Source organism: Miscanthus floridulus, chromosome 12, assembly GCF_019320115.1.
Source record: "Miscanthus floridulus cultivar M001 chromosome 12, ASM1932011v1, whole genome shotgun sequence".
NCBI lineage: Eukaryota > Viridiplantae > Streptophyta > Magnoliopsida > Poales > Poaceae > Miscanthus > Miscanthus floridulus.
Genome location: NC_089591.1, coordinates 31,982,673 through 32,053,797, shown reverse-complemented (window position 1 = coordinate 32,053,797; position 71,125 = coordinate 31,982,673). Strand labels below are relative to the sequence as shown.

At 44.9% G+C, this 71,125-nt stretch overlaps 3 protein-coding genes and 2 pseudogenes across 6 annotated transcripts; 3 read left to right on the top strand and 2 right to left on the bottom strand.

Moving 5' to 3' along the window:
* The first annotated feature begins 23,364 nt into the window (after positions 1-23,364).
* On the top strand, positions 23,365-26,731 carry LOC136497343 (deoxyhypusine synthase-like). The gene is made up of 7 exons (XM_066493142.1): positions 23,365-23,686; positions 24,505-24,672; positions 24,859-25,077; positions 25,200-25,283; positions 25,407-25,512; positions 25,600-25,835; positions 26,421-26,731. The coding sequence occupies exons 1-7, from the start codon at positions 23,447-23,449 to the stop codon at positions 26,505-26,507; spliced, it is 1,140 nt and encodes a 379-aa protein (XP_066349239.1). The 5' UTR covers positions 23,365-23,446; the 3' UTR covers positions 26,508-26,731.
* Positions 26,732-30,984: 4,253 nt separating this feature from the next.
* LOC136497461 (uncharacterized protein At5g41620-like) lies at positions 30,985-36,368 on the bottom strand. Of its 4 annotated transcripts, XM_066493266.1 has the most exons (5): positions 35,964-36,368; positions 35,400-35,459; positions 34,673-35,114; positions 34,478-34,597; positions 30,985-32,291 (listed from the first exon to the last, which is right to left on the bottom strand). In XM_066493266.1, exons 3-5 carry the CDS (start codon positions 35,063-35,065, stop codon positions 31,092-31,094), a joined length of 1,713 nt encoding a protein of 570 aa, XP_066349363.1. In that variant the 5' UTR covers positions 35,066-35,114; positions 35,400-35,459; positions 35,964-36,368; the 3' UTR covers positions 30,985-31,091. The 4 variants fall into 4 exon arrangements, with proteins under 4 accessions (XP_066349363.1, XP_066349361.1, XP_066349362.1 ...); XM_066493264.1 differs by lacking the exon at positions 35,400-35,459 and having other exon boundaries at positions 35,964-36,367; XM_066493265.1 differs by lacking the exon at positions 35,400-35,459 and having other exon boundaries at positions 34,673-35,105; positions 35,964-36,367.
* Positions 36,369-49,720: 13,352 nt separating this feature from the next.
* Positions 49,721-52,209, top strand: LOC136495670 (uncharacterized). Its single transcript, XM_066491541.1, has 3 exons — positions 49,721-50,262; positions 50,343-51,910; positions 51,984-52,209. Exons 1-3 carry the CDS (start codon positions 49,795-49,797, stop codon positions 52,207-52,209), a joined length of 2,262 nt encoding a protein of 753 aa, XP_066347638.1. The 5' UTR covers positions 49,721-49,794.
* A 1,344-nt stretch (positions 52,210-53,553) lies between these two features.
* On the bottom strand, positions 53,554-59,701 carry LOC136497003 (vacuolar protein-sorting-associated protein 11 homolog; annotated as a pseudogene).
* A 2,760-nt stretch (positions 59,702-62,461) lies between these two features.
* On the top strand, positions 62,462-63,489 carry LOC136498463 (uncharacterized; annotated as a pseudogene).
* The last annotated feature ends 7,636 nt before the right edge of the window (positions 63,490-71,125 follow it).

Genomic DNA, 71,125 nt, shown 5'->3' with positions numbered 1-71,125 from the left:
GATTTTCAAGTTTTCGCACAAATTCAAGTTTCTCAAGCAAGTGTGTAACTCAAGGTATGAGCCGTAGCAACTAAGCATATATATGAAGCAAGAAAAAGATCTCGACACATTCTACACATGCTAGTGCCACAAGTAGTGGTGAACACATTTCATGTTTTTATAAGTTTTAATCAAGTTCACAGTTTGGAAAACAAGCTTAGCTCATAACATGCATCAATTGATCAAGAGGAGCCTAAGCCAAAAGCACATCATGTATATCCATAACATCCCCAACAAGAGCATAGTGTCAATCTAGCTACTATAAGGATGAAGCTCAGGATGCAATATGATACATGATGATATGATATGTAAGTATGATATAAAAACAAAAACAAAGGCTAAACTACAAAGAAAAGCGAAACTAGAATACAACAACCAAAATTCCCCTCCTCTAAAAAGGGAAACAAACTCCAAGCTTCCCTCGCAAGCGAGCAAACTGGGCTTGGTCAAGTGGTTTGGTGAAGATATTTGCGAGCTAGTTTTGGGTATCAATGTGGTGCAGATCGATATCACCTTTCTCATAGTGGTCACGCAAGAAGTGAAAGCGAACTTCTATGTGCTTTGTCTTTGAGTGAAGGATTGGGTTTTTGGCTACACTTATGGCACTGGTGCTGTCACAAAACAAAAGCACTCGCCTAAACTCTAACCCAAAGTCTCTCAGAGTAGCTATCATCCAAAGCAACTGGGAACAACAAGCAGCAGCAGCAACATACTCAGCTTCTGTGGTGGATTGGGCGACGCTAGACTGCTTGCGAGAAGACCAAGACACAAGAGAAGATCCAAGAAACTGACAAGTCCCCGAAGTGGACTTCCTCTCAACACGATAACTAGCATAATCCGCATCAGAATACCCACAAAGAGAAAGAGAGGAGGAGGCTGAAAACCAAAGACCAAACTCGGGTGTGAAACGAAGGTACCTGAGGATCCGCTTGATGGCTTGACGATGAGACGTGCGTGGAGAAGACTGAAAGCGCGCGCACAAGCAGACTGCGAACTGGATGTCCGGTCTCGTCGCCGTTAAGTATAGCAGGGACCCGATCATGCTTCGGTATTCCTTCTGGTCCACGGCTTCTCCCTCCTTGTCCTCATCTAGGGCCATCATGGTTGACATGGGCGTCGAAAGAGGCTTGGCCTCACCCATATCAAATTTCTTGAGCACGTCCTTGGTGTACTTGCCTTGGTGCACGAACGTCCCCTCATGAGTTTGCTTGATTTGTAGCCCAAGGAAGAAAGTCAATTTGCCCATCATGCTCATCTCAAATTCCCTGCTCATAGTATCTGAAAACTTGGCAACAAGAGCATGAGAAGAGCCACCAAAGATTATATCATCCACGTATATCTGAACCAAAAGGATGTCTGTGCCTTGCTTGAGGAGGAACAAAGTCTTATCTACGGAACCCATCCTAAAACCCTTATCAAGCAAGAAAGCTTTTAAACGCTCATACCAGGCTCTCGGGGCTTGTTTCAAACCATACAAGGCTTTGTGGAGTTTAAAAACATGGTTGGGGTACTTTGGATTTTCAAAGCCAGGGGGTTGCCTCACATAAACCTCTTCCTCTATGTACCCATTCAAGAAGGCACTCTTTACATCCATCTGATACAGCTTGAACCCTTTTGAAGCTGGAAATGCTAAAAGAATCCTAATGGCTTCTAGACGGGCAACAGGAGCAAAGGTTTCTTCATAGTCTATTCCCTCTTTTTGGCAAAAACCCTGAGCCACTAATCTCGCCTTGTTTCTCACCACCACCCCATCCTCACTCTGCTTGTTCTTGTAAACCCACTTTGTACTTATGGGGTGGCACTCTGGTGGAGGTGGAACTAAAACCCACACTTGGTTCTGCTCAAAGTTCTCTAACTCCTCGTGCATAGCATTAACCCAATCGGCATTAGATAGTGCGTGTCCAATATCTCGAGGCTCAAAAGAAGCTACGAAAGAAGAATAAGCGAAATGGGAAATATGATAAGACTTGGAACGCGTTACCCTTTCATCGATGTCGCCGATCATGGTCTGAGGAGGATGGCGTCGCTAGATATGTCGAGGTGCACCCAAAGACGAAGTCGCCTCCCCCTCATCCACAGCTGGGGACTCCTCAGTCGATTGAGGAAGCGGCTCGCACAGACCCCATGAAGTAGAGGTGGAGGGCTCGGGGCCGTGAGCCGAAGTGGTCAAAGCTGGCTCGATCGGGGCAGCCGATTGAGATGGCTTGGGATCATCCCAATCGACGTCATCGTCATCCTCAATGAAAATGTTGTCACCCATCTCTTCATCACCTGCACGTTCAAAGACAAAAATAGAAGAGGGCATGGTTTCGTCGAAGGTGACTTCACAAGTCTCCATGACACGGTTAGTCTCAAGATTAAGCACACGGTACGCATGTGAATGAGAAGCGTAATCGAGAAATATACCATCCGAAGATCTAGATTCAAACTTGTCAAGATTACCTTGCTTAAGAATGAAGCACCTGCAACCGAAGACTCGAAAATGACTCACCTTGGGTGGACGCCCAAACCGCAACTCGTAGGATGTCTTCTTTAAGAAAGCATGAAGAAAAATGCGGTTTGAAACATGGCAGGCGGTGTTGATGGCTTCGGCCCAGTAACGCCTAGGAGTCCTATGCTCATCGAGCATCGTCCTGGCCATTTCAACAAAAGTCCAATTTTTGCGCTCAACAACACCATTCTGCTGAGGGACATAGGGCAAAGAAAACTGTTGTTCAAGACCCAACGAAGCACAGAAGGTGTCAAACTGTGAGTTTTTGAACTCAGTGCCATTGTCACTACGGAGAGCTCGTATGGCATTCTTTGGTAACTCAGTTTGCAACCTCAAGATCAAGTCACGAGCATGAGAAAATGCTTCGTCCTTGCCCTCCATGAAAAACACCCAAGAATAGCAAGAAAAATCATCCACGATCACAAGAACATACCACTTCCCTCCCTCTGACCGAACCCGAGCCGGACCAACAGTGTCCATATGGAGTAGCTCACCGGGTCTCGTGGTCATGACCTGAGTCACTGGAGGATGGGAAGCAGCCACCATCTTTCCGTGGCGATAGGGATGGCATACCAGATCCTTCTCAAACTTAAGTTTGGGCAATCCTCAGATCATGTCAAGAGAACTCAACCTCACTAGGAGATCGAAGCTCAAGTGACCAAGTCTCCTATGCCACTTTCACAAATCAGAAGAAGATCCGGCAACCAAACAGTGAGAAGAACCGAAAGACTGAGAGAAATCAGCTCTGAAAACTCGACCGAAAGGAACGATCTGACAAACTAGATGTCCCTGAGAATCGAGCACACAAGAAAGTCCAGTCTTAAAGCGCACCTCAAACCCATCTTGAAGGAGTTGTGAAACAGAGAGCAAATTGAAATGCAGGCTTGAAACCAAAGCAACGTCCTTCAAGATAAAAGACTCATTGACCCGAATGGTCCCATGAGACAACACCTTACCTTTGCTATTGTCCCCAAATGTGATGTACTCCTTGTATTGCATGGGGTTGAGGCTAGGAGAACCATTTGGAACTTCTGGTCATGTGGCAGCGAACAGCCGGAATCAACAAGCCACAGTGTTCTCCAGGCCTTCCGCTCTGCATCAATAGAAATACAGGGGGTGAGCAAATGGCACAACACTAGGGTTAGTGAAATGAGGAGAATACCAGTGTTGAGTCATTTGCCCTAGAAAAGTGTTAGGAAAAACACCATACATGCCATGTCCCATTGGAGAGAAGCGATCACCACGTGGGGGAAAATGTGGTCCGCTAGGAGTGTGGGACTGAAAGCCACCGTCGCGAGGTCCAGAGTCATATAGATCATGACTTGGGCCACGCCGGGCACGACCACCACAGTGGTCTCGCCACCTGAGGCCTAGCACCTTGAGTCATTGCACCTCTAGGCCTAACACTGTGCCTCTGAACAGGCGGTACATGTATGCCATGGGGAGGACGGTACATGTTCCGGTTGTTCAACTCGTACTCGCGCCGCTCATCTCTCTTCCTCCTAAAGCAAAACTCAGCCAAATGACCATCTCTATGGCAATAGTCACAGTGGTACCTCACCTCTCTCTTGGATGGTGGTTGACTCACTCTCTTGTGGATGTGGTTCACTCTTTGAGGCTTTTTGGCTTTAGGAAGGGGTGCACTAGAGATGTTGGGTAGAGTATCGAGTGAGTTCCGAAAGTGGTTCGGTTTGGGAACCCAAACTTGCTTGGATGGTGGAGCTTTTGGTGGTTCTTCAAACACACCATCTTTGATCATAGGCTTGGTAGACTCTGGTGGAGGGATCTTGATCAATTTGGGAGCGTTGGTGGGTTTCTCACTTGGGTTCAAACCACTATGTTCACCAACCTTGCCATAGACATGCTCACCCTTCCCACCTATAGCAAAGCCTACTCCCGATGAGTCAGTTCCTCCACCTGAACTAGCTCACCATCATGCCCAACTGAGGCTCACTGCACGACACCCAGCTCAAGATGGACCGAAGTTGTGTATTTTCTTCCTCGGTTCCCATCTTGTCGTGCCTGCAGGACTCAAGCTCCAACACCAAAGCTTCACATCGAACACATGTAGTGGTGGTGCTATCTGAGTTGGCCTTCTCAAACTCAGCAAGTTTGGCAACCTTCTCTACCAACTCAGATTGCAAGCCTGAGCAGGACTTGCATGCACCGAGCAACCCAGAACGAGACTTCAGCTCATCACATTCATCAAGCAAAACAGCATACTTGGATTGCAAGTCAGAGAGGTTAGACATGTGTATAGCGCACTCATCGCACTCCTCCTCCTCTGACACCACTACACCACTCTTGGCAAGCTCCAACTCCTTCAAAGCAACCTCTAGCTGGTCCTTAAACTCTTTTCTCTCGCGGGCAGCACGCTTAAGCAACTTATCTTGACTCATCAATGTATCATTCATAGTATCAAGCTCAAGCATAAGTGAGTCAAGTGTGGGCGGTATCTCATTTTCGTCGTCGTCGATGTCGACGTCCTTTTTGAGCTTTGCTCCACCGTCAACCGCCATAGTGCAAAACCCACCACGGTTTGCACCGGCAACAAAGTAGAGACCATTGAGCTTGTCCTCGCGCTTCTTCTCGGACTCATCGTCGGTCAAGGGAGAAGAAGAGTGATCATCGTCGGAGTCGTCGTCGAGGTCGCTGAGGGAGGCGAGGAAGGCACGTTCTTGAGCTTTAGCCTTCCTGTGGTATGCCTTCTTGATCGCCTCCTTGTCGAAGCCACCCTTGGCCTTGTGCTTGCCAGGAGGTGTAGTCGCGCTTATCCTTGCGCTTGCCTAGAGTCGTACTTGTTGGTGAAGGGCTTCTTCTTGGGGCAGTGCGTGACAAAGTGGTCCGGATCTCCACATCCATAGCATCCCTCCTTCGGGCCACCACTGCGTCGGTGGTTCAAACGGTTGTTGTGAAACCGAGAGAACCGACTGATGACGAGTGCCAACTCATCATCCCCAAGAGACTCCAGCTGCTCCTCTGTGACTAACATCAAGCACGACAAAGAGAAAGAAGCTTGTGAAGGGTTAGTCAATGAACTTGAACCACTACCTGAGACCAAAGCCATGGTTGGTGCAGAAGGATTCTTGAGCTTGGCTTAGGATTTGGTAGTCGATCTCTGTGGACTTGAGCTTGCTGAAAAGCTCGTCGACGGTGAGGGTGTCGTAGTTGGCCGACTCGATGATCGCTGACACCTTCACATCCCATACCTTTCGATCAAGGGCATAGAGAAGCTTGAGCGCCCTCTCATGATCACTATAAGGTAGGTTGGCCTTGTTCGCTTTCATTTTGTTGACGATAGTCTGAAAGCGGGAAAACATGGCATCGATGGACTCGCCATCAAACTAAGAGAAGTTCTCGTACTTGCGCTTGTACGTCTCATAGAGTCTGGTCTTGACCTGTGCGGTCCCCTCATGATAGCTCTGAAGCCTCACCCAGATCTCTCGAGCTGTAGTACAATCGGAGACACGCTCGAACTCAGAAAGCGAAAGACTCGAGAAAAGCACACTACGAGCTTTGCTATTTGCATTGTGCGATCCTTGTGATCCTGGGTGGTACTGGGCCACAACAGGGAGCACAACGTAAGTAGCAACCTCGCAAATTTCCCAGACAAGCCAATCAATCCCCTAGAGATGCGCTAGACATGCGGATCTTCCAATAAGGATAGTTGGACCCATCAAAGTGCGGTGGTTTGCCGGAACCACGCTCCATTTCGCCTTCGTGGATCACGGACCAATTAAGGTGGAATGATCCTTAACCGGCTCTGATACCAATTGAAGGACCGGAAACGGCGACCAGAGGGGGGGTGAATGGGAGCCTTAAATTTCTTTCGAAATCTTCGACCACTGTCCCAACATCAATCCTCAAATAGCATACACGAAAGACTTGATGACCACGATCCCTAGAGAAGGGTGGATGCTCTCTCAGAACATAGCGGGTCACCACAGAGCAAACGAAACACAGATCGAAGCCTAAACGAGCAAACTCCCAAAAGAAAACAGCACTGCTCCTGCAAATATCGGACACTGTCCGGTATTATATCGGACACGTCCGGTATTTTCGGACACGTCTGGTATGATCTCGGACACGTCCGGTATTTTTAGCAGCAAGCTGACCAAAAGAGAAAAATCCAAAACCCCGTCAAATGGTGGCCAAAAATCATGAAATTTTAACCATAGCTCTTTAGACACCAAGGGGAGGTCTCCACCAAATTTCAGCTCAAAACTCCAAAGTGAGAAATATCGGACATGTCCTAGATCATATCGGACGCGTCCGGTATGAACGAGCAGTTTCTCGGGAAAAATCAAATCAAGCCATAACTTGATCAAATCAACTCCAAATGACTTGAAATTTTGCACAAGGGTTCACAAGCGAGTAGAAAGGCAACCTCTAAAGTATCATGGCCCGAAACAAACTCTAACTCCGTGAATCGAAGGAATTGAAGAATCCCCAAAAAATAGGTCAAGAACTTAAATTGCTCGGATCTGCGATCTCGTGAGGAATTAGTGGATTTCCTTCGGTGAAAAGCTTCTACTCATGTCATTGATCGATCCAAGGCAACAAGAACGAACCAAAACCATCCCAAAACGAAGAAACGATAGGGGAAACAAGAAGGGACAAAAGGAGCTCGTGAAGAACACCAAAATCACATCAAGAACACAACTAAATCATGAATCCCAGGAGGGCATACGGTGGTTACGGCCACCGATTCCTTCAAAACCAAGTCACAATTTGAGTTGTGGACCTCTCTCATACATGGAAGCAAACTAGAAGGAAGAAACCCTAAAGGAGAAAAAGAAAACTGGAGGAGGTGAGGGAGATGGGAAGCTCCCTCATCCTATTTAAGAGGGCTATTACACATTCCCAGTTTTGCCCCTGGATACAAATGAGTTGAACCGCTAAGCCCAAGGGCGTTGTTGTCCAACCCAGTGTAATCTTGATCCAACGGCCACCGCGCCTTCTCACCGGTAGCTTCGCCTCGACGCGAACTCTCCTGATGCCGCCACGTGCCATCCGTCCCTCCTCGGATCCTCCGCCCGGGTTTTGAGGCCCAAACCCGTAAACCGTCCACGGGTAGCGTACTCTATACGCGTTCCCCGCCATCCGACGCGTGTCACCGCCGTCCTCGACCGGCCGGCCCGCCAAGTCCTCCTGAGCCTCGCTCGACTCACGCGTCCGCCGTCTTGACCCGGTCAACACCGTCACTCCATGTCTTCTTGCACTTGTAGATGTCCCAAGTGTCAGCCACCGCGGCTAGTCACCCGGCCTCTGGGTCCCTCGGTCCAAGCCTCACGTCTGTCCTTCACCGCTCCCGGTCTGTCGGCACGGCACGTCCTCCTTGACCTTCACCTCGCCGTCGACCACCGCATCCGAGCTCCACACCTGCACAACACAAGCTAAAAGACATGTCGCACACTATAGCTTTCGTCCATGGTAGGGTTAGTCACCACTCAACCTACTTCGTGGATCACATTGACAATCACTCATCACAAAACGAACACACAAGGGTACTTGTCAACCTTGTGTTCGCACGAAGTTTACGCCCCGGTGATTGGTCTTCATCATCAAGGCCGCCCCAATTCTACGAACAGCATTACCATTGCCGCCGACACCTGTTGCTCGGCCTGTAAAGACCAACCCGCCAGTTCAGTCATCTTCATCTGATTCTAAATTGGCTGCAATCAAGTCTTACCGGCGAGCTCTGGGGCTGTGTTTCAAGTGTGGCATGAAATGGTCTAAGGACCACACCTGCTCCCAAGAGGTGTTGAATGCCGTGGAGATTCTGTGGGATTCCCTTCCTGACGAAGACTGTGCTTCCCCTTCTGAACCGGCGTCAGGCCCCGATGAGCAACTCTGTCTGGCCTTGTCCAAAGCAGCATCTGGTGGGTGTCATACGTCTCGCACCATTCGTCTACAGGGTTCCATTGCAGGGTTGCCAGCTATCATGTTGATTGATTCAGGCAATTCCTCTTCTTTCATTAGCTCCAAGTTGGCTGCACAATTACCTCAGGTTCAGCATGTGTTCCAGTCAGCCCAGGTTCAGATAGCCGGTGGTGGATTTCTGCACAGTCCTGGTTCTCTGCAGTCTGTCCCTTGGTCAGTGGAGCACTGTAACTTCTGTTCTAATTTCAGAGTTCTTGATCTGTCGGCTTTTGATGCAATTGTTGGTATGGATTGGCTTCAAGCTTTCAGCCCCATGCAAATCCATTGGGAGCACAAATGGTTGGCTATACCCTACAATGGTTCCTGGACAGTATTGCAGGGTCATGATGCAGTCAGTCCTGATTCAGTTTACCTTCAGTTATTTTCAGCCGAAGAATTAGAGTTAGCCAGTGTTTCTCATGAGCCACTGCCCCCGCAAATTCAACACTTGGTGGATTCGTTTGCAACACTCTTTGAGCCGCCCACTACTTTGCCACCATCTCGGAGCTGCAACCACTCAATTCCTTTAGTGCCTAGGGCTCAACCAGTATTTGTGCGACCATACCGTTACCCCCCAAATCTGAAAGATGAGATTGAGCGACAAGTCAAGGAGATGCTTGATCAAGGGATCATTCAGCCCAGCTCGAGTGCATTCGCCTCCCCAGTGGTGTTGTTAGTCAAGAAGAAAGATGGATCCTTCCGCTTTTCTGTGGATTTCAGGCAACTCAACGCTTTGACAGCCAAATCCAAGTTTCCTATAGCGGTTTTTTATCAGCTTATGGATGAATTGGCTCGCTCTAGTTGGTTCTTCAAGCTTGACCTTTGCGCCGGTTTTCACCAAATCTTAATGCAGCCTGGTGAATCCTTTAAGACAGCCTTTCAGACACATTTGGAGCAATATGAGTTCAATGTCATGGCGTTTGGATTGACTGGCGCTCCCGGTACATTCTAGGGTGCCATGAACACCACCTTGGCCCGCGGTCTTCATCGTTTCGTCATAGTGTTCTTTAACGATATCTTGGTTTACAGTCGTACTTTTGAGGACCATCTGGAATACTTGGCTCTGGTGTTTTCCTGGTTAGCGGCCGACCAATGGAAGATCAAGTTGTCAAAATGCACATTTGCTCAGCGAACAATCTCTTACTTGGGCCACATAATCAGTGAGGCTGGTGTTGCTACAGATCCGGCCAAGGTAAGAGCTATCACAGAGTGGCCGGTGCCTGCTAATGCCTGAGCTCTTCGTGGATTTTTTGGTCTCGCGGGATATTACCTCAAATTTGTCCGTCACTTTGGAATCATAGCACGGCCTTTGACAGATCTTCTCAAGAATGATTCCTTGTTTATATGGACTTCAATTCACAACTCGGCTTTTCAGACCTCGAAGGCAGCCCTGTCCTACGCGCCGGTGTTGGCTCTCCCGGACATTTTTGTACTGTTCCACGTAGAAACTGACACTTCTGGAACGGGAGTTGGTGCCGTCCTTCAGCAAAACGGCTACCCTCTCGCCTTCATCAATAAGTCACTCAGTCCCCGGAATCAGTCCTTGTCGACGTATGAGAAAAAATACTTTGCCATTTTGCTGGCTGTGGACTCTTGGCGTCGTTATCTCATGCAAAGTGAATTTGTCATCCACACTGATCAAAAGAGCTTGGTTCATCTCAATGAACAACATCTTCATACGCCGTGGCAGCAGAAAGTCTTCTACAAGCTGCTGGGCCTGCGCTATAAGGTTGTGTATCGTCGCCAGTGGCAGCAGCTACAGGGTATGCCGGGTATGCACCGGCATACCCTGTAATTCCTGCATGAGAGCAAGTATATATACGTATTTGCTGCATACCTGAGTCCCTGACAGCCGAGCCCAAGCATGCTAGCGGCCGCGAGCGAGAGGCAGGCCGTGACTCCGCGTCTCCGTGAGATCACGAGCGAGCGTCAAGCCCAAGCGCCTAGGCGGCCCAGTGACGGAGACGGATCCCGGGACAAGGCCAATACGGAATTACTGATCGAGGCGGTTCGACTTCGTGTCTTCGCCCTGCCCTACACCAGTATGCCGATGCTAATACCGTAATACGGTCATACGGATCTTCACGCGTCGGCTGTCGCCCGCGGCCAGTGCCTAGTGTCGTCATTGTCGTCCTCGTGACCTCCGACCTCGTGTCCTGTTTGGCCTACGCGCTGCCCTACGAGTTACGGCGGCACCGGCCACTGGCGGCATCTAGGCGAATTTGTGATCACAATTGTTCTGGTGAGATTCAATCTTTGTTCTTCGGCTTTTTAAAAAAAATCATGTGTACTTTAATTGCTAATTGCTTAGCGCTAAAATTATAGAATCATCTATCACGCGGCGAGGTGGAGGATTTTTCTCAACATTAGAGTCGATCTTGATTGATCTTTTGTTCAGTACTCATATCATGTGAGTGGTCCATAATCGCATGTGAGAGTTCAATCGTACAAGCGTAATTTATTTAATTATTTGGCATTGTGTTCTTTCTAATATTTATGCAATTATAAAGAGAAACGGGGACATTGCATCTCTTTTTCAGAAGCATGCAGCAAAGAAGAAGGCTGCGGCAGCTGCTGCTACTTCTAATCCTGATCCGATTGAACCTGTGGTAGAAGAGCAGATTCATGAGAGAGTAGTTGAGGAAATTGTAAATCCTATGCCACCGCCACAACCGTCTTCACTGCTACGAGTTTATGACACCAATCGCCTTCCACATGATCCAGGTGAAAGACATCCTATTCTAAAATATCTTGTTAATGATCAAGATGCAATTCGAAGAGCATATATTATTAAAGGTCCATTCAAACCTTTTGCACATAATTTTCCAAAAAAAAGATTTCAGATAGGGATCGGGAGATTCAACTATTGTTGGATGTATAATAATGATTGGCTTGAGTATATTATTAAGAAGGATGTTGTGTTTTGCTTCATATGCTATTTGTTCAAGAAGGGTACTGGGTCAGACACATTTACTGTTGATGGCTGGAAGAATTGGAAATATAGGAGAGAAAGCACTTCGCAAACATATGGGTTCTAAGGCACATATTGCAGCTCAAGAGAGATACATTGGCTTTACAAATCTCAAGATAGCAATTGATTATAATATTGAGAAGTGGAGTGACGAGGATCTTCGTCTTTATAAAAAAAGGTTGACTTATTCACTTAGGTGTATCAAGTTTCTTTTGCATCAAGGGTTGGCATTTCGTGGATATGATGAAAGTGAAGAATCTAGCAACATAGGGAACTTCATTGAACTTTTGAAATTTCTTATCGGAAATAGTGAAGAAGTATGTTTTGGACAATGCTCCAGGTAACTATACCTTAACTAGCCTAGACATACAAAAGCAAATTATTCACTGTTGTACCCTAAAAACTAGAAAGAAAATAATTGAAGAACTTGGTGATGAGCCCTGTGCAATTTTAGCTAATGAGTCTGTGATATATCACATAAAGAACAACTAGCTCTTTGCTTGCGTTATGTTGATAAATTGGGAAGGCCATGTGAGTATTTTATTGGAGTTGTTCATGTAGATGATACTACCTCTTTATCACTTAAGGATGCAGTTGAAGCTTTACTTGTTAGTCATGGCTTGACTATGACTCAAATCCGTGGTCAAGGATACGATGGGGCTAGCAACATGAAAGGAGATATTAAAGGGTTGAAAACATTGATCATGCAAGAATCACCTTCTGCGTATTATATTCATTGTTTTGCTCATCAACTCCAATTGGCCTCTGGTTGTTGTTGCCTAGGAAAATACTGATTGCAAGACTTTTTTGATTAAATATCTATCTTGTTGCAATATTGTTGGAGTTTCTGTAAGCGTCATGACATGCTTAGAAATGCTAGGCTTGAGAATGTCAAGAAAGCACTTGACTGTGGATGAAACTGAATCTGGAACTGGATTACATCAAGAGATGGGTTTGCCTAGGCCTGGAGATACTCGAAGGGGATCTCATTACAAAACTATATGTAGCATCATTACTATGTATGAAGTGATCCATGATGTACTGGTTGATCTTGGGGATGATCCTGCATATAAGGATGATTGGACCAAAATACATTTTGTGACCGGAGCATTTGAGAACTTTGAGTTTGTTTTCTTTGCACACTTAATGTATATTATTCTTGGATATACAAATGAGTTATCTGAGTGTTTGCAAAGAAGGAACCAAGATATTCTTAATGCAATATCACTTGTTAATGTGGCAAAGAAAAGAATGCAAGAATTGAGGTCTGATGGTTGGGATAATTTTCTTGAGAAGGTCACTTCATTTTGCGATAAACATGGTGTTGAAGTTCCTGTTATGGATGGTGATTATGTTCCTTGTGGAAAATCAGCGAGGAAAGCTCGTGCCTAAAAGCAAACCAATGATGACCACTTTAGAAGAGAAGTATATATTGGTGTCATTGATCAAATAAGTCAAGAACTTGATAATCGGTTTGATGAGATTAATATGGAGTTGTTGTCTTATATGTCGGCCTTCAGTCCTTCCAAGTCATTTGCTTCTTTTGATGCACAGAAGCTACGTAGACTAGCTGAGTTCTACCCAAAGGAGTTCTCAAATAATAATTTGCTCAAACTTGAGTTGCAGCTAGATAATTATATTGATGACATGAGACATGATGATAGCTTCAAAGGTCTAGACAATATTGTTGATCTTTAGTTAAGCTTGTTGAAACAAAGAGGCACAAAGTGTATGATATGGTTTATGAGCTCCTCAAATTAGTATTGCTTCTACATGTGGCAACGGCAAGTGTTGAAAGGGTATTTTCTAGCAATGGTTTTTGTGAAAACAAAGTTAAGAAATAAGATGGGAGATACTCTTCTGGATGACTGTCTAGTCACTTTCATTGAGCGGGATATTTTCTTTGAAGTTGATGAAGATGATATAATCAATACATTTATGTCCCTTTGAAAGCGTCAAATAAAATAGTCACAAAAATAGCATTGTAAGTCTCTGGTTCTCTTTTATGCCTTATTTCAATTATTGATATGGCTTTTGAACTATTTATACTATACTTAGTGGATGGTTTGAACTTAATCCATGAATTTAAGCCTTATTGTGTTATTTAGTGCATATATACCGAATCATGTTGTCAATTTTATAATTATTACCGAATTGCTGAAATGAATTTACCGAATTGTATATGAAAATTTTTTAGCGGCATACACTGAGACAAAATCCTACAATCGCCACTGATCGTCGCGGTGTGGATAATGGCATGGCAGATGGTCTCTCCCACCGCCAGCACCCGGAATCTCCAATGATGTGTCCTCCATATCTCATAATTGGATGTCTGCACTGCAAAATTGGTATTTTTCTGATCATGAAGCTTCTGCCTTGCTGTCTCAGTTAGCCTTGGATGGTGCTGCTCACCCCCTCACTCTATGCACCAAGGGATCATCCGTTACAAAAACCGCATTTGGCTTGGGTCTAATGTCGCATTACAGCAGCAGGTCACTTCTGCATTGCATGACAGCCCTGTGGTCGGCCACTCGAGAAGATCCGCAGTTTGTTTTTCTGGCCCGGCATGCGCAATACCATATTGTAGTTTGTTAAGTCTTGCTCAGTGTGTCTTCAGGCCAAACCCGACAGAGCCCGCTACCCAGGCCTCTTTCAGCCGCTTCCTGTACCTAGCAGTGCTTGGGAAATCATTTCAATGGACTTTATCAAAGGATTACCTCTGTCTGGCAGTTCAAATGCTATCCTTGTGGTGGTCAACAAGTACTCGAAGTTTGCCCATTTTGTGCCTCTGCGCCACCCGTTCTCGGCAGCATCTGTCGCTCGGGTATTCATGGACAACATCTATAGACTCCATGGATTACCAAAGTCCATCATCTCTGATCGGGATTGGATCTTCACAAGTAACCTGTGGCAACTCTTGTTCAAGCTAGCAGGCATTCAGCTGAGGATGAGTACTGCTTACCATCCGCAGACAGATGGTCAAACCAAGCGCGTCAATCAATGTATTGAGACCTTCCTCCGATGCTTCAGTGCACGCCTGTCCCCAGTCGCTAGGATTCAATGGCTTTCAATGGCAGAATTTTGCTATAACACAAGCACGCACTCTGCTCTGGGCCGCACTCCATTTGAGGTCCTATACGGCTACCCGCCACGACACCTGGGAGTTGACATCGCTACTGTTGCTCCGATGTCGGACTTACAACAGTGGCTGGAAGACCGCGAGCTGATGCATAATCTGATTCGACTCCATTTGCAGCGTGCTCTGGACCGCATGCGTCGCCAGGCAAACAAGCACAGGTCAGAGCGTTCATTCTTTGTCGGTGATCTAGTTTTCCTCAAGCTCCAACCGTATGTTCAATCTTCGGTTGCTCGCCGTGCTCATCACAAGTTATCATTCAAGTTCTTTGGCCCTTTCTGTGTGCTGGAACGAAATGGAGCTGTTGCATATAAACTGGAACTTCCACCAGCGGTTGCCATTCACCCCATCTTCCATGTGTCTCAGCTTAAACGCTCCCCGGGCGCAAATCAGGTGACCTCGGTTCTTCCTACTGACCTTGTGATGTTCCAGGTCCCTGAACAGATTCTACAACGCCGGTGGACCTCTCGTGATCACCCAGTGGAGCAAGTTTTCGTGAACTCTTTGGCGACCTGGGAAGCTGCTGATCATCTTCGTGAGCAGTTCCCATTTGCGCCGGCATGGGGACATGCGGCTTCTCAAGATGAGGGAAATGTTAGCATCACTGCTAACCAAGAGCAGCAAGTCGAGTCCAAGATAAGGATGAAAACGGTACCAAAATATTCCAAACCGCATCACTTTCTACATTTGATCCGATCAAATTCATATTTTCGAACAAATTCAAATTCAATTCAAAATACGAAAAACCAAATTCAAAATCAAATTCAAAATCGGTTTAGACTTTTTCCAACCGATTTCTACTTTTAATTCAAAATATCCCGAATTCGAGTAATCCGAATTTAGTCCACTACGGTGCAGTAGTTTAACCAAATTTGGCCCACTAGGATTTCCAATTAGGAATTCTAGTTTAGCCACAGCCCAGCCCAGTCAGGCATGGAACACAATGGATTGTTTATGAGTGCATCTCATTATATAGATCATTGCCTCCCTCACTCGCAGCTGTGTAACCGAGGTGGGACTAAAGAAGTGTGTCTGGCTGCAGCTGGCTGGCTGGCTCTCTTGCTGCTGCGCTGCTCATTGGGCTACAGACCTGCAGTGGGCTCTCCTGCTGCTCCGCTGCTCTTGGCCTGCCGTTGCTAGTTTGGCTGCTCGTTAGAAATATTGGCTTCTTCTTTTCTCGTTTCACAAAAAAAGCTTTCGCTTTTGCCATTAATTAATATTTTGAGCAAAAATCTTGAATATACAAAGGAATATTTCTCCCTCCGTAATTACATGTACAATACTACAAAATCCCCATAGCAACACGCGGGGCATTATCTAATCTTTATCGAGCATCATATATTTGTTATGCACTTGGTCCTATAGATCAGTATTCCGTATTGATTTTTTCGTATACCGACCGTGTTCGACATAATTCCGCTCGATTTGGTTCGTTTTCGATATTCCGTAAGTTCGCGTTCGTTTTCGTGTCCGACTTGACCGCTTTCCCTTCCGTTTTCGTATTCAAATGTAAAAGTAGAAAACGGTTGAGGAGTTTTTTTCGACCGTTTCCGACCGTTTTCATCCCCTAGTCCAGGAGTGTGCCGACCCGATGGAGAAGCTGAGGAGCAGGCCGGGTCGTCGAGCCCAGGAGTGCGTCAACCCAGGAAGCCCAACACGCGATTCTTCGGCCCAGTATGGTCTAACAAGTAGAGAGGGTGAGATGGAGAGCTGGGAGTATATGTCTGTAACGACGAGAGAGGAAAGGGGGCATCGATGAGAATTGTAAACAATATTCTTACTTGCTAAGCACTCTTCATCCGGTTCCTTCCTCTTGCTGTGCTTCTATCCCCAAATTCTAATTGCTCCGATCCCAATCCCCTCTTGCTGATAACACAAAGCCTGCAAGAACGGAGCCACAAACTGACAAACAGCAGCAGAAAGGAGTTGTCCACGTGAGCTGTTCATGCCTAGCAACTGCTGTCCAGGTAAAAAACTTTGCGCAACCTGCTGCACCCCAGCGCCCACCACAGCAGCCATCGCAGCGCCACCAACAGCAGTAGGATTGCCGCCCAACAGCTGCTGCGCAGGTGACAAATCCTGCGCACACCCTGCTGCACTTCAACGCCCAACACACCAGCATCCATCGGCTCAGCTGCAACAGTCACCTCAACATCTCCGTAGTCTAGTAAATCTACCTCTTTATCCGAAACCACCTCTTCTAACATGCCATCGAACTGTGAGTTGACATCTTCCGCAAGCACTTTGTCTGCGCACTCTAACAGAACATTGTTCACAACTAAGTCGATGATACTGTTAGCCATAGCTTTGAGCCTGTTCTCTAGAGAAGGATTATTTCCCAAGGATTTCTCCCTAGGAGCATCACTAGCAGGTGCACTGATGTTGTCCTCCTCTATGGCATCGTCTGGTTTGGCTCGCTTAACATTCCTATCCGCATTCTCGTCCTCCTCTGCAGCCCCATCCTCTCCACTTCCGCCAAAATCCAACTCCACCTCATCCCCATTATCATCAAAAGTTCAAAACCCACCTTATCCTTCTCAATTTTGAGTTCAAAGTAGTGATCCCCACTGACAACATCCATATTTGGTTGTGTAAATCTTAGTAAGACATATATAGAGCATTTAAATAGTATAACATTCTTAAATATGTCAAAGTTAATTTCAGCTAAAAACAAATTCACCTGTTCTTATATCTTCTTCGCACAACTTCGTGGAAGTGACCCATAATTACGATCACATATGTTAGATGGTGAAGGCTCTTCATAGAATAGAACATGATCAGCTGGGATGTCCAGGAGTCGTCCTTGACTCTAACTCTTCTGATCCAAAGAATTGTTATAGGCCATCAACTTGTAACATTGTGATAACATCATGATTTTGTTCTTGCATCATAGTAAGGTGCTTAAATCTATAATCATATAAACCAAGTAGTAGCCTTGTAGGAAAACCAAAAGAATTTGGAATGAAGTATAGCTTTCACCTTTGAATGGATGATTATAACTAATAGTGAATGTTGATGTCCTTTGGCATGGTCTCATCACCCTGATCCGATTTTGGCAATGATGCTGGGTTTGAACCCGGCACAACAGTGTCCTAACAAATCATTGGTAAATTATCCTGGATAACCGCAAAATATTCGCTCCGTCCAGAAATATACGGTACTGAAGCATTAAAAAATTATCTTAAATTACAGGGAGTTACTTGCGCCCGGATGTCCGGCGCAGCTTCAAACATCGGAAGCTCAGCTCGTAAGGCTCGCGCACAGTCTAGTTGCGGTCGTGGGTGACGTCACTGCACCGGCCTGCCCCTCCCTATTCACGCACGACCGCACGAGTCCCGACCCGCGGGCGCCAGTCGCAACTGAACCACTAGCGCTGGGACCTAGCATGGTCTGCATGTCACACCTCTGGGTCCCAGTCACCTGTCCTATCTTTGGATGCGTGCCGTGGATGCATCTGCTGGCCTCAGGTCCTCGCACGGCCACCCACGGCGGTGCCTCAGCAGGTGTAGGCGGCTGCGGCAAGTGTGTCCCATTGCGACATGTGCAACATTGATCTACTTTTGCAACTCTAGATGAAACACTTACAACATACGTCCAAAACAGCTGAAACACTTGTAACATACATCTGAAATACTTGAAAACACGTGTGTATCCATTGCAAAACATCTGCAACATCCAGATGAAACACTTACAACATATGTATGAAACACCTGAAACACTTGTAACATACGCTTGCTACATGGATGTATATACAACATCCAGATTTACTTTTGCAACATCCTGATCAAACACTTAAAACATACGTCTAAAACACATGAAACATACACTAAAAACATACGTGTATATCCATTGCAACATGTGCAATATCTAGATAAAACACTTAAGACATACGTCTAAAACACATGAAACATACACTTAAAACATACGTGTATAGCCATTGCAACATGTGCAATATCCAGATCTACTTTTGCAACATGGATATAAAATGCTTGCAACATACCTTTGAAACACTTGAAATATACGGTTGCAACATGCGCTTTCAGCGCAAAACATCTCCTTGTTGCTTCAACGAATGGAGGCTCGTTGGTGCGTGGAGGTCATCGGTGTGCTCGCCGGCGGCGTGGAGCTGGGCAGCGGCGCAAAGAGGGTGGGGGTGGCATGGGCGGGGTGGCGTATAGGGACAGGTGGGCGGCGTGGACCTCGGTGGTGCAGAGAACGGGTGGGGAGTTGCAACGGACGAGGCGGAGTGGGGAGTCATGGGGTGTAGACTTGTCCATACATACAGACGCCTTCCATGGGAGGAAACGGGGGTTGGTGGGGGTCACCTGGGAGCAAAGCAAGGATGCGAGGAAGACATGTGGGTGGATGCAGCGCAGGGAGCAAGCAGGGAATGGAGGATATGAAGCGTCCGATGAGCAGGGAGTGGGGAGTTTTTTTAACTTGGGAGTGGGGAGTTAGCGGTGGATGAGGCGTCCAATGGAAAGATAACCGTCCAGATGCCCTATTGCTAGCGTTTCCGTAAATTATAAGATATTCTATGTGAATTAACTCTCCTCAAGCATCAGTCAGCATGTGTATCTGCTATTACTGTGTCCACCAGGTTTAAAAAATAGTAAGCACGAGATTTCTCTATGATATTTAAATCAAAGATTACATATGTCATTTGTTTTATCTCAAGATCTGGACTAAAATTCCTAATACCTTATTTTTAGGACGGAGTGAGAGCAATGCACGTCATTTGTGTGGTTTTGCCAATCTTATGTTTACGAGCAGGCGGTCCACCTTTATTTATACGTAGAGGTACCGTACAAAATAGTAGACGATATACAAGATTAGTTAAAGCTTCCATACATGGAATTCGTGGTATGTAATAAGATAGCCTGTTCAGTTGGCTGGTTCGTATCGTTGCTGGTTTGTAAAGAAGTACTGCTGGCTGGTATGTGTGAGAGAAAAATACTGTTCCGACTGAAAATTTACGATCGTTTACGACAAGCCACAGCCAAACGAACAGGCTGGGTCCACGACAGAACGAGTATACCTAATGCCTACGTGCCCGGCTCATGGTCATATACATCTATACCTTTTTTATAGGAAAAGGAATATGCAGCAAGCCTCGTGCTGTTATTATAATTATAATAAATTAAAATGACCTAACAACTTCATATCACTCTCAACCACCATGCATGATTAGCTAGTGGTACGTTGGTTTAACTAAAAAGACGTCTAATGGCGATAACGCTCTGAGCTGTCTAGTCAGTCGATCTGGAGCACTAGTAACCACACAGATGTCTCCGCTTTTGCCATTATTGAGACAGAGAAGCAACGTGACTCTAGGTGATTATTGTATTGTTCAGAAAACATGCGGAACCCGTGGAGGCAACATATATGAATATATGATAGGCATCTTATCTTAGAGTATATCCGGGAGTCTTTGTAAATGTTATTTCTAAATCATCGTTTATAGAGTTATTAAAGTAAATCGTTTGCTATATCTTCGTATCATAAGACAACTTTTATATATCTTGAGTGTATTCTAGAGAGTCATGCTTGTTCTTCGTTTCTTTAGAGGTAAAGAGATCTTTTTTAGCTAGCCGGAGAATTACATTTAGAATTCAGGAGATCAAGAATGCACGCAGGCGCTTGCCCCCACCATGTCGCAGTATGAGTATTCCGTCTAGCTAATTGGGCTAACTCATGAGCCACCTTGTTGCACTCTCTCTTTACCTTCTTGACTTTACAGTCGATCGACCAGCAGCTGCAAATGCTCCTTGGCCTCCAACACCGTCCACCTGATGGATGATCTGTCTGACGTGCTGTTGGTCAAAACCGCAACCATACGAGCGTTGTCCGTTTCCAATACAGTCGGACCCGGGCACCATTGCAAAGCTAGGTGAAGCCCTTCCGCACAGTCTTGTGCCTCAGCCTCGTCTGCTGAAGCGTGGCGGAAAAACACTTGCCACGCCGATAACAGCCTGTTCATTTGATCGTATCAGTCATGTTTATCAGCCATGATATAATATTTTTCTCTCATAATAAAACAGCATCAGCCGACTTATAAGCCACAGAAACAATCAAGCGAACAGGGTGAAGATTACCTCGCCTCTGACGTTCCTAATGATCACTCCGACTCCCGCCTTTCCTGTTTGCTCAACAAAGGAACCATCCACATTGACCTTGGTCCGGCCCTCTGGTGGCGCTTCCCAGCTTGCGCGTTCCAGCTCATTCACGCCTGGAACTGGGATCGCTTCCCAGCACTTGCCTTTTCCTTTTGCATCAACTGTTGAGCCTGTTGTCGGACCTGCAGCAGTGACTCGCGAAAGGTCAGTAGGAAGAAAACAGAGTCAGAGATAGAAGTGTGTCCAGACGCATGTGTCATGTTGTTGTGCAGCGTCTAGGCTCGCCAGAGGAGCATCATAACTAGTTGGCCTTGCTCCTTTGTGCATGGGTCTAGTAGAACAAGGAACCAATCCAGTCCAGACCTTCTAAACAACTCATTCTTCGTCTTTGGCTGGCGAGAAATCCAAAATAGAGAATGTCTATAATTAGAGATCCACTTAAAAAGGTTGTAGAGGATTATTTTTACTAAAATATATATTCCTATAAATTAAGAGGGATACACTAGTGGAGAATGGACCATCGGTTTTGGGCTTTAGTCTCGGTTGTCTTGGGACCCGGGACTAATGTCAGCATTAGTCCCGGGTCCAGAGGCTAGTGTTGCAGATGGGTGCAAAGGGGATTCCCTTTGGTCATGGTTGGAGCATCAATCGAGACTAAAATGTCCCGCGCACCTTTAGTCCTGATTGGTGCTCTAACAGGGACTGAAGGAGCACCTTAGTCCTAGTCTTAGTCACCAACTGTGACTAAATGTTCCTGCTATATATCCACATTTCTTCCTCCCCCAGCTCAAGCCATCCAGTCATTTGAAGCTCTTTGTTCTTGCTCTCGAGTGAAAGAGTTCATGCCATTTTTTGCTTGGACTATTTGAGAAAAGTTCATTCCTCCATCCACTCTAAAGTTCTAAAGGTTAGCAACTTCATTCTCTCATCTTTCATCGCTAGAACCTTGGGGTATCTTCTAGTTTATATGGAGCAACATACACCACTATTGTACAAAATATAGGCGATACTAGAAGATTATTAAAGCCTTCGATGCATGGAATTCATGGTACATAATACCTTTTATACAATTTTATAAGGGAACGGAGTATACAGAAGCCACGTACACGTTATCATTAGAAATTAATTAAAATGATCTAACAAAACCATATCAATTTGAACAAATATCTAATCTATTGATTCGCTCCCACATGCATGATTCGCTCGTGGTAGGGACGGTGGTATAGCTAAAAGATGTTGGGCGATAACGCTGAGTTAGTTGTGTGGAGCACTGAAGTAAAAATACTACCTGTAAGTTGTCTCCGGTTTTGCATGGAGACACAAACAACGTCATCGTAGCTGATTGTTTGCTGTATTGTTTAAAAACTTGCAGAACCCGTGAAGACAACCTATCAAGCCATCTTAATCTCGATCCCTGCTGTTCTGATACGAAGATCAGATCCATATGTCCATGTCCGATATGAAGTCCTCGGAGCTCATGTCCGCGTCCGATGTCGATCCCGGTGCACGGGCATTAGGGTAGTTGTTGAAAAAAATAGTTACCCACCTCTTTTATTATGCAAAATAAAATAAGATAACCCTCTGAATTCTAATGTAAATTACCTACTCATGCCACTATGGTAGTTACTCTAAGTAACTCCTTAAATTTGCATATAAATTATGTGTCAGTATTACAAATAAAATAAAATAAAATCCATTAAGTCGACATTTAGATTATGAATATATGTTACTATGAAAACAGATTAAATAACCATAGGTTACGTTTTTCTATATTTCTAAATTACCTACCTCTATCATGTAAATATATAAAAAACTAAATTAAGCAAATACATCTGTCGTGATCAAGTATAAATGTATGAGAGATAATAGTATATTTCTATCAACATTCATAAAAAAATATTATGTTTTCAGCATTTCTATCAATATTGACATAAAAAGCTAATGTAAAGAAAACGTGCATGCATGATGTTCCATTGTACAGATCAAGTATTTATTTTTGAGATAGACATTCAAGTATAAATGTAGCATGAGCCATAAATATAAATTTAAATGTTTCAGCCATCATGACAAGGGGCTTTTTTGCGTTGTTTATGCCCCTAGCTACTTTGAAGGTCAGTGGTGGTTTCACCTTTATTTTTTAACTTTTTAATTTTACCATTGCATTTTTAAATTGGAAAATAATTAAGCTTTACATATTCAATTGAGAGCACCTAACCGTGTTAATTCAACTATAAAAGGCAAGCTTGCCCATGCAGATTTGCCCCTATTTTCCTTTGAGAAATTTGCGTTTTAACCACTATATATTTAGACACTAAGTATTTGGACAACATTGTGGTGCATTTCAAAAGATATTCTCTAGTATTTTTCTATTATTTAAAATTAATTTAATCAAAACTGTACTAACTAAGAGTGTGTAAATAAGGGACAAACCTTGACGTCAATTTCAAAAGATAGATAAGGGTAAAATCACAAAGTTAGAAAAGTGAGCCTACTAAATCATAGTCGGAGACCAGCTTGGAGTTCACGGTAGAGGCAAGAACACTATTGTCCCACATTAGGATAAGGGCAAAGATATAGGAAACACTACACGTGCCCAGCACAGCAAATCACTCAAAGAAGATATCAAGGACGACGCCTGAACTATAAAAAGGCACCACACCAGCGTGGAACACTGCCATGTCCAACCTGCTTTAATTTCCTTCCTTCTCGAAGCGAAAACCATCGAGCTTGGGCTCCGCCGGCTGTGTAGAGCTAGCTTTCTGCAGAAATCGATGGGTGCCGCACCGGAAGAAGGAGGTGTCCCTGCCCGGGACATGGTGGACGCCCTGGAAGACGTGCGCTCCATCCTGCTGAAACCGTCGGAGCGCCTCGACGACAAGCGCTTCACGAGGATCGCCGGCGCCGACTTCGACGACGCGGGCCTCGGCCTCGCGGGACTGCTCGCCTCGCTCGCGTCCACGGGGTTCCAGGCCTCTAACCTCGGCGACGCTATCGACGTCGTCAACCAGATGGTACGCACGTCACCCGCCTTATTTGCATGCCAAACTCGCTCGCACGGACGAGAATCCCACAAAAACTCTTCAGTACCTCATCGTCACGAAGCAAAACCGTCCTTTGGTTGCTTCCTCTGCTACAGGAAGGCACATCTCCTTCGTCTCAGCATTGACGGCTTAAAAAAAAAGTGTAACAGGATACAGAATTGACCAAAACGTAATGATACTATGATAGCAATAGCAACAGTTTGACCACCTTACATATATTGGAAAAATATTCAGTACAAACTACCTTTACGGTGGAAATGTGGAAAACGCCTTAAAACACACCCATATATGTACTTTGTGACAAAAGTCGACTTGAAAACTCGTTTTGTAAAAATTCATAAAAAATTTGACAAGTTAAAAATCTACTAGAACTACGAGCACATCTGTGGTACAGAAGCACTCTTGTAGACTGCTTTGCTTCAAAACCAGACCTACTGACAAGATACATAGATGTTCTGAAGTTTTGATCTAAACGAAACAGCTAGCGGACCGAAATGGCTCGGAATGTCTGATGTTTTCAATTTAGGCCTCATATGGAATGCAAAAATAAATTTCTTAAAAATTAGTTTGATTTCACGGTAAAAATACAGGAACAGAGAGAAAAAAAACGCCGTCCAAATAATGCCTTGATGATTGGACTATATAGTAGAGAGCAACATATATACAGTGTATATCTATCTGGCGCTAATTTGCTCTTTTTTCAGTTCTGCTGAGTGGATACTCTCCTTTTCAAGGTTCTTAACTATTTTATCATGCTCACCCTTTATCCTTTGCTTGGCTGGAACAAGTTGGACTGGAGGTTATCCCACGAGAAGCCAAGCGATGATTGTGCTGAAGCTGAACTTGATCCTGCATATAGAGAATCCGTGAAGTGCAAGATCTTTCTGGGCTTCACTTCTAACCTTGTGTCTTCTGGTGTTCGGGAGATTATCCGATTTCTTGCTCAGCATGGCATGGTGAATTCTCCAACTTACTGTATCGAAATTAAATTAGAAACAAGTTTAACTATCGCCCCTTTTGTGAATCAGTTTACAGAGTATGCCTAGATAGTACTGTGCTGAGATTGTCAGGTCATCAGATGCATCTATGTCTAGTTTCCTAATCCGTACATTTATTTCCTCCCACAAAATGTTTCTCTTCAGGTGGATGTTATCGTTACAACTGCTGGGGGTATAGAGGAGGATCTCATCAAATGCCTTGCGCCAACTTACAAAGGTGATTTCTCTTTACCTGGAGCTCTGCTGCGGTCCAAAGGACTTAACCGGATAGGAAACCTGTTGGTGCCCAATGATAACTACTGCAAGTTTGAGAACTGGATCATGCCAATCCTTGACAAGATGCTGCTGGAACAATCCACCGAAGTAAGCAAGCATTCCTTGACAAATGCAGCTTGAATATCACACACTGATGCATCCTGTTCTTCAAGAGACATGAGTATCCAAACAAGTTTTCATAGCCTCCATGATTTCTTTCTTGTCTGCAGAATGTTTGGACACCATCAAAGGTGATTGCTCGTCTTGGCAAAGAAATAAATGATGAAAGCTCCTACCTTTACTGGGCATACAAGGTAATTAACATACTAAACTAGTATTGGATTCAAACTTTTGTACTCTTATTACAAAGCAGCGAACACATGGGAACATCTCAAAGACTGAATCCACACATAACTGACTCATCAAAACATGAGCAGAACAACATCCCTGTGTTCTGCCCAGCATTGACCGACGGATCAATTGGAGACATGCTATTTTGTCACTCGGTCCACAATCCTGGTCTTATTGTTGACATTGTACAAGGTACGTTCCACTTGACTTGATTTCTATGCTTCTTCATTTTCCATTTTTTTTCTTTTTCCATATAGATCATGTTTGAAATCTTCATAGATGTACGGCTGATGAATACGGAAACCATCCACGCAATCCCAAGGAAGACAGGGATTATAATTCTTGGTGGAGGCCTTCCAAAGCATCACATATGCAATGCCAATATGTTGCGCAACGGTGCAGATTATGCAGTGTATGTCAACACTGCTCAGGAGTTTGATGGTAGTGATTCTGGGGCACGGCCTGACGAAGCAGTTTCATGGGGAAAGATCAAGAGCTCTGCAAAAACTGTAAAGGTATGTACATATATCCTTCAGCATGGTAACTTTTTCCTCTTATTACACACATCTTGTTGAACTTCCTTTTTGGCAATGTTCATGATCTGTAATGGGATCTGTTGATTCGTGTGTAAAAAGAATCTAGGTTTGCGATCAAAATTTGTCATACGAAAGATTTGACAAGCATAAATCAGGTAAAAAATTTACCATAGATTTGGCAAGTCAAATGTGAGTGGCTGCTAAGTTTTGGTAACAAACCAAATAACAGCCAAACTCATGACTTGTCAAACTTTGGCTTGGCATATTTTGGAAGCAAACCAAGCAAACCCTAAATGCATGATCTCTAACTGAATTCTAGTTTCGCATATTTTGGAAGCGAACCAACCCTAAATGCATTATCTCTAACTGAATTCTAGTTTTCTAAAATTGCTTGTTTCACATGATAATGTTGTCGAAGAAGGAAAATAAACAACAAAATACTTTTGGTGATAGACATTGATTGGATGATGGATGATTCTCTCACATGTACCATTATTTCTGTAACAAATTGTCATACATACAGCTAGAAAAGTAACATAAAGTTTCAAACATTTGAATTTGCAGGTGCATTGCGATGCGACGATTGCTTTTCCGCTTCTTGTGGCTGCAACATTTGCACGCAAGGTTCACGGCACTAAATCAACAAACTGAATCGAAAGGCAGTGAAATTAACTATGGCGCTCTAACTAGCTGAACTTTCCACATATGATGGTTGGGCTTTGGAGCATGAACTTTATTTACTTAAAGGGTGTCTCTTGGCTCGCATGCTATTTATACAGTATGTGTGAAATTTGTCCTTCATGTAATGTATGTATGATTTATTCATCTGAAACCATCGGGCTATTGCCATATAATAAAATTTGTGTGTACGTCAACATTTGTGTCCCTCTCTTCTAATTCTCGAATTGTTTTTTTAAGGACGACAAGAGATTTACCATCATTTTTATTAGATAGGAGACAAGTAAAATAAAAAGCTTACAACTTCACCAGCAACCTAACTAGGGATAACTTCACGCAAAACAATAAAAACAGTCGAAACTAAGACAAGAAAGGGAGAGGGGGCGGGGGGGGGGGGGGGGGGGGGTGTTACCACCCGACTAGAAAAAAAATCGAATTATTACAATGGAAAAAAATTCAAGCGGCCCAAGTATGCTTCTCCTGACAGAGAACACCCTGATCTCCACTTAGTCTTTTGGTTGCAGCCATGTGAGTTCAAATGAACTTGCGGCAGCTCTCCATTTTAACCCTCTTTAAATGTTGTCCATACTTCTTTTGGGTTGACACAAGTTGTTGTTTGTCAGACGTCACCTAAGATTCCCTACATCCTTGTTAGGTCGTCCCCAACGGCTAACTATTTGGCTAGCTATTCTGACATAGGCAGAGAAAAAGTAGGAGAAAGTAGTCACTGACGATGAACAAATATCTGATCTATTTCACATAGTCTAAGAATTTGAAAGAGAGAAATGTGGGTCCAATACTACATATAAAAATAAGAATGTATAAAATAGTCTTTACTTTTGTCTCTCACCTCCCGTAAACTAGCTACATAGACCATTGCGGACGCCGCACCCGCAATGGTATAAGTCCATTACTAGCTCTAAGCTAACCTCTACAATAGTGCTAGCTCTTAGCAATGGCTCATAGTATGATTAGATCCATATGACACTCTCACATAATTTTGGAATGTGTGTATGAGCCTAGCTCTTGATCAAGAGCTAGGCTTGTCTCTCTCTTCTATTAAAATATGAAAAAAATGCTAAGAGCCAGCTTATGAGTCAGCCATTGTGGGTGCCCTTAGAAGAATCAACTGTCAGCACATGCTTCAGCAGTTTCTCGTTGTCACTTCATGAAGAACTCACAGTGATTATGTTATACACATAAATCAACATGTATATTGTAAGATATATGTTCTCTTTAGAATAAACATTGAAGTTGAAAGGGCGAATGGCCTAAGGGATTGAATTAGGCTCTAAAAATTAAAGCAATAAATAACAACCTTAGCCTATGCAAATATATTTCGCCCATTTACACATAGAAACCTAAGACCAAAAATATCACACTAGGAAATTTTTGGGGCCATCATCATAATCATGTCCTTTGCAAGGTTCACACTAAGAGTAGCGGGTTCTCAAGTGAAAGTAATGTAAGAAAGTAAAATAGGTAAAGGGACAACCAGAATTTTTTTCCCCATGGTATTAGTTTGTTTCCACAATCCCCTAGTCCCCACCTAAGAGTCACTAAGACTCATTTTAGCTCCTTTGAGTCATGAAATCACAAGTTTCCACTAGTGCATAACTCTTCTATACTCCCGAATAGCGGATTTCAAACCATGTGCACTTATAGAAGCCTCCCAAAGAAACCCCAATAGTAACAAGTCTTCAACAACACCTTGATGAAAATCAAGCCAAGAACACCATATACACGAAAAGCACACTTTGACAATTGGCAATCTAGGCTTGGATGGCTCTCACACACTTCACAAAGTTTGCCTCCCTAGATAATCCGTCAGGTGTCACGGATTTTGCTTTTGCTCCCTATAAAGTAAAATAGGCAAAGGGATAATCCATCAGGAGTCACCACCGGATCATATGGCTCAGTACAGTGACTTGGCAAACTCAGCACAGGCACATGCCAACGAATTATCCATTGGGCATAACGAAGTCACCACTGGATCATACAATGCACACACAATAACTTGGCCACATGACACACAATCAAGACCGTCACAATGTTAGCACCGGAAAAAATGGTGCATATCAGTGGGCTGGCCACTTGACACATAGTCAAGTCTGAGCCTCACTGAATGATCCATCGGGTTGTCATGAAGCCACCATCGAATCTTAGTAGCCATGTTTCTGGAAGAGAACAAGGATGTGGAATAAGAACTAGAACTTCGGGCAATACTTTATAACACGGGAACGTAAATGTTCTTGAATCCGGAACGAGGAACATGGCCATGTCGACCCCCGCACCACTTCATCAAGGCTCCTTAAGGCCCCTCTTTGTTTGGGCTTTAAAACATGCTTTTGCTTTTGCAAAAGCCAAAAGCCAGCCAAAGAGGTGAAAAAGCAACAATTGTTTTAGGCCGAAAGCTGTTGTAGCTCTAATACAAAACTCAAAGCACCTCTCCCCAACTTTCATCTACTTTTGGGCCAAAAAATTACCCACCTGCCACTGGTTATGAAAGGTAACAATTCGTTTTTTCTTTATTTCTTTCCCATATGCGACATCTTTCCCACATCGGCTTTTGCAAAAGTCACAGCTCACAGCAGCTTTTGCAAAAGCTAGAGCTCAACCAAACACGCCCTAAGTCTAGTTGTGGCTCACCCTGTCCGCGTCGGTGACGAAGAGCTCCCACGTGGCAATGGTGTTTGGCGCAGCATGGCTGAGCAGCACCCTCCCATAATAGCTAGGGCTAAGTATTTATGGATGGCACGCCTGTTATGTGATGCTGATGACGCTGCAATACCGCCAGTCGGATACTCGGATGGAGGGATGAAGATAGCTCTTACGGCAACACGACATCACGCGCTTATACACTACAATGTGACATTCGCGGAGACAATGTGGCGGCAGACCAGGGGCAGATCTAGGACGGGGGCTGGGTGGGCTGTAGCCTAGGTCCATCCTATACAGTGCCCTGTACATATAGTGCCTGCTTCTTTAGTAGGGTCTCAAATGGACAAGGGAATTGAAGAAAAGCTTGTCCAACATCGGGTGAGGTAGTTTTGCCATGTCCAAAGAAGACCTCCAGAGGCACCAGTATATTGTGGAGTCCTAAGCCAAGCTAATAATATGAGGAGAGGTAGAGGAAGACCGAAATTGACATGAGGGATAATAAAAAGAGATTTGAAAGCTTGGGATATACCTAGAGATCTATGTTTGAATAGGAGTACTTGGAAAACAGCTATTGAAGTGCCTGAATCGTGACTTGGGGCTCTTGGTGGGTTTCAACTCTAACCTACCACAGCTTGCTTTGTAGTTAGGTAAAGAGAAAAAAGGCCTATTATGCACGATCAGTCTAGTTTGAATGGCAACTCCTGCAAAGATCATATATCAAGGTGTTGGATATCCAGTTGATTTTCTTGCTCATGTTTAACATGGTTAGCTCAGGCCTTATCTTGATCCAAGATCCGCCACTAGTGACAGTGTACCGGCGCAACTTGAACACGGGTTGGAGTGATGCCGGTGGCTTATGTGGGTTAGCCGCATAATTACGGTTCAGGCACGCGGCCTTGATGGTGAGATTTTTGTGGTTTGATAGTGCGGGTCAGTCCAACGGTGTGGTAGCATGGCCCACGCCACTTGCAAGTTGCAAGGCTAGAAACTACTATAGGGTTGCTTTATATTAAGGCCTAGTCCGTAATGGAGCTAGGCCTTAGGTAATAGGCCATGGCCCAAGTTGCAGGACCCACAACACACCTACTTGATCCTATATTCAACAGGCTAGACTCTCGTAGGCCGCTCCCGGGTTGTGGCCCGAGCTTCAGTTCCAGTCCTAAATGTCTCAAAGTTTCCACTCAAAAAAATGTCTCAAAGTTAGCAAACACATCCTTTTGTGATTTAGATGCTCTGCACTCCACGTTCCAATATTTTGTTGTAAGAAGTCAAACTTACCTCCCTTAAATTGGTTTCACATTTTTCTAAGTTAAAACAATTTTTCCATGAATTTTCTAATATTAAATCAGATTTAGTATTTTTAAATGCATATTCATCCTAGAACATTATTTGAATAACTTTTAGAAAGTTTACCTCTACAGTTTTTTTAAGTCTAATTTACCTATATGAACTATTGTGAAACTCCAGTTTACTCGTCTTGTCACTGACATGGTGCAACGTATGACGGTAGCACTAGCACCATATCAGTCAAAACAGCTTATAATAAAGAGATAAATCAGATAGGTTCTAATTGAGTGAGATAAATTGGACACACGATAGTGAAGGAGGTCACATGAACATTTTTCCTTTTGTTTTATATTTCCGGTCACTTTTTTATAAACTATTTCCGGTCACTTAAATGGACATTAACACACATACAAGACCTCGGAATCATGAAAGTCCACATGAACACACCAGCCCTGTAACCCAAACTTTCAAGAGCTCAAGACATTTACCAGGGGAAAAGACATCCAGAGAACCATCACTATATATATATTCTTGAACAGTTGGATCTTAGCATCAAACAGCGATCCATATGACACATTAATTTTAAATTTTCTTCATGTCCAATTTATCTTACAAGCCACAATACTCTTTTTCAGCATTTTCTCTACCTTGTGACAGGATGAACCCCGACCCAGCCAGCATCTGCTCTCTGAGATTCTTGATTGCCAGATACCTCTCCTCATCATGATCCAAGGTCAGCATTCCGTTGCTACACCCTTCTGCCCAGTCTCCCTCTAGTTCTTCATCCATGTCCCGAAAGCTTTGCTCTAAACGCCACGAGTTCACGCCATCCATCCCTCTATCCGAAAATGATTCATGCCTTGATGCGCTCCTCTGCCTGCCTTTAGAGGAAGGAGTGTAGCTCCAGGTGTATGTCCTGTTGATGCCATCGACGTTCAGCTCAATCGAGTGTATATCACTGCCTTCTGATGCATCATCTTCGCTGCAGTTTCCACCATTTCTGTCAGGAACTACATCAGTTGCAGCGGCGCCATTTTCAGATGCATGGGACAGTTGCATTGGATCATTCAATGGCTCCTGCTCTTTCTTCGTATCCAGATAAGCTTGGAGTTCATCGTGCAGCTGATTAACAGCTGCATTTTTCTCCTCAAATTGAAGCCGTGCTTCTAACAGCTTCATCTGAACCCTTTGTTCACGCCACTCATCTGCAAGTTGAAGCATCTCACGCTCTTTCTGGAGCTCTTCTTGTGCCTTCTCGGTTTCTCTCTTCAGTGCCTGCACCTCAGCTTTGTCCTCATCAATGCCTCTGATGAGCTCGTTGCAGATCTTCTCAACTCTTCCTTTAGATTTCCTTTCCCTTTCAAGTTCTTTCGTCACTTCCTGCAGTGAGGCTTCAGTGTTGGCTAAGGCAATGCTCAACTTCTTGTTTGTCTTCTCGGCTCTTTTCCTTGACTTCTTCTCAGTGTCTAGCTCTGAAACTATAAATTGGAGAGCATTTGCAACCTTCTCCTTTTGTTTTACCTTCCACGATTCCATTTCTTCTGTAAGTTGCTTCTTTAAGCTCTCAATTTCAAAGGAATCAGATTTCTGTTCTTTGATTAGCTTTCTAACATGAGAACGAGCAACATCAAGCTCTGAACGTAGAGCAGAAATGAGTGATACACTTGACGGATTCAGTTCTCCAGGTCCCCATATGTGGGCAAGTACTTTTACCAGCTCCTTAGATGCAATCAAGCTGTTCTGCAGATCCTGTAGGTTCACAGTTTTGTCAGGACATCTTGAAACATCGTCTTGAGAGAATGTACCAACCTGAAACAGATTAACAAAGCTTTAGTGCCTTCAAGTGAGAAGTGCTATCATTCAGCAATATTTTATCCCTTACACAGCAACTAGTGACTGCCATTTCACAATCTTTAGACAGTGTTCAGCATGTAAGAAATAAATCTTACTGGAGCAATTTATTTTACACAATATTGGTGACTTGTATAACTGAATTTCTGCATGAAACAACCCAGTACACATGTACTTTGACACATTGTCAAGCACTCATGACTCATGAGCTATTTCTCAAACTTTGTCAGATTTTTGAAGCCTGATAAAGTTGCTCTTGGTAGATTTACAGAGTGATCCCGCACATTCAGAAAAATTAATACACCAGTGGTATGTCTTCCGTTGTATTCGTAGTTAAGAAAAAATGCCAATTTAAGCGCAGATACAGTATATTAATATCCCTTATCAAAAGAAAAGCAGCATGACTGAAACTGAATCCCTTGCCCCGGAACAAGAAAAACAATCTAAAACTGAAACACGTGCAAGCCACATAATCAAAGATCTCTGAGGTTGTCCTGGTCCTCAAAGCTCAAGTAATTGTTTTCTAATCTAATATTAGCTTCAACTAACCTTGCAACCATCCAATTTGCCTTCTCAAGGTTCCAAGATTGTTTAAAACTCTTAGGCTTAGCTAATGTGTTTACACTATACCTAAAAGGCAACTACTTCTCAATAGCTAATCTTCGCTAACAGCCTACACATGAAGAAAGTATCATTGAGCCACTTCATCAGTACAATAAACAATTAAGCTGGTACAAGCTAGCTCATAGCCAGTTGCAGAAGTGGACAAGATGCATGTGCATATCAAACTGTTTCCTTGGAGATGGGCCTCACATTTCCTCAGCTTTTATGTTTACAGAATCAACTTTCACTTAAAGGTGTCTTACATTGGATGAGGCATCAAAAGTTTTCGCATTTTTGAAGCGAAACATTCCTTTTTACATGCAGCTAGGTGGTGGGCGTTGTCTAAATTTATAAGTAGCTTCTGAACTCAGCAATCGGTATTGATGCAATGGACGATTAAGATAACAATTATCAGATGGTCATACAAATTCTTCCATTGAGTTCTGGAGAAGCATACCAGATTTTGCCAACCGAATTTGTGTGTTAATCTCGAGCAAAGTGTAAAAAGTTAATTGCTTGTTTGTTGTTTCAAGTTGAATATTCCTTATTCTTACAACTAGCAAGGTATTTAGCATCACGGGTAGCTTGGAAACTATATAAGACAGCCTATTCAGGCAAATTACCCTTTATATGTTTTGTCCAATTACTGCAAAATTGCAGCTAGTCACTTCAATAGTGACTGAATCAAGAAACTATATAGCTTTAGGCGTTAGCCGTTAGCTAAGCTTTCCTGTTTACAAAATGCACTTAAAGGTGTACTTCATTGAAGGAGGAGGTCAAAAGGTTTCGCTTTTCAGAAGTAAAACATTCTTTTTTTACACACAACTCGGGCGGCATTGTTCAAATTTATAAGTAGCTTCAGAACTCAGCAGTTAGCACCTATGCAGTCCACTATCCAGATAACTATTCTCAGGTGGCCATAATAATGCTTCCTTGGACTTGGAGGCATGGAATAGCATATCAAACTCATGGAAACCATCTTGTGTACTACGTTGGAATAAAGCGTTCAAAGTATCGCCCTTCTGAAGCTACAGCTTTATTTCCTTACAATTAATTAGCTCGCTATGCACTATCAATAGCTGGAGGACTTCACTTTTTTTAAATCATAGCTGGGGAACTCACTCAACTCAGAGCCTATGTAAGTATGCAGGCAGTTGATCCTTCATTTTCTTTGGTTAATAAATTACTAAAATTTGCTTCTATTCACTTTGAAACTCAGCTAAACCAGTCATTAGTTCGCTGCTCAACATAAAGTAACCACATGTCCCAATCACAACATAATACAGACAGTATAGTGCACAGAAGTTTTCACAATGTTTCTGGCAACCATTTTCTGGACGAAAGCTTCCACATAGGACAGAATTGAACTTATTTAGATTTGTAAACTGTAAAAAGCTCTGTCAGACACAAACATGACCCAGTGCACTAACCAAACAGAATATTCAAAAAAGAAAACAAAACAACATTTGCTCCAACGGAACAAATACAACTACAAACAAGAGATTTATTTAATTTAAGATAGTAGTTGCCGGTTTCCTTACCTCCATTGCACTGCCGTTGCTCATCATATCTGCCGAGAGCCACAGAGCGTGGCCGTTGCGCCGACTTCCCTTACCATCAGCCTCCAAGATCTTGCTCTTACTTCTTGACCTCTTGGACACCTAAAATCACAACACTAATTGATCAGCCACGCAACAGAGCCGGCAATTGGGACAACAGAACATCAGAGCACCCACCTCCGTGGAGGCGCCGCTCCACGGAACCAAGCACCGGCGCGCCGCCGCCGCGTCCCCTTCAAGCAGACCGCTGTCCATGTTCTGCCAGAACGCGTCGACGAGCCTCCTCGCGGACGCGGACGCGGACGGCCGCGTCCCGTCGGCGAGGCGGTTGCCGCCGCCACGGCAATGCCGGCTCCGGGACGACTCCGACATGTCCCCGCCGGCGCTGGTCCGGCGCCGCGGCAGCAGCACCGCGGGCCGCCTGGACCGCAGCCTCCTCCCCGCCGCCGGGTCCGAACCCCCCGACGACGACACCGCGCGGCGCTTCCGGATCTTTATGGCCAGCCTCACCGCCGCCGCCGCGGCAGCCTCGTCAGCAGCAGCTCCTTCCTCCGAATCCCACCTCGGCATTGCAAGCTGCCAAGATTCTTCTTGCTGCCTCCTCCTCCTCCTCCTCGTCCTGCTCACCAACATCAACCAGGAAGAAGCAGAGAGCAATGCGAGTGCAGTGAGTGCTCAGTGTCACCGGTCGACTGATGCGGTCAAGAAGGAATAAGAAGCAATATGATGACAAGACTGTCACATCAAACCGATCAAAAGGGAAAGAGAAACAAGGCGAAAGCAAAAGAGGTAAAGGATGGAATCGATGCAGCTTTAAAAGAAGGAATAAGAAGCAGGGGAGGGGAGGGGAGGGGAGCAAGAACTGGCGAGCAAAAGAGGATGTGACCATCACAAACAGACGCACCTTTATTAAGCACGGAGCGCCATTGGGATTTGGGAACCAAGATTCGTCCCCCCGTCTCACCTTTGAACAGACCAGAGCAACGAACCAAACGATAATCGTCTCGAAAATGCGCGTAAAAGGAGGGGGGGGGGGGGGGGGGGGGGGCAATTTTGCAGTGGGGTTGTCAAAGATTAAAATGTGCTTGATTCGCAAAATGAAAATGGCAAACAGACGGCCCGTTCGTTTGGCCGTGACATATCGTAAATGAATTTCAGTTAAAATAGTATTTTTCTTCTACACAAACAACGATAAGAAGCTGTCTCTCCTGCTCCTAAAGAAAAGGAGAAGGACACAGCTTTCGCAGAGACCGAGGAACACAGAGTTCCAAGGACCCAAGAAACCAATGGAAATCTACACACACCGACGTGAGTACTGCCCCCCAACGAACGTCGGCACCAGAAGGCAAGAGCCTCGAGATCGCAGAGAAAAAGCATGGGGAAACCCAAAGGGAAAAAGGCAGAAGAAGAAGAAGCAGCAGCAGCAGCAGCCAAGAGTTGGCTGGCATGGAAGAGCAGAGTGGCATACCCATTGATGAGCTGCCTGGCGTCCCTGTCCGTGCTCGGTCGATCAGCAGCTGCGAGTGCTGCTGACTCTGGCCGGTGCTGCCATCATGAGGCTTTGGAGCTTCTGCTCAGGCGCATCGCATCGCAACTCGCACGAGTGGGGTGGGGAGATGGAGATGGACGGACGGGGGACAGGGATGATGGGGCGGGCGTGTGTCAGTGCGCCCCCCGCGTAGTACTGCTGCGTATCGTGTACGCGTGCGTGTATGTGTCGATCTGCTCGAGGCCAGGGCCGGCCGGGCAGCGCGCGTGAGCTGTCCCTCCCTGCCGAGGGTGGTGCCTCGTATGATTGGAGCTTGTCGGAACGGCTGGCTGGTGGTGGTGGAGCATGGACGGATGGACGTACCCTACGGCCGCCGTGAGGGGTCTGGGGAGACGAGGGATAGGCGGGCGAGGTGCGGAGCACGAGTAGGGGGGAGTAGGACGGCGGCGTGCGGCGGGCTCCTGCTGGCTGCTGCGCTGTACGCTCCCGGACTGGGGGCCCGGAAAGAAGAGAATTTTATTTTATTTTTAACACTTTTTTAAAATTATTTTCAAATCTGACCGTATTTAAATTTTTTTTTAAATCTAACACTTTTGACCGTCCTTATTCGCATGGCGCGGCGAATTCAAGGTGCCGCGGCATGCATGTGGGCGTGGCGAGGCTACCAACATAGCAGCGACCAGGGCCGCTGACTGGAGACATGGCCCAACTCTGTCGCGCCACAGATTACGGCGCGTCGGGACTATCGTGTCACGCATCACGGCACGGCAGCCCCTTTCTACAGGGCTGGGCCCGACCTCGCTTCCCTTTCTCTCTCTCACTCGACCCGTTTGAAGCAGAGCCGCCTGCCGCGCAACCACGTCGGCCGCCCGCCGCGCCATGCATGCCGGCCGCCCGCCGCCCACGCACACCGGCCGTACGCCCGCCACCACCTCACTGCCGTGCCGCCGCCACCCTCACTGCCGCGCCGTCGCTGTACACCACTCCCAACTGCCGTGCACCCCTCCCTCTATCCCGCGTCTACCCGCCGCCACCGCCGAGGCCAGTGCCCGCGCCTCCCCCCGCGACCACCCGCCTCCCGACTCGGTCTAGCGTGCCACCGCCACGAGGACGAGCGCACGCTGCTGCCGCGAGGATGAGCGACGCCGCCGCTACGAGGACGAGAGCACGCTGCTGCCGCGAGGTACTCCCCTTGTGTATTTGTTGATTGAATCGACATTGTTGTTACTTAGGGTTAAGATGCAAAATTAGTTTGAATGATTAGTTAGTATAGTAAGTTAGTACAATAAGTAAAGTTAGTATAGTTAGTAAAGTATAGTTAGTAAAGTTAGTTAGATTAGTTAGTATATGTAGTATAGTAAGTTAGTATAGTTAGTCAGTTTAGTTAGTACAGTTAATGAGTCTAGTTAGTTATTGTATTTAGTATAATTAGTTGTTGTAGTTTGTCTTGTATAGGTGTTAATATTAGATTAGTTAGTATAATTATAGTTAGAATATGTATTAATATTATTATGGACAGTACGTACGACAATTTTGATGACTTGATGAAGTTTCTTGAAATGCTTTTGTAGATGGATTGTTGTGTTAGAGTTTTTTACGGAGAAAGTATTAGGAGAGAAGATATGTTTGAGGATATGGAAGAAGAATTAGAATGGTTTGATAAACCTCCTAGCTTCAACGACCTTTGTGTCCGTTTAAACGTAAAGTTTGGCGGTGATTTCACACTAAAGGGGAGGTTTGATACTGAAAAGACTAGGGCGCACTATGTCCTGATGCCCTTGCGCGACCCTGCTCATTGGTCCCGCTACAATAGGGTACTCCAAGGTTCCAATGTACCCATGGCTAAAGTGGTGGTGGAGAATGGGTACAGGATGCAAGGTGTCTAGAACGGGCCGTCCATTATCGGTATTGGAGGCAATGAACAAGAATTGGGGGTCGAAGGGGAAGCAACTCAGGGTAACATGGATTTAGATGGTCAGTTGACAGAGGAGCAGTTTCATTCAACTCAAGTAGGTTGTATAAGCAATGACTTCGATATGAACGAGTTCGAACTAGAAGAGTGAAATGTCCTTGTTTGGTTTTGGTAATTGAGTGACAACCTAGGTAGACTAATTGTGTTTATGTGAGATACACAGGTGATTAGTCCACAGGTACATGTGTGTGAGCAACATATGCCATGAAGGTGAAAATGGCTTGGAAATGTTGCAAAGCTCACACATGTGATGATGAAGGAGCTTAAATGCACGTGAGACATGACATTGAGTCATGTGATCAAGGTGGAGAAGATCAAGACAAGACTTGGCTTGATGGACCAGTTGCAAGCGTGAAGGGCAAGTCGAAGGCTATGGAGTGATGGACCGCATGGCGGTGAAGCTTGAGCAAGACTTGGCGCCGATGGACGATGGCAACGGTGAAGAGCAAGTGAAGTCAAGATCGATGAACCAATATGATCACGTGATGATATGAAGTGGATCATATCATTGTTGATCGTGTTGGTGCATGTGTTGCATCGATATTGGAGGAGATGGAATGGAATGCGCAAGGCAAAGGTATAACCTAGGACATTTTATTTCACCGGTCATAGGTGTGTAGATAAGTTTATGACCGGGTTTAGGATAGATGGCCATACTATCAAGACGGGCAAACTTGTTTGCATATCGGTCATCTAGTGCCACTCGAGTGATCTAACTTTGCATTGTCGCTAGGATCGAGTGGCGTGGCAAGTTGAGTGGCTAACATCCTTTGGGAATTGATTATGAAAATGCTAACACACATACACATGATGGTGTACACTTAGTGGTGTTGGCACATTTACAAAGGAGGTGGTGTTTGCAGGGGTGAGATGGGTTTAGGTCCCTCTCTCCCTCCCGCCGAGCAAGCTCGGCGGGATTCGGCGCTTTCGGGAAAATGGAATGCCTATTTTCTATTGCGCCGGATGCAAATTCTTGGTGGTTAGCACATTGGAGCAAGGGTGAAGAAGTTAGAAGTGAAAATGAGTTGGTCGCGAAGATGCTGGCGTCGATCAACTGACCGGACGCTGGATCTGAATGCACCGGACGCAGGCAGGGTCCGGTCAGGCTGACGTACGATGACGCAGAAGCTAGAGTGTGACCGGACGCTGGCTGCGCCCGATCAAGTGTGACCGGACGCGTCCGGTCGAGGTCGGTACCTTACTGGAAACGACCAGACGCTGGGGGTTCAGCATCCGGTCAGTTGAAAGCTGCTGCGTCCGGTCAAGTCAAATGACCATTGGAACCGGGGCACGTGGCCGTTTGCGGGCGACTGGACGCTGAGGTCCAGCGTCCAGTCAACACGACCGGAGCGTCCGGTCGGCCCGACCGTTGCCCAGTGAAGGGGTAACGGCTAGTTTAGCCCTTGGGGCTATAAATAGAAGTGGCCTTCGGCCATGGCTGGTGTGGAGCACCTTAGGGGACTTTGTGTCTAAGCTTGAGAGTGCTTAGGAGCCCTCCATCTCACACATACTTGATAGCGATCATCCGATTGTGTGAGTGAGCGATTCTAGTGCGATTGCATCGTGAGGTTGCATCGAGTGGCACTAGGTGATCGAGTTGCAAGCTGGTGGTGCTTGTTACTCTTGGAGGTTGCCACCTCCTAGACGGCTTGGTGGTAGACTCCGTCGAAGCGCGCAAGAAGCTTGTGCGGCGCTCCGGAGAAGTGCTTGTGAGGGGCATTGTGCTCGCCCCGCGGGAGCCGCGAAGAGCAACTCTAGTAAAGCGTGTCATTGAGCTACCCTCACTTCCGGAGTAGGTTCTTACGGCGCCCGACGTGTGGGCTTAGCGGGTGATGCTAATTAGCCGCCGAACCACCAAGTGAGCGGTCGACATAACAGGGACTAGCGTGTTGGCAAACACGTGAACCTCGGGAGAAAAATCATCGTGTCAACCTTGTTCTTCCCGTTGGTTTGCATCCCTATTACATAAGCTTGCCATTACTTTTATATATATTAAGCTTGTGTAGTTGCTCTTGTAATTAGATAGCTTGTGTAGCTTGCTAATTACCTTCTTGCTTGTGTAGCATAGAAGTAGCTCCCTTGCGTGGCTAATTTGGTTTTAGTAACCTTGTTAGTCACATTGCTTAGTTTGTGTAGCTAAGTATTTGCGCTCTCTAATTAGGCATTGGTTGCCTTGTTATTGAGCATTGCTAGTGAGCTTAGTTAGCTTTGTGCTTTTGCTTACTAGCATGTGTAGGAGCTCCCTTGTTGCTTAAAGTACTAGAGGCATAGGTTTGTGTGACCTTGCTCCTAGTATTGGTTAGGTGAGCTCTAACTAGCTCGGCACCTTTGTTGCATAATTGTTATCTTTGTAAGGTGCTAGTGAACATTTATAGTGGGGTATAGTCTTGGCTAGACCGATAGTTTTAATTCCACATTTGTATCGGTTAACCGACGCGATTAAGTTTTAGAAAAGACTATTCACCCCCCTCTAGTCCACCATCTTGACCCTTCAAAGAGGAGGAGCAGGAGGAGGAGGACATGATCGGTGATGTAGTTAGCAGTGATTCAGACGATTCAGATGATGACCAGGGAGGTAGACATGCTATGCCCACACCGGTTGATGCCATGCCAGTACCTGTTCATAGTATGCCATTACCAGTACCAACTGAGGTTTTCCATGCTATGCCGTCTTAGGGTAGACTAGTCATAGATTTGTCAATAGATGATACCCCCTATGATTCATGGGGTAGAATTAGCGAAGGCCAGTAGTATGTTACATCACCACCTTAAATAGCGACAGAGCTTGAGCAACTAAGGTCGATGAACGTACCTTTCAGGGGCGTTCCAAACTATAGGGATGTCAACATGATGGATATGGCAGTTTGTGACACCGGTCTCCAGATGTGTAGAAAATCATTGTATGACCATGAGAAAGAAATCCTTAGTAAGGAGATGATAGTCAATACAATGTCAGAGAGAAAGCTCTTCCTTCAGGACTATGCTGTGTACCACCATAGGCTGTACAACATCACTCATTCAAACCAGGAGGTGAGGTACCCACGTGATATGTAAAAACGGTTGTATGTGGAGGTTAAATGCACAAAAGAGACAGAGTGATGGCAAGTGGAGGATAAGTAAAGTGGTCGAACCCCACACTTTCCTAACAAATAGGGGGAAGAAAAATCATCAGCAGCTCACTGCATATTACCTTGCTCGTCGTATATTGGGGCTCGTTGATGACAATAATGATATTTCGTTGTCTTCGTTACAACAGTCCATATCTAGATTCGTTAAGTATGATGTGAAGTACGGAAAGGCTTGACGTGGTAAGCAAATTTCCTTGGCGATTCATTGGAGTAGTTGGGACGAAGCGTACAACAGGGTGCCCCGCATCTTATGTGCAATGCATTACTATAACCCTGGCTTGAAATGGTTTGTGGACACCAGAGGAATTTATTTTCGAGGCCCGTTGAGGCATGACTTGCATCGTGTGTTCTAGTCGTTCGCACAAACGGAACATGCATTCCAGTTTTGTCGGACAGTCGTACTTGTTGATGGCACTTTCCTGACAGGAAAGTACAGGAAAGTATAGGCAAGGGTCCTGCGGAGCACGACATTGAGGAGGACGAGGATGAGGAGGACGAGGAGGAGGACTACGATGAGATTGGGATGTCTCAGCTTGGTGATGCACTATTTCCTACACAATTCGACGAACAGGTACTTGAAACAACCCTTCGCCATATACGTCATAATTACTTAAAATTATAAGTAATGATGCCTATATTGTAATTGCAGGGTCCTATTTACACTCAGCAGTACCGTCGGGTGTACCGCCAGCGAGACCGTACCGACGTTGGGTTCACCCTTAACGTGCTGCCTTCACGTCCAAAGAGGCAGCGACGTCCGCGGTACCCATATACTCCTGGGTTGTAGGAGTTCTTTAGGATGACATGGTGCACTTGTACTCGGACACCCATATACTGATGGAACATGTATATCGAGTAATGTCGAACTTATGTATTGATGAACTTGTGTCGTAGTTATGACTTGCTGAATTTATGTCGAACAGAGGTATTATCGAACTTGCGATGAACTTGGGACGTGTACAAGTTAGTATTGCTGAACTTGTGTATTGATTGTCTCGTGCACTTAACCTTCCTGCTGACCTATTCGTTAAACCAACACGACGAAATAACTTGGCTCATGTGAGAACATAACAAAAGTTACATTTGCTACCGCTTTGACTGCCGCGCCATGGCTAGGGGCGCGTTAGCCTTGCCACACCATGGCGGCTGGCGCGTTAGCCTTGCCACGCCATGGCGGCTGGCGCATCAGCCTAGCCGCGCCGTGGACGGTGGCGCGGCAAACCCATGCTGGGCGCTGGCCAGACTCTCTTCTGAGCGCATCAGCAAGAGCAAGATTTTGATGCACATAATTTAGGGGTTTCAAAAGATTTCAATGGTGCGAACAACTTTTTATTTATCTTTTTTTTTAAAAATAGAGCATACACATGACACAAGGGCATTAGTGATTGGTACAGTCTTGTAGATAATGTTTGGACAAGATGGGTACCAAACTAAAAGGAATATGCGTGTCATGTCTCATGGCTAAAGTTTTATGAGATAACACAATGTCTGTTATAAAAATTAAACAATGTTTGTTACATGGGTACAATACATAAATTGTTCAAATGAAACACAATGCAGCACCGAGAAAGTTCTACTATAATACAAATACCAAATCTAAAGCATTGAACTAGCACACATATACCAATCCTCTACCATACCTCTACCAATCCTCAGTCTGAAACATATTGAGTAAGCAACTCGTCATTCGAGTACCAGTCCTCTACCACTACCTTGTTGTTGTGGCTAGGCTCATCTGCATTGCCCTGATCTGCCTGTCGTCTATAGTAAGCTGCCTTTGCTTCACTTGTAGCCTCTGCGGCCTGAGTCAAGAATGCATCCTCCTCCGTCTAGCTCATGTGGCTAGGCTCACCTGTATTGCCTTAATCTGTCTATCGCTTGTAGTAAGCGGCCTTTGCTTCATCTGTGGCCTCTGCGGCCTGAGAGAAGAACACGTCCTCCTCCGCCTGTAAGCCCTCCTCTACTAGAGCGATAAGCTCGCTCAGTCTGCCAGTGTCGTCCTTATCCTCCTCTGTCTACAAGCCTGTCTCAGCTAGGGCGATGAGATCGCTCAACCTAGTAGTGTCGTCCTCATCCTCGTCCCCATCATCGGCCAACACAATCGGAGATTGGATGGTGTGACCAGCTCGCGTTCTGTGCTCATCTAACTTCTTTTCCTCATATCTTGCATGGGCCATCTCTGCGGCATGGTCCTCACTGCACCAATCCCTTCATGTATAAAATGCAACCAGTTAGCAACGCGATTATATTATATTTAAAATCAGACAACAAAAATAAAAAGGCTTTCAAGCACCCACTGGCACACAATGCAACAACATGGTCATTTAAGACCTGCATCTGTATCTTGTCTCCTCCCTTACCTCCTTCCTTGCCCTCTCCTTCTCTAACGCCCTCCGTCTCTCTAACCCCCATTTGTCAAGCCTAACATCGATCGGGTTACGAATACCGCGTTGTCTAGCAAACTTACACGTCTTTTTTTGTGTTGTTTAACGAATAGATTGGCGTAGTCAGGTCCATATCCCCTCTTCCGTGTAATTACTTGCCTCCCCTTCAGTTCATCCAAGAACTTAGCTTGACCATCATAACATTCCCACCTACATTTTCTAGTGCTCTGTTCAAATAAAAAATTATATCATATATGTCCTAGCAAAAGAAATAAAATATGATTTTATGTTTACCATAAAAATAACCAACCTCATCATAGTCAACCATATGGCCGCAATAATGGCCTATTCCAAGCTCTAAAGGGACTAGACCATAGTTGGATTTAACACCACATTCGCACATGACTGGAGGTGCTTTGTAAATTAACCTTTCTTTCTTCTTTTCCTTTGCCTTTGGTGGCTCGGGCCATTGATTCTTAGGACCGTAGAGCCACTCATTAAAACGACACTTCACAAATCCATAACGCTACAAGAGAATACATTAGTACACGCACACATATAGATATAAACATATAAATAGATACACTTTCCACTTACTTCGTGCTTGTTCGGACACACAAACTCCAACGTATTCTCAAGGTTTATCACAGCTCGATCTTCGCATTTGCACAGAGGAGGTTCCTCGAGTCGTCAAACTGTGGCTAGGTGCTTCTCCTTAGCCGTCATTAGCGGGGGTTAGGGGGGGTGGAACCCACCGCTGGAAGTGCTTACGTGGATGTCTCTCTCTACACCAATGGTCGAAAAAGAGGTACCTAGGGTCAAACTTGTCTGCACCGTCGATCCACTAAAAGAAAAAACACCTTTCATGGGCCTACACAACAAGATTCCAATAAAATATTAGTAGCCTACTTACATTAAAATGACTGCACGTGTAGAAGCAACACGTCGTTGTGTCTGGATGTCTCGATTGAAACACGTCGGCCGGAAAACCACAGTCACAGTTAGGGACAGGGAGGCCAGGAGGGACGGGGGTATCTTTGCTAGACGCGTCGGGGTATAATTCTCGAGGACGACCCCATTTTCGCCAAAACTCCTCCCAATACATGTCTTGCATCTAACAAGACGGTTTTAATTTAACAAACAAAAATCAAAACATCACAAATTAATGTCAATGAGATCCATTTGCATTACAACAAATAAAATATAACCTACACTTTGGTGCAAACTCTATCTTAGATGTAAACATGCAAACTATATAAAAACTATACTCTGGTCACTAAAAAATAAAATTTGGTACATCAACAGTGTGTCCATATATTTATTCACATATAAAAGTTCAGATGCAAACTTAAACAAGCAAAATTCATATAAAAATTGACCTTAGAATACATTGTGATCATAATTCTAACTAACCAATTAACCTTAACATTGACAATCCTAATCCAAATCCTTCAATCCAATGTTCTAACGAACTCATATTTTCCTCCATACCCTAACTACTCATTTAAATCCTTCGATCCACCGTTGAGGCCGAGGAAGAGCTTCATTACCTTGACAAGGCCGAGGAGGAGCTTTCGGGAAGGTAGGGAGGGGGCCGACAAGGAAGGGTGCGACCAGCGGCTGCCGGCGGCGGGCGTGGGCTAAGGGCGCGGGCGTCTGGAGGCGGCAGACACGTGAAAGGGAAAGAAAGGAATGTAGAGAGAGCCACGTCGTGGGCCTTTACTAGGCCCTACCACGCCGTGCGAGATGGTGCGTCGGTGCCGCGCCGTGATCTGTGGCGCGGCAGACCTGGACCACGTCACCGGTCAGCGGCCCTGGTCGCTGCCACGTTGGCAGCCTCGCCGCGCCCCCATACATGGCGCAGCAGCTTGAATTCGCCACGCCATGCAAATAGGCGCGGCAAAAAGTGTTAGATTTGAAAAAAAAATTTAAACAGTGTCAGATTTGGAAATAGTTTTAAAAAGTGTTAAAAAATGGGGCCATGGGGGTGGCTGCCAGGCTCAGCACATGCGCCGTACCGTTGCGGTTTCTGTGCCCTAGGTGTTTTCTTTACCCCTATGCACGTTTAAACATGCTTTTACTTGATATTTTAGATGTGACCATTTGATATTTTAGGAGACTCTAGGTTTAGTCTAATTCATCTTTCTTACTTGGACAAAAATAAGCATGTAATTGTCCTATCAATTTATTGGAATTCCTCCCTCCTTCGCAACAAATAACAATTATCATCGTATGGTCATAAAAAATGCTTCCATAGAGTTTTGGAGAGGCATACTTGATCGCAAAACCATTTTGTGTGTTCATACTTAATATCAAGCAAAGTGTAATTGCTTATTTCAAGTTGAAGATTCCTTATTCTTACAACTAGCATGGTTTATATTTAGTATCTTTATAGAAAAATGCATAAACATCTACAGCATCAAGCTAAAATCGTTAGATATACCGTGAAATATGTTTTGACAATGCATTTAGACATTATACATGTTAATGTATTTTTTATTAACTTAGTTAAAGTTCAAAAGTTTAACTTAATACAAAACAAAAATGACTTACAAACGGTTAGTTGATAACTATCACTTTATTAAGAGTGGTAAAAAGTTGTAAGATGTAGAGTGGTAGACCTTTGGAAGCACACAATGATCCCAAAAAATCTGCCACATTCATTCTCCAACTTTGTTTTGCTTGATGTCATCACTAGGCCCACCCTCCGTCTTCCTCACACACCCGTCATCTTTCTCCATCATTGCCCATATCCACATAACCTGACCCTTGTGCTCTCTGGTATCCTTCTTGATCACCACACTGCCTCATTGTTAGCCGCCACCTCCGATCCTGTGGCTTTGATGAGGCTTTATCACTCAACACCATTCCAACCCCGTGGACTCTCACACCATTTCAATCTGATGCTCTCCTACTACATGGTGTTGTCTCACCGACAACCGCTAGCCACTAGGTTGATTAGCTCCATATCCTTTCATTTAGACTCAATAGCCACAAAATTCTAAAGTTCTAACATAAATTATAAACCTTGAAGCCACCTATCTCCGCCAAGCCCCAAATGCTAAAAATTTGTTGTCCGTCTATACAAATCATTGATTTATCTATATTAATACTTGGTCTCTGTTTGGATCTCATTCTTATAGTAATTCTAGATAGTGATATAGTATCTGGATTCTAGATTAAAAAAATCAGATGTGTTTGGATCTTATTTTTATAGTGTTTATGATCTTTGCAAAATGAGAATCTCCAAATATCAAGATTTAGATAGATAGTTGGATTCTAGAATCTTATTATATATGCAAAGTATTTAGATTCATTCTTATTTTTCTTAGAAGATGCAAAGGGATCTTCTTTTCATCCCCATTATTCTTACTTCATCGACTTCTACATTTTAGTTTTCCATTTGTTGAATTCTCCTTTCCAGAACTGGCAAATGCCATCTCTACCATGCGATTAATTGGCAACATTGTTTTCTTATATGAAACATAGTACACACAAAAACTTACTAAGCACATGTCCACTTATATCTCTATAAATCCATGCACACACACTCTACCATATGAAAATCTCAAAAAAAAACATCTAGGTCCACAACCTTGAAATTGATGAACCATCAAATGTGTCTCGTTATTGACAAGCACGTCAGTTAGCATTAAAAAATAGCAAAAAATTAATCACTCGCGCTGAGTGTGATACTCAAATCCTTGGAGTATATATAGGTTACACCATAAGAAACATAATCAACTAAACTATATATTCAGGTTTGTTACAAGGGTTAATTCGAATGCTGCCATTGTAACTCTTCGAGTTTAGAAATATACCATTACAATTCGTGATATTGTAAATATGTCATTGTAATTCCCGTGAAACGTGATTCATGCCATTAAGTACGTTTGCAACGACTTGTGGCCCACCTTGCAGGCGTACGTATACGGAAACATTTTTCGTATGGCCGTATTGCCCTTGCCTCATCCGACTTACATGAGGAGTCAAGGTCGCTCGCGGCTCGCTTTGCTTTCTTTCTCGGTCTTTCTCTCGTCTCTTCTCTCCCCGTCCCCGAACCCTAACCCAACAACCAGAGTCGGCGGCGGCGCAGGCGAGTCGGCTCGACGGCAGCGGCGGCGCAGGCTGTGCAGGCTCGACGGAGGCTGTGCAACCTGTGCAGGCGACGATTCGTGCCTGGAGCAGGTGGTGGTGGTGAAGGAGATTTGATTCCCCAAGTCTGCACATCGATTTGAGCAAGATGATAGACTTCCCCGCGACCGGCGAGCCGTGTGGGAGCAGTTCGTCGGCCATGGCTGGCAACAAGGCCAGGTAATCTCTTAACTCTTGCAAAATCTTCCCTCGGTATGACTAGAGTAGTTGGGGATCAGGGACGGATTTACCAATCTCTGTATTTGCAAGTACATGAACATACGAAGAAGACGAGGGCCGTGCGAGGTACCGCTGCTGGGTTATTGGGCAGCATCTACGCTTTGCGAGATGAGAGAGGCAGCTAGTAGCTGATGTTTTAAGGTAGCGCGCTAGCTAGTTCATGGAATCTTCCGGGCCTGGTCGCTGTAGTGGCACTCTTCGTCGTCATGGCGGCGGCCGCGGCCGCCTCCGCCGCCGACGATGCTCAGCTGCTGGAGCAGTTCAAGGAGGCCGTGCCGAGCCAGGCAGCCACGGGCCTCAGCGGGTGGAGCGTCAGCGACGGCGCCTGCAAGTTCCCAGGCGCCGGCTGCAGGGCCGGTCGGCTCACGTCGCTGTCCCTTAAAAATGTTAGTTGTAGACTTGAAGAGATATTGTGTTTATAATCTTTCTGCAATAAACATCTTTTATGACTCATTGCTTTTTGTTTGACATGATTTTTATAAACATCTTTGATTTACCAAAGAAAGCTTTCAAGATATTTTGCTAAAAAAAGCTTTCAAGATATTTCAGCATAAGCTATTTACCTGTATAGGTTGTCAGTGTTGTGGCTCATGCATATATGATGCCATTGTCAGGGAAGTTCCTAGCGACGGAAGCTTCTAGAGCCTGCTGGTACTTTCTAGCTAGCAGTACCCTTCCCCATGGCCAGCACCCAGCGTCTTAAGGATGTTCTGCACGTCTACCTTGACCCCATCGATCCCAGCAGATGCAAGATACGAGTGGAGTTCATTGTAGAAACTGAATACTTTCTCAAGGTTCACAAGGCCCAGTCCATTGGTCGTTATGCTGTCCAAAGCATCGCAGGGCTTGTTTTTCTGAACCCCTAGTGATGACACAGGCTGCTGCATCTTTGATTCGTAGTGCTCCATTCCAACTACACCTGGCCTGACTCCACCCCAGTATCCAGTAATGGCATGCCATACATACACATACCTGAGTTGTTTGACACAACATGTCAGAGAGATGACTTTCGAATTTTTTTTGTCATCTGTAATAAATGAATAAGAACAACTTATCCAATATAATGGTGTCATACTTTAGCTCATGTTTCCCTTTGATTTCATTGACGATGTGTGCTAGGCCCTTTGCTGGATCATCTTCCCTGTGACCCTCTCTGCCATTTTTCTGAAACTTGTGGTTCTCCTTAATGTGAGTCAACCTGTTTGCAAAGCTAATATACATAATAGGGAAAGTTCAGAATCTGAACTGATTCTCTACATTTTGTACATAAATCAAGTAGTATGACTGGCAAAGTGTACTATGTTTATACTGCTTGCTTTTTGTTTGACATGATTTTTACATTATTTACATAAGTTAAAGTTGATCTAATGATTTCAAAATTATCTATTGTTCCCTCATTATAAAGATTTTTTATACATTTCCATTCTCTACTAACTTTCAAAATTTTCTATTGATCGGCCACTGTTGGGGATGGACCCATTTTTGCTGTGGGATTTCCCCTTTACATTTCCATTCTTCGTGCTAGGCCTGAGTTGTTCATGCTAGAGATTAAAGTTCAAGGCTTAAAGGGATTTCTGATTAAGTGGGAGGTGGACATAGGTGCTTTAACCGTAGACTTGTTGATGAATGTTTTAGCCAAAGAGGTGCAATGGTCATCTCGCCAGTGTGGCAGATTGTGGTTCTTTGACAAGAATTTGGGAGAAGATGTCAGATTAGTGAATGACAGACAGTTGCTAGATATGTTTTCTATGTATAAGGCTGAGATGTGTTGCCAGGTCTTGCTAGGTGTATTTGATAATTCAGTATCTACTACTGATGACTATGCTGAGCTAGAACCTCTGTGTGTTATTCCTCCTGATGATGACCAACCTAGCCAAGTGAATCCACCACAAAAGCCTGAGGCCCCTGAACCCAAAAAACACAATATAGAGGCTCCTGAACCCACAAAAAACATGCCAGGACCTACTGAAGCTACAACAAAGGAGCCAGACTTTGAGCCTGTTAGGGAGCCAGACATGTTTGATAATGAAGAGGAGTACGTGGGCGTTGATGATGAACACATCTATATCTCAGTACCACCTGCACAGCCAACCACAAATGCCACTGCAACACAACCAGTTGATGACAATTCTGATTATATTCCTGCTGAAGGAGGTGTTCCTCTTGAGGCAGAAGTTAATGATGCAGATCCTCAGGAGATAAATGTCCTTCATGATCCAGAAAATCCCAACATTGTGAAAGGTGCCTTGTTTCCTGATATCATAGCATTCAGGAAAGCTGTGAGGCACTATGCTGTGATCACTGGATTTGAATTTGCTGATGTGAAGACTGACAAGACCAGGTTCATTGCCAAGTGCAAAGCTGAGGGCTGCCCATGGAGAATACATGCATCAAGGATTTATGATGGCAAAACAATAGAGGTACAACCTGTGTATTCTTATTTTTCTATTGTAAACTGTTTTTGGTACACTTTTGTAACATGTATTCAATTTTGTTGCAGATTAAAGTATTGCCTGCTGAGCATAACTGTCCTACTACAAAGCTGAGAGAAGGAAAAATGGCAACACAAGACTGGTGTGCTAGCAGGTTGACAGAATGGCTCAAGAAAAATCCAAACAAAGGTGCCAAGGATGCTAGGGACAAACTGGAAGATGATTATGGGATCAAGTTGAAGTATTCTAAGGCATGGGCAGGTATGAAGCTAGCTCTTCAGCACATACATGGTAAATATGAGGAAAGTTTCCAATTGTTGGTGAACTGGAAAGCACAAATGGAGCTTAGTTCACCAGAAAGCATTGTAGAAATAGAGGTAGAAGGGAATAAGAAGAAGAGGTTCAAAAGGATTTTTGTAGCCTTAAAGCCTTGTGTAGATGGATTTTTGGTAGGTTGCAGACCATTTGTAGGGGTAGATGCCACATGCTTAAATGGTAAATACACTGGGCAGTTGGCTTTAGCTACTGCTGTAGATGGGCACAACTGGTTGTATCATCTGGCTTACGCCATTTTTGACTCAGAGACAGAGGACAATTGGAAATGGTTTATTGAGCAGTTGCATAAAGCTATAGGATCACCTGAAGGCCTAGTGATCTGTACAGATGCTTGTAAAGGTTTAGGAAGTGCAGTGGGAGCAGTGTTCCCGCAAGCTGAGTACAGAGAATGCATGAGGCACTTGTATTCAAATTTCATGAAGCACTATCAGGGAGATGTCTTCACTGATCATTTGTATCCAGCAGCAAGAAGCTACACAGAGGGGCTGTTCAAGTGGCACATGCAGAAGATATTTGATGTTGCACCAGATGCCATAGAATTCCTGGAGCAGCATCACAACAGACTGTGGTACAGATGTGGGTTTTCAGATAAGAGTAAATGTGACTACTTGACCAACAATGTATCCGAGAGCTGTAATGCTCAGATCAGGCACATGAAAGGACTGCTGCTGCACGAATTGGTTGATGGCCTGAGAGAGCTCATCATGGAGAAGAGGTTTTTGAGGAGGAAGATTGCTAGGGAAATGCGTGATGGTATACTCCCTAATGTCATGAAGGAGTTGAATGCTATCAGCAATAATCTCAAAGTGGTTAAGGTATCAAGTAGTGATGAAGACGTGGCTGAAGTGACACTTCTGGACAACTGGAACAATCAGAGGAGACACACAGTTGATCTCCAACATCATTCATGTTCATGCAGAGAGTGGCAGCTCACAGGCAAGCCCTGCAAGCATGCATTAGCTTGGATACTGTCCAATAGGGGAATGAAAATAGAAGATTATGTGCATGAATATTATTCTGTACCAAGATTTAGGGCTGCTTATGAAGGAAGAGTAGAGCCTTTTCCAGACAGAACACAGTGGCCTGTGGTGGATCTTGGGTTCACAATATTTCCACCCTTGCTAGGAAGACCACCAGGCAGACCAAGAGTACAGAGAATTAGGGGCTGCCTTGAAGGGAAAGCGAACAAGAAAAAGGTGAAGTGCAAAAGGTGTGGTGACTTCGGTCACTTTGCCAAGACTTGCAAATTTGCTGAGGTTGACTCCGATGGAGAAATTAGGGGCAGATCACAGAACAAGAGGTTAGTGACTCATTCTCAAAGCATTTCTTGTGCATTCTGTACTGAACCTAGTGCTAACCACTATACTATGCAGGAAACGGCAACAAGATGATGACACTGCTGGGCCATCAGAGGTGAAGAAGAAGAAGACAGCACAAAAGAAGAAAAAGAGTCCCAAAAGGAAGAAGACGCCCAAGAAGAAGAAGACTCCAGTGAAGAAAAAGCAACAGAAGGCTACCGCCGCACCACAGCCTAGAGTTGTCACGAGCTTGTCACAGTTCCTTAATACCCAACTCACTGCTCACGTCACCGATTCCTGAATCTTAATGTCGAGTGCTTTTGATGGTTGCTGTGTGTAATCAGGCTGTGATTGTGAACCTGTAATAAGGCCGTGCTTTTGAACTAGAAATCAGGCCGTGCTTTTGAATTTTATTAATCAGGCCATGCTTTGTTCAGTTAAAGTCCTGTGAACTTTATCCATTTAAAGTCATGTGAACTTTGTATTCAGTTAAAGTCCTGTGAACTTGTAGTCAGTTAAAGTCCAGGCACTAGTCTGTGAACTTGTTATCAACTTATCTGTGACCTTTTATGGCATATGCTTTGTTCAGTGTGTTCAACTTGTTATCAAATTATCAGAAGTTTTCAACTTGTTATCAAATTATCTATGACCTTTTTATGTCATATGCTTTGTTCAGACGGGTCAGCTGGGCAATCCAATGCAAAATACAGGTCAGCTGGACAGCCAGGCACGGTATCGCCCAAGGAGCGGATGCTGCAGGCAATGTGACGTGCGGCGGAGGTGCTGCGGCGACTGGACAGGGGCAATACGGGCCATACTAAACATGTTGCCGTATACGAACGCCTGAAAGCCTACTTAATGGCATGAATCACGTTTCACGGGAATTACAATGGCATATTTACAATATCACGAATTGCAATGGTATATTTCTAAACTCGAAGAGTTACAATGGCAGCGTTCGAATTAACCCTTGTTACAATCTTCATGGTAATCTTGAGACTTCTAAACTACATTCAGTTTGCTAATTTGCAATCTTCTTTGTTACAATCTTCAAGGTTAGCCGGAGAAGTGTGCATTAGTTTGTGAACTGTGACGGCCGCTGCATCTGCGTGCACACGAATACCCATACAGCCACCATCTAGCCGCAAATGATCCTAGATCTCTACCATTCTCCCTGTCCCCTGATTGCAATCCAATAGTGTTTTCTTTTCCCTAATACATAATCTACTTTTATTTCGGTGGAACATCTCCATGTTCTAATGGGGCCAGCAGTAGTTGAAGCTTTGATCAGGGTTCAGATGAATCATGCAATGCAAGAAACGAATTTTTCTGTAGCGCGTTACGGACAAAGGGAACACCCAATCGTGTGATCCTGTGACCGACGTACTTCCAGCACATGCGCTACTCTGTGTTCTGTAGCAGGGGCAACCAAGCTGCAACTGCAAATAGTAACTCAGGAATGTTCATAGCTCGCATGGCAGTAAGGCCACATGTGGAATAAAGCCAGGTGGAGTGAAATACGATTCTAACCCAAAGATTAAGCAGCAGCGTTTCAGAAATTTATCATTGATTGCGAAATGCATGTCGCAAGCAGTAGGATCAATGTTAGCAACAAAGTATGACGAAATGGCGAAATGATACAAAACCAGATAGATGCAATATTGCTGAGACATACAAAAACATGATCCATATAATACTTCTGTTTTCAAATATAGATGAGCGCGAGCCAAACATCAAAACTCAATGCTGGAAACTGCAGCAATGTCTAAGCAAAAGCGTTTGTGCTCAGAGAGGGACTGCCGGAAATGAGTATTTACAATGCCAAGTCGGGGAAAAAACCTCACGGCATGGAAAAAACAGGCCAGATAACATAACCCGGTAGATGAAAGAAGCTTGCTATCTGTACTTCCTGCTATAATTGATGGACGCAGAAACACTCACATATCATCAACTGACAAGAAAGGGAAATAACACCATATAAATGCTGTACAAGGCAACGGAGTACCGGTGGTCCTTCCCTATCATCCGTTCTCAGGAGGTACGGTTGTCTTGCTCACTATGCCCTTGCTAAAATAGTCTGCAATGACAGAAAAGCCGTCCTTAGAACCCCTCAATTGCCTGAAAAAGAGATCATGGTCCCTAGCGTTTTGTTCTAGCTTCTGCTTTGCCTCCATAACAGATCTATATTCAGGTGCGCATGCTGGGCATTCTTTTTCATTGTCACCAAGGCAGCGAAGGTGGAACGAGTGCGTGCACATGAAATGGACAGCAGGCAGATCAAGGGTGAAAGTGCACGCACTACACTTGCTCAGTTGGAAAACCTTAGCGTTTGTCTTGAGATCTTCTATCTCCCTTTTCATCAACTCTGTTTCCCCCTGAAAGAAAAATGATATTGCTTCACAGCATGTTCCTTATCTCAATTGACATAGACTCATTCTTATTAGAATTTCAAATATATGCTCATAATCATGCTACATCTAAGAAAGGTTATGATGTGCAATCTTTTATACACAAGAAATAGAAAAAGATATACTTGTGAGTGTGCTTGTTATAGGAATGTCAATTTATAGACATGATCAATTTGCATTACCAATAGAGCATTAATTCTATTCAAGTGAAACTCTAATGTTGATGTTAACTTCAAGAATTTCATTGCTACCATGGAAACAAAATGTAATCAGATATTCTTATTTCAATGCCATACTCTTATTTCAATGCCATACTCCACAGTGAGAGAACTCCCCTGCCTGTCTTGGGAGAGGGGGACTACAAAACCCTCTAGGTAGACACAACTTCCTAGTAGCCTAGCACCCTTGTTCGAGCCTAAGTGGGCAGCATATCAACTGGAAGCTCCACCAAACAAGCTATACAACAACACAACAACAACAACAACAACAAAGCCTTTAAGTCCCAAACAAGCTATGTTCTACAATATTTGTCCATATTAACCTAACCGCTCTTGACATGAGAGTAATTAGCATATTAGAAAAAATGGCAATGTCCTAAAAAAGTATGAACAGTAGCTAATCATGTTATGATGCATGATTAAACAAAAGTGAAAAAAACTAACACTATCTTAAATAACATTCACAATAGGGCATGGTACGCAAAAGACAACTGTCAAAATTCAGTGACTGGGAGACATGTCCCAATACAAACCCTTTTCCTATCAAAGGAAAACCCAGTTGGTGCATAAATATGTTCAGCTGCCTCCATACATAGGTTCATCACATGCAACGGGACCTGGTAGTAAACTGAGAAAAACTGGTGGATGCTGTGCTGCTACCTCCAGCCTAACTCACGATTTAGGGGTACCCGCGAGGGAGGGATGGGGGGGGGGGGGGGGGGGGGTGGTATTTAAAGAACTATATCTGAAGTAGTATCGTCTCATAACAAGCTTCGTATAACTTGTTAAAACAAACAGCTTAAGACCAATTTCCCAAGTACAACTGAGTCTGCTTTGTACTATATCTGAAGTATTACTTTTTTCATCTTCTATCTGTCAACGGACCAAGCAATACTAATGCCTACTCCTAAATATTATTAAAAAAAGACTAAGAATAACAGTGGGAAATAGATACTGCAATGACTTGTAAAGTTACTAACCTGATACTTATCAATAGATTTTCTATCATCTTCAATTAGCTTTGATTCTTGCTCAAGCTTGCGAGCAATGTAATCTTTGACGACTGAGAGTGTCAAGCATGGGTTTTTTGATAGTGTTTGTAGCATAACGATGGGAGGCACAACATCATCCTTCTCAATGTAGGTCAAGACCTCTTTAACTTCTTTAGAGCAATCTTCCCCGAGCTCCCCAAAATACTTCAATAGATCACCCCACAGAGAAGGATCCCCTCCTTGAGACGAGTCTCCCAACTTCTTGCAACATGCAATTAAACCTTGATGATCATGTGCTTGCTTGTAACAACTAATAACCTCTTTGTAAAGTTTTAGTTTCTCATATAGAAAGAGCAACCCATCTTTGAATGCATTAGTATTACAAAGAATGAGAGCAAGATCAACATCATACAAAGGATCTTCCATCTCAGATGTCCAAGCAGACTTGAGTAATGCAAGCCCTTTCCTTCTCCTATCAACAATATTCTTTGCTATTTTAGGATCTTCTTTTCCAAGATCAGCTTTTTCCTTTATTCCTGGCCTATAGCCATTAGCACTTTCTTTACCTTTTGTTTCTTTGATATAGTGATTCTCATATTCATTTTCTTGAGAGATAGACGGGAAGCTCAAATCATTTGAAATATAGAGCTCCAAAAGGGTGTTATGAATTTCTGTTTGCGCAGGTGAGTCCGTCACTGCTTTGATATAATTTTCCAGAAATTCCATCAGATATTGTGGGCTGTGCACAAATATATTCACAAAGTCCATTGGGGATGGTATCATAAGCAAGTGCATACTGTTCGAACCTCTTCTCGTCGTAGGATCTCCAACATCTGTACAGAGCTTTAACAGTATTTCAACTGTTTCAGCAGGTCTATGTTCCACAAGAATTTTCCCATATTCTTTTACAGTAAGACCTGCTTGATTTGCCTCGAGGCCAGAGATATATTGCAGTGCCTCGTCATATCTACCAAGATCCTCAAGTAAAATCTTCAAGTACAAACTCATGCCTCCCAGCCTTTTTTGCCACAAACATAGCATGTTCATGATATCCAGCTGCGCGGCATACTCTTATGGCAGTTTCCACATCAAACTTGATCTCACCTACCCCATCTTCATCTTTGATGAAATGGTTAAGTTTCTCCACATCTTTCAATTTGGTACAGCAGTTCAACAGAAGGGTGGTGTGGTCTTTGGATGCTAACCCTCGATCATGTAACTTCTCTAAATAATTTGTGAGGTTGTAGATGCGCTTTGCATCAAGGAACTTCTGTATAACATACGATGGTTCAAGATGACCAATAGTGTGGATATACTGGGACATAGCCTCATCATATTCCTGTTTTCCATACAGATGGTCACCATACTTCCGCAGCACCTCAGCAGTGGAAGCAGGATCAGCCTGCTGACTTTGTACAAGATTGATTGCAACTGTATAAAGATTTTTCTTGAACAACATATCAAGCTTACTTTCCATGTCTTTCTCTCCAATGCACAGAATCTTTTTGTCCGCCATTATGAGAATAATATAACCCCACTCACATACCAAGTGTGAAACATCCCCCACAGGCATGCTATGTGCAATCAACCGATTCTTATGATCATAAACATTAAGAGTGCTCTTCTGTGTCCTCTGATCTTCGATAATGCAGAGTAAATAGCCTCGAAACCAACCTACAAACTTTTTCTCACCATCAAATGCCCAGCAAGGGCCTCTACCATCGACTTCATAGAAATATACAGCTTCAGGTCTACCAATAATTAAGTCCTGCTTGGTGAACATCAAATATGTAAGGTTTGCAGTTCAATGAGATAATCTGAATACAAAATGTAAATGTATGGGAGCAACATAGGCATGAATGTAGTAGTCAAATACATGCTAAAAAAAGTTTAATCAGTTTCTCAAACTAAACCAGCTAAGGTTTTCCAAAAAAAATAATGTATACATCATCTTGTGGACAAACCCACTTGGCCGGCATCTGTAATCAATTGGGTAGATATCTGGTGGACTGAGAGTTCCTTCAGTAACAGGCTAGCAGCTTTGCTGAATAACTACAATATACTACAAACCTGTTTGGTCAATGGGCATGCATTACCTCACAAGGGTAGGGTATCACATGACATAATTTATGGTAAGAAAATTAAACCGCTACGGCGCTACAGCATTTTGTATGTTGCAGTTGAGCTGATAGTTATGCTACCAAACTAGCCAGACAGTCCCTGTTAACAAAACTTAGTTCAAGTTGTGAACTGCATCCTAATCATGACCCATACTGCTTATAGGATTGAATAAAGGGCGTACCCAGTGCAGAGAGCTCCTGCTCTGTGCAGGGTCTGGGGAAGGGTGTCAGTGGCAAGCCTTACCCTCGCCTGTGCAATGCGAGGAGACCGCGACTCGAACCCGGGACCTTCCGGTCACAGGCGGTAAGTCTCTACCGCTTGCACCAGGCCCGCCCTTCGCTTATAGGATTGAATAAAAGGAAAAAAAGATGAGTGTGCCCAAATCCATCCTTACCATACGGTCACTCATTGCTACAGCATTGGTCTGACAACCAATCTGATCAAGTGTTTGCCTCCTTGGTGGCTGAACATGCAAGCTGAACAAGGTTACAGAGCCAGGAGTTACAGAAAAGAGCTGGTGTGCTTGCCCCTCAACTCGGAAACCAAGACCAGTAATAGGCAAACTAGTGCTGCCATCTGCAGCAGCCTCAACTTGCAACTTGAAACGTGTAATTCGCTCACGTGCAATGTCACCTTTGATGCAATAAATGAAACCATTGTCCAGTCCAATGGCAATCAACAGTATGGGTGGTGCTTCTTCTAGAACCATAAATGATGTAATCTGCGAAACACAGCAAATTATGCCAATTACACTTAAATCAGATGTTACAATCCGCGTCATATATATGAATTATTATGACAAGAGATAATGTGACAAACACAACATGTGGATCAAATGAAAAAGAAGAAGAGAATTTACCTTTGCTTGAGGAAATTGATCAGTGAAGACCCGCAAAATTTGAACACAGAAAGGAGTTGTTGTACTTGATCCTTCTTCTTGTACTTTATCGAGGTCAAAAACCTTTAGACAGATTGCTGATGACTGGGAAGATGACTGGTCATCGTCTCCAACCGTGACAAGAACATTTCTTTGCTGATCAAACAGACCAATATAAGTTGTTAATTAGGTTCATTATGTAGCTGTAGTTATCACAATAAACTGTACAGTGTGAATAAATGTTTGACACAGCAGTATGGGGCAATATGTTGATCTCAATTAGCAAATGATAAATGGTACTGGTACCCCAATTGAACCGAGTTTTTTTTTCCCCAGAGAGTAGGGAATTTGATAGGGCAGAATAAACCAAATCACTGATCTTAAAAGTTGACAAAATCAACTAATCCAACAAGATTTTTGTCCAATTTCAGGAACGATTTCTGGCATTGCTTACTCAGCCACAGTACAAGACTGAGGTGGCCATCGAAGATTGGTAACATGGCTTGTCATACCGCAGCTGATTTTCAAGTAGTAAGAAACAACTAATTTTTGTTTCTGATGCACCCAAGCTAGTGAGTTACACATGATTCGGTGGTAGGAACCACTAACTAGTGTTCTAACCAGTAATTTGACGACAGGTTGCATAAATTTGCGAGGTGGCCGCGAACGCCGCTGCTTCAGGTGCGCTACAAGGGTTCTGGGCGTACCTTGAGCTGCTGGAGGAAGAGGACGGAGGAGGCGTAGGCCTGGAAGCCATAGGAGAGGCGGAACCCGCGGTCGAGGAGGCCCACGGTGCCGTCGTCGCACCCCACCGCGACGCGGCCCCGGCCGCCCGAGCAGCAGGTGACGCGGCCCGCGATCTCGGCAGGGACGGCGGCGGCTGACCCCCCGCCGCCGCCGCGGCCGGCCGACTTCTCCTCGAAGAACTCGAACTTGCGCCACTGGTACATGTCGGGCCGACGCGATGCGGCGGATCGGGGCCGTTGCGGCGAGCGGCTTAGACGGGCTCGGTCTCGGCGGCCGGCTGGGGTGGCGAGGTGGCGTGCAGGAGGGAGAGACGAGGCCGATGCGCTAGGACCGGTTGGCTACGCCCGCCGACCGCGAGGTTGATCGGACCTAGATGCGATCGTGCCAGTGGCGCGGTTCCCTGTTGCGGACGCTCGTTGGCTCCGTCTAGGGACTTGGGTGCTTCCGCACTTGGGATGATGTCTGATGGGCTTATGATATTGGGCCTCGCTGAACTGCTCGGTCCGCTCAGCCTTCCTCTCGTGGCACACTCACGTCGCTGGCCGCTGCTCGTAGCCTATGGGGTTCTGCCTGACTTTTTATTATTATTTTTTAACCTTTTTAAAAAAATATTTACATTTATACCCATGTGTCTAAATCCCGTTTAGACCAGGATCGGCGCCATGGCCTATGGCTCCGAGACGTGTTACCTCAACGTCATAGGTCATGGCACCGACCTCATGGGGTTAAAGATGAGATTTAGTCGCTTAGGGTATAAATGTGAATATTTTAAAAAGCGTTTATAAAATAAAAATTTTGGTTCTGCCTCTGCCTATGTCTTCTCCGCCGCACTGAGGAGAGCCATTTCAGAGAGGACACGCATGCATTGCAACGGGCCGAAGGAAGTTACTTTTGTAGGCTTTTGTAGTGGAAATCACGGGTGCAATTGAGTGGAGTGGAATCTCTGGGTTGTGTTTGGTTGGCGGAGATGCTCTAGAAACACTATTAAACATGGTTTATTACTTGCTTCGAGCAATATTCCTAAGGTCCTGTTTTGAAAGGTCGATTTTAGATTAAAAAAACGGTGTGAAATATCAGTCCAAAAGTTTTTCATGTCTAATTCAAGAAAGTCTGCTTGGATGCGTTGTATTTGAAATCAACTTACACCGGTAACAAGCATTTACACCCGATAAAATATAATCACCTCTTCAACCCATACTAAAAAACGACGGAAGTTGGGCTCTCTATCTCTTCGTTCCGCTGTTGCCGATGCCCAATCTGTCTCACCCTTGCCTTAATTCGCGTCGCTGATACCTGCACTGCGTGACCTCATTCTGTGCCGACAATCTCCATCCGTTGTATGCCTGAACCCTGAATCCAAGTTAAGGCCGCGTGAAGGGCAACGAATCTGTGGCGGCGGCCATTGTGAAAGCGGCGTCGACATCCGTCCAAATTCTGACCCCACGGTTCGATCTGCCGAGGCCTCGGTTGGTGAATGGCAGCGCTGCGAGGACAGTTGCATCGATGCAGCTCCAGGGCCACAAGCATGGTGGCTGTGTGGCAGGGAGAATGCGCCGAACAAGCAAGCTGCATGGCCAGCGGCGAGCTCGTCCGGCCATCTGTTTTTTTTCAAATTTTTAGCTTGACCGTTTTAGTATCTACGTACGTACTGGCTGCTTGGTTGTTAGCCTGTGATTTCTGTGGCCATCTGTTGAAGCTAGAATCGGCTCTGTGATCTATCGCTCTCTTGAAATTCAAGTGGTAAACAGCCATTTCCAGAGGTGTAAAAATTACATGCATTCCGATGGTTTAAAGAATTTGGAAGCATCCAAACATGGCTAAGGAACAGATGAGGCCGGTGCGTCCGTACGCCCTAGTGGCCCTACACAAGCTGCTATGATGATCTTCCTGTGCTGGGATGCCCCCAAATGCCAAATGGCCAACGGCTCTGGATGCCCTTTGCCGCAGTGGAGGTGGGAAAAGCCGTGCGCCGCTGCGTGCTTGCGTGCGTGACCACGGTCCACGGAGGCCGGCGGCTGCGCGCGGGCAGCGAGGCTGCTGCCGGGCACAGAAGCCTTAGCGGCGAAGGCTTCCCTGTGCGTGCATTGCGCAGCCAGCCAGTGGCTGGCAGTGTGGCACTGGCACTAAACGTTGGGCTTCAACTGAGGTGGCTCATTAGCAACAAATTAAGCTCTGCGACTGCGATTGCATTTGTCGTCCATGTTTTCCCTTTTTGCCGGTGCAAAGAATTAGCATATGCATCATCCTGCATGTAAAGTAGCAACGTGACAAAAGCTCTGCTATTGCATTTTGCATCAAATCGAACATGTGACAATATAAATATTTTTTTGAAAGGAACCCAAAAAATATAAATATATAACGAACGTTTCCTCGTAATTGCCAAGAACAAACCAAAGAATGAAGTTAAGGACAACGAAAAAAGGAACTCTGTTGAGCGCTTTTGCTTGCCAACTGTTGCGCACGAGCTGGAAGGGGGCACCGGCCGCATCAGGGCAGGATCAAATCGGCGACCCCCATAATAACAGGGTCTTTCGCTGGACCATGCATGAATGATGCCACCCAGGGCTCCGTTTATTTTCCGAGAACGCAGCGCACACAGACACGACGCATCTATCGACTTTTAGGGACTGTTTGGGAGAGCTCACATGGGCTCCGGCTCTTCCAAAACCCACACTGTTTATGCTACTTTTTATTAGAGCTGTTTTCAAATAAACTAGGAGCTAAAAGAAGCTACGATTTTTAGCTCCTCCGGCTTGGGCTCTTCAATACTGTAGCACCGATTTTTAGCTCCTCCGACTCGGGCTCTTCAATACTGTAGCACGGACCATGGAGGAGCTGGAAAGAGCCCGGCCAAACAGGCCCCTACTCCCCGTGCTGGCTTTGCATGCGTGCGTGCCCACCACCTTTAAGCGTCACTTGTGTTACGGCCGCTTTTGCTTGCTTTCACCAACCTTTGTTACGCCCGGCAGCATTATATTTTTCCTCTGTTTGCGCGCCCTCATTACTTAGCCGTGTCAGGTTAACTTAAACCGATTGCTTTTGGTTCCAGTGTGACCCTGAAGCTTCTGGTAGCACATGCATGCAACCCAAAGCCCACTTGCTGACCTCCTCCTCCTGCCCATGCCCCTCCGGCCGGGTGACCTCTATATATACCCATGGCGTCCCACTGGCCAAACTCCATGTCCAACCATCGAACAACACACTCCTAGCTAGCTAGCTACTACTGTGATTACTACCGTCACATACACCATCCACAAGAATCTCTTCCTCTAGGCTCCAGCTGCAGCTGCAAGCAAGCCAACAAACAAGATGAAGAGCAAGGCGTCGACGTTCTTGAAGCTGAAGCAGATGGTGTCGGCCATCGTGGCGGCGGTCAAGTCCAAGTCCACGGCGGTGCGCGTCAAGACGAGCGCGCTCAAGACGCGCCTCCTCATCTTCGGCATCCTCCGCAACAAGAAGCTGCTCATGACGGCCATCAACCACAAGATCCACGCCATCATGGGGCAGCAGGAAGCAGCGGGAGACGGCGGCAACAACAAGGACGGCGGCGGCCAGGAGCGGGGCGGCGGCGGCAGGAAGGCCATCGTGCTCTACCAGCCCCCCGCCAGCTACAGCTTCTCTTCGGAGCTCGGCTCCCACGAGGTGGAGCCGCAGGAGCAGGAGGTGGAGGACAGCGATGACTACCTGACCCACTCGCTGTTCGCCGAGGAGGAGGACGACGAGCTGGTGAACGCGCCGGGGTCGGTCATCGACGTCATGCGTGACGCCAGGGAGCGGGAGGGCCGGCGAGGGCGCCGAGTTCAGCCTCGAGGACGAGATCGACCACGTCGCCGACGTCTTCATCCGCCGCATCCACCGCCAGCTCAAGCTGCAGAAGCTCGACTCGTTCAAGCGACTGTGCGAGATGCTCGAGAGGAGCACCTGACGATCGATGATGATCGCATCGCATGCATCTTGATTGGCATCATCCATCGTACGTACGTGTTGCCAATGAATTAGTAATCAGCACTATGAATAACTTTGAGATCGATCGAAAAATTGCATGCATGTAAGTAGAAGGAATAAAGGTGGCATGGAGAGGAAGATGCTTTTCTTGATCCAGGGTTTACGTAGAAGGGATGATGGAAATTTTACTTTGACTAATTAATCATCATGTTCTTTTGTTCTTTGGGATTCATGTGCTTAACCTTCCAAAAACTCAATAAAGTGGTAAAAGAAACCGAGTATGTGGACTGGACACCAGATTTATTAAGACTCATCGTCTGCGTGTCTTGTCACAACTCACATATGGATTTCTTTCGAAAAGGTCAGCTAAATATCTACGCTTTTTAGGGAACGAACATTCTTATTGTAACATAACAAAAATGAATTTCAATTCTTTTTTTTCTTCTTTATGGAAAGAGAAGGAATAGAACACACAACAATATATATGGTTGAAATGGAATCTAACATGGAGCAAGCTAGGCCAATTTTAATTATGAACGGTGATCACAGTTCACAGCAACTTGGTTGGTATAGATCGATCGGTTAACGCTACTATGCTCTTTTTCTGAAAGGAAATTAATCGATCTAGTCAAGTTTCGTCACAGACCACGAACACAACACGTGTATATATGACTGTTCCAGTAGGCCTCGAACAAAAGCACTCGTGCACGGAAGACATGCTGGACTGGTGACTGTACATGCATGACAAACAAAAGTGCTCTGTTCGCCACCCTGCTTTTGGTCCAAAGCACACCACAGCTGTACGCCGGCCTGAACGATCGAAGCAGTGGCGTTGAGGAACGAACAAGGGGCACCTTGTTTTTTACAGCTACCCAAACATCTGCATTACCAAAAGACAGCATTTGCTTGCTCAGATTTTGATCAAAGCTGAAAGGTTCATATCTTGAGATTCAACAAGAATTGTAAATACTTTTTTTCTGGCCAACCTTTGGTAGCTTTCCCTTAATCACTTATTAAGTTACAAAAGGTCAGCATCTAAAAGTTATCAGTCATCGAATATTTCAAACTAATTCAGATTTAATCTTGCTTTGAAAAGGCTTTGGGAACTTAAATGCGCAATTCTCAGGTTCAGGGAACAAACTATACAAATTTATAGGGACCTATGGTGCATTTTAGTGAAAGGAATGTGGTTACACAATAATATGCTTTAGAGGAAATCAAAATATGTTTCAGACCAAAAAAACAACCACAACCATGATAGTTGGTTTATTAAGGGAGTGTCGATGTTTTACCACCGATAGCCTATCACGGGGGTATCCGGGACAGTTGTTCGAGCTTCGATGAATAGTGGAACTCGGCGGTTACGCAAAGAGACTCACGATTTATACTGGTTCGAGCCCTCGACTTGGTTGAGTAATAACCTTACGTCCAGTTTGGCGTTAGCCTGTTTGTGTCGTGTTGCTTTGAGTATTGGGTGTGTTCAGTTGTTTACAAGGGATATCCTCACCAGCCCTTTATAGTCCAAGTGCTGAGAGGAGTTGTTTGTGTTCTACTCGGATACAAGGTCAGAGTCCTAAGCTATGTTTTGGACGTCTTTCCTTGTATAGTCTGAATTGGAGTTTTGGTCTTACACGTTACTTTGCTCCGTGTTCTTCTTGGCGATTGGGCTGTGGGCCTTGTTACCAAGGCCCACTTCCCTATAGTATGGTCTATGGGGGGGCCCGTAGGGTTCCCCATCGACAAGCCCCCGAGCATTTCATGATTGAGTTTCAAGGGCTGAGTTGTTGTAGACTTGATCCAGGTTCTTCTTGAAGTGAAATCTTGAGATGGTCTTCTTTGATTCTTCTTCTGACTGATGTGCGCTTTTGCTGAAAAAAGTGCACTCAGTGAGTGCAGCCCCCGAGCCTCTGGCTATTTGGCACAAAAAGCTAGAGGGTCTTTCTGTCTTGATGTCATCCGAGTTCTTTTCCTTTGAGTGCAGCGAGTGCAATTTTGCAAAAAATTGCACTCATTGAGTGTAGCCCCCGAGCCTCTTGTTTTTTTGGTACAAAAAAGCTGGAGGGTCAAAAAATTAAAAATGTGCTTTTCTGTGGTGGGTACTTGCAGCCCCCGAGCGTTCTCTGTATCTGCATGCTTTGGCTATAATGTAGTATTGTTGCCGACTTATTGTATCCTTTTTCTGCGTTGCTTCCTTGTGAACGGTTTTTGGCATCTAAACGTTGAGATCTGAACGGACCGTTGCTTTCTTTTTCCATTGTGCATGTCATTGATTGCGGAACGGTAATTTTTGGTGACCGTTTTCACTTGGGTCACGTGGGCCGTGTATTTTTCCCTTTATAAAAATGACTGCCCTGTTACTGTTGCTCCACTTGCCTTTGCGGTGAAAAATTCCTCAATCCTCATTGCTGAGAAAACCCTAGCATTGCATCCGCCACCTCAAATCTCTTGCTGCTGCTGCTACTGCATCTGGCCCTTGCTTTCGATTAATGGTGAAGAAGAACAAGGGCAAGGGTGAGTTTGTTGACGAGGAGAAAACTCTTAAGCAAATTGACAATCCTGAGTTCATGGCCATGAGATGGATGCAAAGGCAGTTCCCGAAGTCGTCGACGCAGGAGGCGGAGCTGGATCTGCTTGTTGCGCATGGGCTCATTCAGGAGAAGTTTCTTTCCAATTACTTGCTGTCTGGTGAACATGTGATTCCGTCCCCTTCTCCCGATCAATCTGTTTTGTTCATTCCTTTTGTGCGAGCGGGGCTCTGTTTTGCCCCGTCCGATTTCTTGTTAGAATTTCTTGGGTCTTATCAGATTCAGCTTCATCATCTTACCCCGAACGGGGTTCTTCTCCTTTCTGCCTTCGCACATCTTTGCGAAACTTTTATTGGAATCCCGCCTCCTCTTCTCCTTTTTCGTTATTTCTTTCATATGCGGCTGTCTGATTCTAAAAATCCTCCTTTCTTTGGCTGTTGTCTCCTTCAATCTCGTCAGGGACGTAAAGAAACTTTCCCTTCTCTTACTCTTTTCTGATTCTGTAAGAGATTGGGCCGAGAAGTGGTTCTACGTCCCGAAACCGGTCCCTTCTTTTTCTTTCGATCTCTCTCTCACTCCGACTTCTCTTCCTATTTGGAAGGATAAACTTTCTTTGGTTGAGCTCATGGCACTTAAGCCTTTGCTTACTCGAATTAGCCTACTGAAGCAAGCTAGTTTGATTGGCAATGGCATAGTTGCCAGTTTTCTACGTCGCCGGGTGCAACCTCTCATGTAGAGGGTGCACTTTGGTTTTGAGTACACTGGTTCCCCAGATCCTTCTCGGCTTATTCTAGACGCCGAGTTGTCTGAAGAAATCATCCTTGAATGGTTGGGGCGGATTCTTAGTGGTGTCTCGGTGATGCCCGCCCATGTGGACGAGTATGATGCTGCTCATCCTCCTCCTAAGGTATGCGTATGCCTTCCCGAGTTCTTTTGTATCGGGTCTTTTTGATCTTATACTAATTTTGTCTCTTTTATGCAGGACTATGGCCGGGCTTTTAAGCTCGTTGTCCCTACTGCTGCTGCTGCTGATGTGGCCGAGGAGGAGGCTGAAGAAGATGAAGATGATGTTGTCGCTGCTGCTGGCAACGTGGTTGAAACCGTTGTTTCAGGGCCGGGTTCTTCTTCTGCCAGGTTGTCTATTGGCTTATTTGAAGGTCAACACTCCTATGTTGAGTATGTTCCTGATTCTCGGACTGCTCGATATATCCTATTATCTAGGAAGCGGTGGACTAAGGTTGCTTCTAAGCAGTCTTTGCCCAAGAGGCGACGTTCAGCTCGTCAACACCCTCCAACAGGTAATATTCTCATAGGTGAGCTTGTGCTGAGCCTTTCCCGAGTTGTTTTCCTGACTTTGTCTTGATTTGACCTGCTTTTGTGTATTCATCTGAGTTCTTCTTGTCTTCTGATAGATGGTTAGTCTGTCGCTGTTGATGAGGAGGTGACTGATGATGAAGTCCCCCTTAATCTTCGTTCGTAAGTTTTTACTTCTCGAGTGCCCTTGTGTTTTGTAAGATTTGCTCTGACTGAGTTCTTTTTTCTGTAGTCATGCACGGGCTCCTTGTGTCCCAAATGTGACAATTGCTTCTGCTTCTGTCCCAGAGGCCATCCCAATCCCCTCCTTTGAGGTGGTTGAGGATGATTTGTTTTCCGTGCCACTTCCCGACTTCATTTTCTCGGAGGTGGCTGGTGATTTTAAGAAGGTCATCAAGTAAGTTTTTCTCCTGGTTGTTCTGATTTTGATATCTTATTCTATTTTTGATAGACCCGAGTTCTTTTTCATTGTAGGCCTTCTGAGGATGCCTTGTCTTCTCTAGCCCTTGGGGCTCAAAAAGCTTTACAAGAATCTGCTGTTGGTGAGCTCTTGTTCTGCCTTGCCTTTCTGTCTCTTGTATAATTTATGTATTCTATATCCTTGTAGACTTATAATTCTGCTTTTGTAGCTTCTCCTCCTTGTGTTGCTCCTCTTGAGCCACATGTTGAGGAACAAAATGTTGGGGCCCTAGTGTCCTCTCAGGAGGAGCACCGGGTTGTGGATAGTCCCTCGGGCATTTTTGCTGCTGCTCGTCTGCCACCTGGGTCATCTCTGTTGTACTCCCTCGAGGCTGCTTCTCGAGTTGATGAGGTAGTGGGTGAAGGTTCTGATAACTACCCTCCCCTACTTCTGTTGCTGATGCTGGTCGACCGTTAACATCTGGGCCGAATACTCTTCTGCTAACTTGTTTAGGAGAGGAAATGGCTCAGCTTGGCCGAGTTGAACGGTTGGCCAAGTTTGTTTTCTTCTTGGGAAACCTTTTCTGGTGCTTATGGCGCTGAGCTCAAGGTATCCGAGTTCTTTTTTGACTTTTGATATTAGTTTCTTCTGCTTCTGTCTCACATATTTTTGCTTTGTAGTCTTTACTTCAAGATCAGGATGTCTTGTTCGGTCCTCATGAGGCACAATTTACTACCATTGCTGAGGCTAATTTGAAAAGAAAGGAAGATGAGCTGGTTCAGGCTAAAGTTGTCCTGACTTATGAGAAGGAGCAGCGTGCTCTGACGGAGGCCGCCCTCAATGCCAAGGTGCTTGAGGCTGAGAAGGCGCGTGACTCCGCTCAGGCTGAGAATTCTGACTTGAAGGAGAAACTGGCTGGTAAGTTGTTTTTTTGTTGATCGACTGTTTTTTCCCTTGGTTTTGCTCTTTATTTTTTTTTCTCTTCTGAGTTGTTGATTTGCTTCCTTTCAGTTCTTGCTCGTGAAAAAGAAGCCTGGTTGAAGGATAGGGAGGCGATGACTGACACCCCATCCGTACTTCATAGAATCAGGCTGAGTCTATAAGTACCCTTGCTGATTTTAAAACTGCAAGAGGCTCAAGATTTATTTGCTCAGGCGAAATTGATGAGAGCTGGAGCTTATTGTGATCTTGTTTTAGGCCATAAAATTTGTCCAAGATCTACAGGCGAAGTTGAAGGCTGCCCATGAGCAATTCCGGGCTCTTATGCTGCAGTCGCTCCAATCATTGCTTCAGTCTGTCGGCGAGAAGACAGGGATCTGGGCCTTGGAGGCATAATACCGGTGCTTTCTTCCCGGTTTTTATGATTTTGTGAAGGGTGGCTTTCACCGATGCATCAACAATGTGGTTTTGTATGTCGGTTGTTGCCCCTGATGCCCCTCTTGAGCGGATTACTGAAGCTTCTGTAACGGTTGAGTTTTTCAAGACAGTGGGAGGAGGCCAAAGTAGAGCTTAGTGGTCTATCAGACCAAATTCTTGATCAACTGAATGTACTTCCTCCTCCTCCGCCTTCTTGAACAGATGTGAAAAGTCAACTTTCTTTTGATGTCCTTGTTAAGATACTTTGTCTCTGATTTTTAAGATGTGAGCAGGCTTCATCACTGTCTTTCTTTTTCTTCTGATTTGTCTTTAATGATATGGACAGGTCTCGCCCTATCTGTCTCCTGTGTGCCTTTTCGTGCTTTGCCATAGCTTGTTTTCTCGCTTTTGGGGTAGGTACCCGAGTTGTAGTTGTTGCTTGTGGTGCTCTTAGGGCAAAATGGTCGGTCGTACTACTCTTTGAGTAGGCGGCCGAGTAGTTGCTTGATTGTCCCATTCTTGGGGCGAAGTGTCAATCATTCGCTCTTGGGGTAGGCGACCGAGTTGTTGGAGTGATTGTGCCGCTCTTGGGGCGAAGTAGTCGATTATACCGCTCTTGGGGTAGGCGACTGAGTTGTCTTTGTTGATTGTGCCGCTTGTTGGGCAAGTTTGTCGATTGTACTGCTCTTGGGGTAGGCGACCGAGTTGTATATTTGTAGATGCCTGCTTGTTGGGCGAGGTAGTCGATCATACTGCTCTTGGGTAGGCGACCGAGTGTTTTTGTAGATAGCGCGCTTGTTGGGGCATAGTAAACGATCGTACCAGCTTCTGGGGTAAGCGATCGGACCCGTATAGCACAACCGTTTTCGGGTTGGCTATTTGTAGGGTAAGTAAGCAATCGTACCAGCTTCTGGGGTAATGCGAGTACGCCCGTATAGCAACAACCGTTTTGGGTTGAGCTGTCTACAGGGCTCAGTCGTACCATCTCTTTTATGGTAGAGTGACAAATGCTAGCTTGGGTCTCCTTACCCAAGAAGCTATTTGGCCATTGGCCATCAGTCAAACCATCTCCATATGGTTGAGTGACAAATTGCCCGTGTAGCACAACCGTTCTAGGTTGGCTGTTAACAGGGATGCCCCTTTTATCCCCAACCTGATTACGGGTTGGTTTGTTAGTTCGACAGGGCTTATATCTGAAGTCGTTCTTCTTGAAGAATTTCTGCTTTATTCTCTTGAAGCTTGAGTACAATATGTTGTACTAATTGTAGAATCTTTTGAGTTGGCTGATATGCCAAGATTCTCACTGATATTTCATCTGGAGTCATCAACTCGTATGTGCTGGGTCCTATTGCGTTTTTGACGATGAAGGGTCCTTCCCATGGATTGAGTAGTTTTGTGTCGTCATTCTTCTTCCTGGATTAGTCATATAACTGAGTCCCCTGGCTTTAGTGATCAGGGCTGAGACTTTTGTCATAATGTCTTCGTAGTCCTTGCTGATATCTTGCATTTTGGATTATTACATGTCTTTATTTCTTCTATTGAATCAATTTCTAACCGCCTTGTTTCTTCGCTCGCCTTCTTCGTATTGTTCTATCTTGGGATAGCCATATCAAGTTGGCTGGTAGTACGCTTCTGATCCGTAGACCAGAAAGAAAGGTGAGTAGCCGGTGGCTCTGCTGATCTGGGTTCTTAAACCCCATACTACTTTTGGTAGTTCATCGATCCATTTTCCACCATAATCTTTCAAATCTTCATATAATTTGGTGTTAAGCCTGTAATATGAGTCCGTTTGCTCTTTCGACTTGTCCATTGGCTGTGGGTTGCTACTGAGCAAAGTGCTGTTTCTATCCACAATCTTTTGCCTAGAATGAAATTCTCTTGCTGTAAATGGTGAACCAAGATCTGTGATTATTTTGTTGGGCATGCCAAACCTGTGCATGAGTCTTGATGAATTCTATTGCTTTTTCTACACTATCTTTGACTAAGGGTTTGTATCAATCACTTTATAAATTTGTCGATTGCCACAAATATGTTTCGAAGCCTCCTTTTGCTTTTTGAGTGGTTCGACTTGATCCAGCCCCCAGCATGAGAACGGCCAAGCTGGTGTATGCCATATCAATTATGAGCGGCACGTGTGATGCCTGGCAAACATTTGCAATTCTTGCATGTTTTGACGACTCTTCTGCATCTTTGAGTCTGTTGGCCCCATAGAACCCGGTCTGAATGCTTTGCCAACAGTGTCCTAGAGGCTGCATGATTTCCCACAACATCCTGAATGGATTTCATCCAAGATTTCCTTTCCTTTATCTGTTGA

Excerpts from the sequence above, each read along its gene's own strand:
- LOC136497343 (XM_066493142.1), top strand. The coding sequence starts at position 23,447 with ATGGGTGCCGCACCGGAAGAAGGAGGTGTCCCTGCCCGGGACATGGTG. Across the intron at positions 24,673-24,858 it reads TTCTTGCTCAGCATGGCATG|GTGGATGTTATCGTTACAAC; the intron begins GTGAATTCTCCA and ends GTTTCTCTTCAG. Across the intron at positions 25,078-25,199 it reads TGCTGGAACAATCCACCGAA|AATGTTTGGACACCATCAAA; the intron begins GTAAGCAAGCAT and ends TCTTGTCTGCAG.
- LOC136497461 (XM_066493266.1), bottom strand. The coding sequence starts at position 35,065 with ATGCCGAGGTGGGATTCGGAGGAAGGAGCTGCTGCTGACGAGGCTGCC. Across the intron at positions 34,598-34,672 it reads GGAGCGGCGCCTCCACGGAG|GTGTCCAAGAGGTCAAGAAG; the intron begins GTGGGTGCTCTG and ends TTGTGATTTTAG. Across the intron at positions 32,292-34,477 it reads GCAACGGCAGTGCAATGGAG|GTTGGTACATTCTCTCAAGA; the intron begins GTAAGGAAACCG and ends AATCTGTTTCAG.
- LOC136495670 (XM_066491541.1), top strand. The coding sequence starts at position 49,795 with ATGCCAGGACCTACTGAAGCTACAACAAAGGAGCCAGACTTTGAGCCT. Across the intron at positions 50,263-50,342 it reads ATGATGGCAAAACAATAGAG|ATTAAAGTATTGCCTGCTGA; the intron begins GTACAACCTGTG and ends ATTTTGTTGCAG. Across the intron at positions 51,911-51,983 it reads GGCAGATCACAGAACAAGAG|GAAACGGCAACAAGATGATG; the intron begins GTTAGTGACTCA and ends TATACTATGCAG.